General features: G+C 38.6%; 1 protein-coding gene across 4 annotated transcripts; it reads right to left on the minus strand.

Annotated features, from left to right (window-relative positions):
* Positions 1-11,703: 11,703 nt before the first annotated feature.
* Positions 11,704-56,558, minus strand: MECOM (MDS1 and EVI1 complex locus). 4 transcript variants are annotated; one of them, XM_075861579.1, is made up of 16 exons: positions 55,747-56,558; positions 53,302-53,436; positions 42,703-42,805; positions 42,271-42,487; positions 41,534-41,681; positions 40,140-40,293; positions 33,791-35,135; positions 33,124-33,211; positions 31,025-31,051; positions 19,043-19,209; positions 17,377-17,454; positions 16,663-16,832; positions 16,214-16,358; positions 13,966-14,190; positions 13,680-13,863; positions 11,704-12,768 (listed from the first exon to the last, which is right to left on the minus strand). In XM_075861579.1, the coding sequence occupies exons 3-16, from the start codon at positions 42,749-42,751 to the stop codon at positions 12,634-12,636; spliced, it is 3,132 nt and encodes a 1,043-aa protein (XP_075717694.1). In that variant the 5' UTR covers positions 42,752-42,805; positions 53,302-53,436; positions 55,747-56,558; the 3' UTR covers positions 11,704-12,633. The 4 variants fall into 4 exon arrangements, with proteins under 4 accessions (XP_075717694.1, XP_075717692.1, XP_075717693.1 ...); XM_075861577.1 differs by having other exon boundaries at positions 33,124-33,247; XM_075861578.1 differs by having other exon boundaries at positions 40,140-40,296.
* Between the last annotated feature and the right edge of the window lie 15,531 nt (positions 56,559-72,089).

Raw genomic sequence — 72,089 nt, forward strand, 5'->3', positions numbered from 1 at the left:
TCTCCATCATAGTGATGAGGTAGTGGCAGAGAAAATCGGGGGTCCGCACTGCCAGGAGGTGTAGTCGGAGGGTCCATACTGCCAGGAGGTGTAGTAGGAGGAACAGCAGAGGCAATAGGAGCAGGTGCTGGGGGAACTGCAGCTTGCATATCCAGCTGATGTGCAATAATGTTCAACGCCTGGAGGAGTTGGTCCTGTCGAGACCGGAGGTCTAGAATATCCGCTCGCATCACTTGTGACGTCGTCATGGTCTTGGTTTGACCAGCGGGGTCCATGGCTTGAGCTTACTGTCATGGTGTATGTGTGGACCCACTAGGCCGTACCGCCGTAGCGGGACAGCAGCTGGCCAAACAGGATACTAAGGCAAAGTCAATAGTTTGAATAAGAGTACCTGTGGCAATACAGACAGCAGCGATGGCAGGCTCGGGTGGGACCTTGCAGCAGGCAGACACCAGGCGTGGGGAAATACAGCAGGCGTAGTATACGACACAACACGACTCCAATTCTCTATGGCGCAGGAACAAGGTAGCACGGGATACAGGATACAGGTAGCAGGAACGGGAACACTGAGAACTGGAAACCACTAAGGGACCATTTGCAAAGACTAACAGGGGTAACACAACAAAGCTCAGACAATGAAGGAAGGGGCAGGGCCCTCCTTATAGTCCAGGGTGATCATGGGAGCAATCAGTCAATCTAAAACATGTGTGCTCTCTGGCCCATTAAGGCCGGGAATAAGCTTGAGTGCGCACCCTAGTGGTCACTGCAGGACAGGACTGGCGCATGTGCTGGCATCTCTGGGGAGGAAGACGTCTGCAGGATGATAGGAGTCTGCGGTCTGCGACCGGGGACGTTACAATCACTATGACATTTCAGGAGTTTGTCAAACGTTTAGTTACCATATAAAGAGCTGTTTTTCCCGGTTGAGAAACCCTTTTGAGTATTTGGCTACCCCAAATTAAAGCTGACTTTGGGGTGTCCCTTTGCTGGGGGCACCTGTAATCAGCTCTTACTACCAGGGAAAAGGATTGAAAATGCACTACTACAAAAGTGTATTGCTTTTCAGAAAGCTCTAGTCAGTTTATTATTAGGCGTGGGCAGGGGCGTAGCTAAAGGCTCTTGGGCCCTGGTGCAAAAGTTCAGCTTGGGCCCCCCGTGCACTCGTAATTTTCGGCGGCATTGCTGGGTCTCTTAAGTGACCCATTAATGAAGCACAAATAGCCAGGGGCGTTGCTGGGGTCTAAAACACCCACGACATATGTTTTGTACCGCCCCCCCCCCCCCCCATACTTCTAAATAATGCAGAACCCAATAATGGTAACAGTTCTACACAGTGAAAAGTGAACACAGTACAGTTACATGCAATGACTTACAGGTAACGTCTTTTCTTTCCCTTCTTGACTTCTTCCAAGTTCCAGCCGTGACTCGTATTTGCACACAAACGTCCTATGCTGCTGCTACCCCCAGTGCCCCTACAGAGTAATAGTACGCTCCTTTGTGCAACATTACAGTACTAGTGCCCCAAAGTAATAATCCCCTCTGAGCCGCCTAAATTAATAATACCTCCTGCACTCTGCTGAGACAGACTGTGGGGTCTGCATGACTGTGGATTGTCTCATGAACAATCCTGTCATGCGGACCCCACAGTCTGTCTCAGCAGACTGCAGGACGTATTATTAATCTTCATGGACAAAGTGTCTATATTGCTAATATATCCAAATGTAAAGTTTTTGGTTTTTTAAATAACTTACAGGGACCCTTTATGACTTTATCCCTCAAGTTCCTTGTATGTTTCCATTTGGTTGGCGGACAATCACTCTTTTCTCCCTACAGCAGGACTTGTAGGTCAGCACAGCAAACACAGCTTGTGCTTCTACACCAGTGGACTGGCACTATTTTACAACATTCTCAAAGGCTTTGTAAACCTTTAAAAGTGATTTTTATTTTTTCCTAATAAAAAGGTCAGTGTGTTTTGTGCAACTTTATAATTAGTCTTTATTAAAAATTATTTTAACTTTTTGAGATACAACTGCTTTGTATCCTGCATATAGAGCAGCTGTATCTTACGCTGAATTCCGTACCAGTCAGGTCAGCGGGACTGACAGGTTCAGTGACAGCAGGTCCTGCATGTCTCTGACACGCAGGATCCACCTGTTATCCATCACATCTAAGCTCATAACTTAGATGTGATCGATTACAGGTGGATGCTGCGTGTCTCCCGCTGTCACTGAACCAGTCAGTCTCGCGGACCTAACGGATTCATGTCTTACATCTCTTGCACACGACCGCAACTGGGCCGTGAAAAACGGTCCGTGTGTCGGCCGGATTTCCCAGCCCGACCACGATACATGTGAACGGGACTCCTGGCATCAAACTTTTATGATGCTAGGAGACTCTGCCTCACCACGGAACTGCTGTTCTGTACTGAATGAAATGATACAGTATGGAACAGCAGTTCTGTGGGGACGCAGAGACTCAGAGCGTCATAAATGTCTATGATGCCAGGAGTCCCGTTCACATTTACCATGGTCAGGTTCGGGAAATTTCACTGCCCAGTAAGCAAATGATACATCTGCTCTGTATAGAGAATACAGAGCAGCTGTATCTCTAAAAATTAAAAATAATTTTTAATAAAAACTAATTATAAAATTGCACACAACACACTGACTGACCTTTTTATTAAAAAAAAATAGCTTTCGAAGGTTTACATAGCCTTTAAGGCTATATACACCTTTTGGAGGGCAATTTTTTTTATATAAATAGGTCAGTCAGTGTGATTAGTACTCCTTCTTTTTACTTTCTGAGATACAGCTGCTCTGTATTCTCTAAACAGAGCAGTGGTATCATTCGCTAAGACATGAATCCGTCAGTTCCGTGAACCTGATGGGTTCAGTGTCAGCGGGTCCTGCGTTTCTCTGACACAAAGGATCCACCTGTAGTCTATCACATCTAAGTTATGAACGTAGATATGAGGGATAACAGGTGGATCCTGCGAGTCTCTGAACCAGTCAGTCTCGCAGGCCTGACGGGAGCAGGATTTAACGCTAGATACAGCTGATATATATATATATATATATATATATATATATATATATATAATGTAATATACAGAGCAGCTGTATTTCAGAAAGTAAAAATAATTTGTTAAAAACTATTTAGAAAGTTGCACTAATCACAATGTCTGAGCGTGTTATTAAAAAAAATTAATAATAAATTGCCCTCCAAATATTTACGTAGGCTTTAAACTATTCCTCATTACCACCCATACCATATATTTGTATCTTTCATGGGCAGTGAACCATGAAGTGGTACAGTATACTTAGCATGCACTAAGATATACAAAGCAGCACACATTTTAAATAGAGATCGAAATATCTCTGCACTGTTCAGAAGAAAGAAATTCGAGTTTTTCTTTTCTTTCTCTTTCCTTGGCAAGTGCAGAGAAGATAAGACAGGACGGCAGGGTGCTTGCAGACGGAGCAGTCCTAGTCTTAGCTAAAGTTATTCGGCAGCTCATCTGTCAAACTACAATGTCCTGAAAGTCTTTGCAGGAGGGAAGGGGGAGAATAACCCAGGCACAGAGACCAGTGCCCAGAGCAAATTCATCTTAATGATGGGAAAGTACGAGCACAGTAGCACATGCACGTCCAACACTGCAGCCTGACACAGCGCGGAGTGCGGAAGTGTGATCTTCCGGACTCCTCCTTAGTACAGCCCCGTCAGCGTTAGTGTGGTGAGGGGTCCTGAGGGCCCCCCTGGCTAAGGGGCCCGGTCGCAAGTGCGACCGCTGCGACCCCTATAGCTACGCCACTGGGCGTGGGCATCTTTTTACATATTTTTGTTCATTATTATGGATAAAAAAAGTGTGTTTAACGAGCCCAATTTTGAAAGGCCTGTAAAAATATAATTGACAATTTCTTAGAAGATGGCAGAAACAACATCACCAGGTATTTATAATGTACTTCTGGCGTGTTAACCATCGTCTTCCTCATAACTCACTTTTACAAATTAAATGTCAAAATTTAATTATATGCCCCTCTAAACCATCTTAGTAAAGTACTGAGCGCCTTGTGACTGAAATTAGGAACAATGAGTATTAATCTTTTAGTGTCACTTTGTTCAAACCACGATGGTTGATACAAGGCCAGAAATCACGATCTGCAGCAGTAATAGAATGAATTATAAAAAGGAAGTTTGGTTGCAACAAAGATCACACAATTTACCATATCAGAAGTAATACATTTCATGTCATTCTGAAAGAAAAGTTTGTCATACATCATTGATGTAAAGGGAAAAGTGTCTAATGTATTTATATCTATGTAGACGTATGTGGATATATATATATATATATATATATATATATATATATATATATATATACACAGGGTGGGCCATTTATATGGATACACCTAAATAAAATGGGAATGGTTGGTGATATTAACTTCCTGTTTGTGGCACATTAGTATATGGGAGGGGAAACTTTTCAAGCTGGGTGTTGACCATGGCGGCCATTTTGAAGTCGGCCATTTTGTATCCAACTTTAGTTTTTTCAATGGGAAGAGGGTCATGTGACACATCAAACTTATTGAGAATTTCACAAGAAAAACAATGGTGTGCTTGGTTTTAACGTTACTTTATTCTTTCATGAGTTATTTACAAGCGTCTCTTTGTTTACAGCCATTGACATGTCGCAGAGGTTAACACGTGAGGTGCGGATAGAAATTGTGTTGATGTCTGGTGAACGCAGTACCCGGGTCATTGCAGCAGATTTCAATGCAAGACACCCTACGAGACCACCAATCTCCCATGCTACAGTTTGCAAACTGCTTGCTAAGTTTCGTGAAACTGGTTCAGTGTTGGATTTGCCCAAATGTGGACGCATGAAAACTGTCACTAATGAAGAAACATCAGTGGCTGTCCTAGCTTCATTCAGCAAGAGCCCACAGCGTAGCACTCGCCGCATGTCACTGGAGAGTGGCATCAGTCGAACATCCCTTCGGCGGATATTAGCTACTCACAAATGGCACCCTTACAAACTCCAGCTGCTGCAGCATCTCAACGAGGATGACCAAGATCGGCGCACTGAATTTGCAGAATGGGCAAAACAAAAATTGGAACAGGACCCTCAGTTTACACAGAACATTTTGTTCAGTGATGAGGCAAACTTTTATGTGAATGGTGAAGTTAACAAACAAAACCACCGCTATTGGTCTGACACTAACCCACAGTGCATAGATCCCTCCAAGACTGTTGGAACACAAAAATTGATGGTATGGTGTGGTATATGGGGTACAAAGATAGTGGGGCCATTCTTCATCAATGGAAACCTCAAGGCCACGGGATATCTGAAATTGCTACATGATGATGTGTTTCCCTCTTTATGCACTGAAGCTGGCACGTTCCCTGAGTTTTTCCAGCAAGATGGTGCACCACCACATTATGGGTGTCAGGTCCGAGCATTCCTAGATGAACAGTTTCCTGGAAAGTGGATTAGTCGTCGTGGGCCAGTTGAATGGCCCCCTAGGTCTCCCGATCTGACCCCCTTAGACTTTTATCTTTGGGGTCATCTGAAGGCAATTGTCTATGCTGTGAAGATACGAGATGTGCAGCAACTGAAACTACGGATACTGGAAGCCTGTGCTAGCATTTCTTCTGCGGTGTTGCTATCAGTGTGTGAAGAGTGGGAGAAGAGGGTTGCATTGACAATCCAACACAATGGGCAGCACTTTGAACACATTTTATAAGTGGTCAGAAACGTGTAAATAACTCATGAAAGAATAAAGTAAAGTTAAAACCAAGCACACCATTGTTTTTCTTGTGAAATTCTCGATACGTTTGATGTGTCACATGACCCTCTTCCCATTGAAAAAACTAAAGTTGGATACAAAATGGACGACTTCAAAATGGCCGCCATAGTCAACACACAGCTTGAAAAGTTTCCCCCCTCCCATATACTAATGTGCCACAAACAGGAAGTTAATATCACCAACCATTCCCATTTTATTTAGGTGCATCCATATAAATGGCCCACCCTGTGTATATATATATATATATATATATATATATACCATCTATCGTCCCATCAGACATAGGTGTGTATTCACACATTTGCCCATGACAAAAATACCCCAGGTAATGAGACAAGACAGCTGGCTCCAGCCAGCTGCATTGTCCGTTGTTACGGAGGGAGGAGCAGAGAAGCTTCTTTGATCCTCCTGTCTCTTACCATCCATGAGGGAACCATAAACAGTGGACACACCCTATGATGCATTCCCACGTCACAGGACGTTCCCGTGGGCTGCTCCCCCCCCCCCCCATGTGCATGAGTTTGGCACAGTGATGTCATACAGGAGTGCACGGACTGGGCTTAAATAGTCGAAAACATACTGAAAACATGATTACAGTACGGGACAGTTGTCCTGCAGCGAGGCAGGGACTCCTAGCATCGTACATAAGTATGATGCTAGGAGCCCGGCTCCCTGCACTGAGTTCGGTCCAGTACTTGCGGCCGAAATACGTCCGTCAATTACGGACGTAATTAGTGTGTGTGCACATACCCTTATACACTTGTGTCGTAAATCACTGCGCACTCGCACACTTAGCTAGTAAGGCAAATAAAGTGCATAATACAAGGGAAAAGATAGGGGTGCTAGGCACAACCCTAGTGACACTAATAAAAGGAGGGACACTAGCCCAGTGAACCCCACCAAATACCAGCCCTTTTACAACCAAGCTCAAAGTAATGATTTTAACTTTTATAAAAAATATATTGCACGTAAATATCAGACTCAAAATCTTCAGTGGCAACATAATTTTTGAAAATTATAGCGGATATACTTTCGGTGGATTTCCTCTAGCCCATCTAAATGTTGTTTTTTATTTTCCAGCTATTTCATTGTTTTCTTTGGTGGTTGACTGGAAGATGGTAGAGAAATGGAGACTACTGGTGGATGAATCTAATCTTGATGTCATTATCTGATACACCAATTGACCTTCATGAGCAGACTCCAGGATTTGAAGAGGTTTCCCAGTTATAAGAAATTGACGGCCTATCCTCAGGATAGGTCATCAATATCTGATCAGTGGGGGTCCAACTCTCAACAGTACTGCTTCCCCGTCAACTTGCTTGTTCTGTAACTGGGAGAGGGCTGTAATACTGTGAACCACTGCTACAAGTGCGTCATAGCCCCATCAAAATAGCTGATCAGGGTGCTGAGATTTGGACACCCACCGATCAGACATTGATGGCCTATCTTGAGGATAGATCATCAATTTCTTATAACTGGAAAACCACCTTAACATGTAGGAATATGCACTAATACACCTTTGCATTAAATACTCACAGTTGAAGCTCCCCACATTTACTATTGTTTTCTAATAGTTAGACAGAGTAAACTTAGACCAGGCAGTCACAAAATATCACAGTGGTGTTTTATAAGTGAGTGTGACGAGTGTGTAGTGAATCACCGCACACACACACTTCGCTAATAAGGCAAATAGAAAGCGTAATACAAAGGAACAGGTAGGGGAGCTAGGCATAACCCTAGTGACCCTAATAAAAGGAGGTAGCAAAAGTGGGGGACACTAACACAGTGAACCCCGCCAAATTTATCACAGTGGTGCGTGATGAATGATAATTTCGGCACATCTTGCATGACCTGCTAGACACTGTTCCTTATATCTCCTTTATTTTGCACCAGAATTTGGTGCCAGTTTATGTCACATTTTTGGGGTAACTTTGGTACATTTTAAGCCACACTCTCTTTTTTAAGACACTTTCAAAAAGTGTCTAGTGGGTTGAAAACATCAAAATTGCCAAATTTTGACACATTTTTTGACACATTCTAGACCCAGACCAGTAGTAAATCTGCCCCATTCGCTGTTGGTTACTAAAGTCCTTTGTTAAGTCTTGGTAGAGAATGTCTTCTGTATTGCAGACTTTGTGCCAGGCAGCTGTTCAATTGCATTTAAGTGCACTGTTGGATTGACTCCCTTACAGCTAAACCCTAAATTGTCAGACAAGGATACATACATTTACAGACCTACATCACAATGTTTTAAAAAAAAGTTTAGACATTATAGTCTGAAAAAGTTAATGAAATCTGTAGCAATACAATAATTGTTGGTTCGAGGTTTGGAAGGAGAAGAATATGCCCCTTGGATAAATGGGTGGTAGCAACAGAGCCCATCTGTACAAAAAGCCTCATAAATCACATATCATATTTAGTGTACACCCTGTATTGTGAAAAGCAAACATTCATTCCCCTGCCATATAGCACTGAAACGGATTCTTTTAGATGATGGAGATGGGTTTTGTAGAAATGTACTGTAGTTGCTAAACACATTCCAAAACGTGATCTTATGTGGCACAGATACGAGTAGACATAGAAGGCAGTGGCCTTTTTTTATTCTGCATTTCGCACAAACTACCACATTTGCCCTAATAGATAAAAGGACTAACCCCAACCAATGATATAATATACTGTAATACCAATAGACAATGTGCTGCGAATTTCTGCATTACTTTTCTATACACCACCTTCATTACTTATTAACTTCACATGAAGCAAGTGTTATATAACATGAGTACAGAATAAGCGCATTATAAGAATGCTATGTGGATTGCTAAGGTAGGTGAATTGTTAGGGGGAAAAGACCAGCAAGTGGAGAAAAGTCACAAATGAAATAGCTTTCTATGAAATGCAGTAAGGAAAGTGGTCACTTTTGTAGGTGACAAATTTAGCACATTCCTAGAATACAGACAAGGTTATTCATTGGAATAGCAGAGCTGAGAAATGTCATTAATCACCAACCCTTGGGTAAATGGGTGGTGTTTGAGGGAAGACTTCCTTCTGATATTAAACCAAACTAACTAAAATACAAGCTTCTCTACATGAAAGAGTGATTATTAACCTTTATATATACTGGATGTATACATACAAAACTTTCAGGATACTACAATGAGCTACTTGTGAGTAAAATGAGTTTTTTTTTTATGACTAAGTGTAAGGGAAAGCGTTCACTAAAATGATAAAAATGAAAACATAATTTATCTATAGACACTAGACTGCCAGTTACAACACAATACCATCATTACTAAAAGTAGCCATTATCATTACCTAATGTGTTATTCTAAATGTTGTGCATTTATAGATGAAAACGTTTTTTACAATATTTGTTGACATTTGCATAATGTAAAGTTGTAACTGGATTGATGGACTTCTATTGTTTCGGTAAAAGGTGAAGAATCATGTGCATTTTTTTTATTGGAAATTAAATTTAAAATTTGTGATTGCAGAAAATTCTATCAACATGACAATTTCATAGCTTTTTGCCCTTTCCTTAGTTGGTTTCCAACTAAGTATGGCACTTAAAGTATACGTCTTTGAACACCATGAATCCCAATCAGCGCGAGGCAGCTTATGACAAATGTGTTTGATAAGCAATCTTCTCAAAGCGTGGTCTTGCGTGATCCCGCTGAGAAAGATTTTTCATAAGCTGCCTTACACTGACTGGAGAGCGTCAAAAGCAGTGAAGATTACCCCACCCAGCGAGATTGACTGTAGTTCACACCCCATCTGCTAACTACAGTGAATTAGCATATTGGGTGCCTAAAGTAAGGAGCATCATTACTCAGGAATGGGGAGAGGAGGGGGGGGGACAAAAAAAAAACAGTGATGGAAACGGAGGGAGCGGTCTAAAGGTAATATATGTACATTAGATGTTAGGCCCTAGTGACAGGTCCTTTCTAAACATTTTATACATTTGGTTACAATAAGGCTATGTTTACACGTAGTGTGTATGCTGCAGATATTCCATTAAGAGTTGTAGACAGAAAATCTGCAGTGTATTTATCCCCTCATCTGGAGTCTGCAGCGGCACATCCAGGCGAAAGTCTACACCAAATCAAGCATGATTTGGTGTGGACTTTCAGCCAGTATTCCCTGTGGTGTCTGGGTGTAACTGCATTCCGTGGATGGGTGTTAAACGCTGAAATACCCGTTTAAGTCAATCAGGATTTTTTTTCATATAGACACCTACATTTTTAAAGGGGTTTTTTAAGCATTGTATGCAAAGCAAGAGCTTCATATAATCACAGACACTAACATATTTTTTAGATGACCATTACTTCGACTGAGCTAAAAAACTATATGTACGTCAGTTACTATAGGTGATCCTCACCTGCTATGTATTTTGCTAAATGCCTGTTGCTTTTTTAGCTCAGCTCCATTAGGGCAGAGCTGTAATCTGGTATTGCATTGTTGCTACAGTTCCAACAAGCAGTCTGAGGTATTCTGAAATACACCTCCTGCCTCATGATTGGTTCAGGCTCAAGCTCTCTCCCTCCCGACTGCAGTTCTGCATCTTACAATAGGCTACTGTGTATAAACACAAGTCTATCACAAGCTCACCAGAAAGTGTGGATAGAGTTACTTTAAAGAGGTCACTAGATCATATAAGTTGAACTGGTTTACTGACCTGAATAGCGCTGTTTTCCTGATTCCAGCGATGTTTTTCTTTTTCCTGGACCCTCGTTCCAGAGATATGGCCCACTGTTTTGTTGGCTCTCTCTATGCTAATTTTCTCTAGTTAGCCAACAGAGAATGAACTACTCTCAAGCTGCCCCGCGCTGATTGGTCAGCATCACAGGCAGGGAAGCTAGCTCCCCCTGTTGGCTAACTACAGCAAATTAGCATATATGGAGTCAACAAAAAAAGTGGGCCATATCTCTGGAACGGGGGTCCGGAAAAAAAAAAAAGAAAAAGAGCGCTGGAATCAGGGAGACAGGGCTCTACAGGTCAGTTAACCAGTTCACTTTGGTTACTGCAGCATGGATGAGTTACGTCAAACTTTAAATTGATCTAATCAGAGTGTCACGTTTCACAAACTGAGTAGCTGTATTTAGTCATGACATTTGCATTTTATGAAAAATCACAAAAGGCAGCAAGAACCAACTACCATAATTATAGCATCCATAATATAGACATATAACTATCACTTCCCCCCAAAGAATATCGTATTAGACAACACCACTGTCTCTTCTATGAAGTGGGCCGGCAGGGACAGGTAATTTAATTCACCAAAGTCTACCTACCCACTTCACACTGCAACGCCAGGGGAAAAAGGAGTGCCTGGTCACAGAGACCCAGCACTTATATTATATTTTACTATGATTTACATGCAAAACACGATATATTGCACCAAGGTTGCACTTTAAAATAAATCTCAAGACAATATGAACTGAAAACACCCAGCGTAAATGAGAGGAATTACAATTTCAATCATTTTTTTTATAGCATCAAATGGAATTAAGACTGACCCTCCAACATTGTAGTTCTTTATTTTCATGTATTTACGCCTCCCAAAATAATGTATTGAATATGTAACAATTACAAGTATACAAAACAATTAAAGAAAGTACCTCAATTATTCAAAATGAGATTATAAAAAAAAAAATTGTGAAAAAAAAATTAGGTCCCTCAAAAATGGAAACAAAAATTACACTTTTTTTTTTTAAAACCGGATTGGAACACTTCATTTTACAAACAGGATTAACAAGAACATAACAACACACAAGCTTACAGACAAACAGCATAAAATAACAAATACAATTTTAATCAGGAGAATCATGCGTTCATGAAAGAAATGAAAACTATTTTTACAATTGAACAAAATTGTATTTAAAAAACTAAATTGCATCTATTTTCACCTTAAAGAAATAATGGGTTAAAAAAAATTGAACACAAAAAAAATCTGCACACATATGTAAATCTGGATCCAGACAATATGGAAATGTGTGAGTGCCTTTGACAACATAAGAAATGTAACAGTGCTATCTGGAGCCAACAATAAAAAAAAGAAATAAATACAAGTACACAAGCAAAATAAAAAAAAAAAAGTCAAAACACTGACATGATTGTCTAAAATTAAAATGTCAACACATTGATTTGGCAAACATTGAACTGTAAGATATATTAGTGGTATCAGCAATGAAAATGGACCTTTATCGACCTAAGTTCTCTTTGAGTACTGAACATTGCAAAATTCAGAATATACACATAATTGCTTTTCCCCAAAAAAACAGTTAAGACACAATTAAGGAAAGAACAAATGATTCCCTGTTATTTTTCTACATTAAGTGATAATGTACATTTGTAAATAACTACTTCTGTTTTCAAAAGTGTTTAAATACATGAAGCTTGTGTTATAGAAATTGTCTATAATGAAGCAACGCTTTCTGCCACACTTGTAGTAAATCAGTGTGTATAAAAAAATGATTCTGTTTTTATTTTTTTCCTTTTTGTGTTGAGTGCTTGTATATGTGTCAAGATAACACAGAATGAGCTGGAAGACTCATCTTCCACCAAAGTCCAAAGTTTTCATATTCTGTCTTTTTTGCTCAGGGAATCAGCAGCTGCCTTTGCTGTGCAAAACAAAACAATGAGAATAAATAGTTTCTTTTTCTTTTACTTAAATTATTCCATTTAAGGTCACCAGGAGATGAGATGACCCTGCAGGTAATAAGGCATCCTGCTCTTCAGTCTTTTCTCTATTTTTTTTCCCTAAAAAAGTCACATATGGAAGAGCCATGCGAAGTGTTGGACTTGGTCCCATGGAGGTGCCATCAATTTGTCATACATGACTAATGGAGTGTAGAGCTGTAGATTCTGCAGCTGCTCTTGCCATGTTGTGCCACATGCTGGTGGAATTGTGGCCAGTTGCATGGATTGGTTCCTGGTCAGACAGAGACAGCATCATTGTGTATGCCTTAAATACAGAGAAAACAATGTTAAACTCATGCAAATTATCTGATATTTAAAGAGGACCTGTCACTAGGCCATATAAACATATATATTGAACTGGTTAACTGACCTGATTCCAGCGCTGTTTTTGTCTTTTTCCTGCACTCCCCCCCCCCCCCCCGTTCCAGAGATATGGCCCACTGTTTTGTTGGATTTTACTATGCTAATTTACTATAGTTAGCCAACAGGGCTTGAACTACCCTCAAGCTGCCTCACACTGATTGGTCAGTATCAGGGGAAGGAAGCTAGCTCCACCCTGTTTGCTAACTACAGCATATAGGGAGCCAACACAACAGTGGGCCACATCTCTGCAACAGGGGGGGGGGTGCAGAAAAAAAACAACGCTGGAATCAGGGAAACAGCGCTATTCAGGTCAGTTAACCAGTTCAACTTATATGACTTTGTGACAGGTCCTCTTTACCTGACTGGTATTCTTCTAGAACTTGTTGATTTGGGGAGATTACCTTAGAAAATTGTGGTACAATTGTCTTGCAAAATGCACCAAAAAAAAATGGAGTATATGGTCTGCACCAACTTTGCTATGCATTTTAGACACAGTTTCTGCCTACCTTGACAGTTCCAAATATGCTCTAGAAAAAAGGTGTTTAATTTAGAAAAGTTTTAAATGGCATATTTTTATTAAAGATGTTCACCATTTTTAAACTACGTGTATATATGTATATCAACAATGAGGTGGTCTAAAGAAATGTCTAACACGCCTGGCATGTTGCCACAAATTTATCATACCATCTGCACCAAAAAACTTTTGCAAATTAATGGGGGTATTTTTTTTACAGCAATGATAATTCTCCCCTATTGTTCTCTGCAAGAGTTAATAATTTATTATATTTTGAAAGTTAGTCACCTGTCATTTACCTGGGATTTTGACTTCCTATATATTGGCTGTTTTAAGTCCTCGGCCAAATGAGAAGATGTGAAAGAAGAGAGATCATCATCATTGTAATGACTCTCATCCACCTTTCTCATCTTAAGACTGTCTGTGAAGTGCCTTATGTGATCCAAAGCAGATAGACCAGTTTTGAAATCTTCATCGTCATACCTGAATAGAAAAATGATTAGAGTTTGTGTAACAAAGGAAAACTTTGAACATTAACTATCACCTTTACATTGAATAATTGGTCATCTGAGAATTCAAACTAACCTGCTGGGTGAGACTTTGCAGTTTATTTTAGCTTTACTTGCTTCTTCAAAATCATTGTCATTGCAATTTTCAAGTAGGCTTGAGTTGGGTTCCTTTACTAATTTCCCTGCAATATCACTTTCTGCATCATCTTCATCCAGGATAGTATCATCTTCAATCTCCTCATCATCCAGGATATCAGAATTCTGACCGGTCAGCATAATTTTATCATGGGCACCATTCATTCTAAAGAGACATATGAAAACATATTTGGTTAACATATGTATCAAATTCATAGGCTCAAAATAATTTATCATATCGATATACATATATTTTAATATAATGCACTGCCTGAAGATTTGCCCAATATCGAAACAGTTAATAATGGTCAGTAGATTCTCTACATGTTTGAAATATAAAACTATGTGGCTATATATATTTAAAAAATAAACATTCCTTTTCTCTATCTTTGTGGAGTAAAAAAAAACAAACAAACATGAATGAAATGCCAATGTATAATCTGTACTATATTTTCTTAGTGAATTGTAAAACAAAATATTTAGATAACGTCTAAACCTCCTTACTCTATTATAGCCGCAGCACAGAGAAACTTCTGTCAAGTCTACAGAATGGGTTTTCCTTCTCAGGAAATAATCTATTTACTAAATCATCTGTAACCACATTAGAAATGAGTCAGTAATTCTCCAAATCATGTATCACACTTCTCAGACAATAAGCTTCCTTGGTATATTAAGACTTCACTGTTTTTTATTGCAGTCTGTACTCCCATATACATCACCCCCACCAGGAATCATGAAAAGTCAACACTGTTTAAAGGATCAATGTAAAAAAAAAAAGTCAGGAAATGATGTATTTAAATCAGAAAAACTAAATATGCAATGAGTCTATTTGAGTCAAACAGCATAATTACTGGAACACTCAAATCACCCAGTGACTTATTTCTTTTATCGGAGTATAATGGTAGTAGTTTTGGACCACCAGCAGAATTTAAAGAAAAAATATATGTATACAGTACAGTCGAAATAATAGTGCTAGTTATGCTACATCGCATTTCTCGTGGATGAATGTTTCATGAACTGGACCTAAAGAAAGGAACGCTTTATGATTGAATAAACAGATTTGCTAATTACGTCTCCAAGTTCAGTAATTTGCCAGGGATAAAATATCCATCAAGTGCAGTCGGAATGCAGAATTCTGAAAAGGAAATACTGGCTGACCCTGTGACCCTTTCTCCTTATTAACTTCCTATTTAGGGACATGTTGTAACCAGATGTTAAATAAAAGCCACCAATCAAAAAACAAAAATCCCTGTATTTATGAAAAACACCTGTTATTGGTAATGTTTTACTAATATGTATTATTCAAATATCTGAACAGGTTGTATGACCAGATCACAGAAGCCCTATCCCACGTATACATTTATCTGCAAGCTGCATCTATTGGGCTATTACAAAACTGGAGTTTTTTTGGCCTAAAATACACATGATGAAGTGCTATTGTCAAACAATACAACAGATTTTGGATCTTTGCATGTTTAAGCAATATATTTATGTAAGTAAGCTGCAAAATACCATCATTACAATAATACGTGGACATAAGTCAGTAAAGAAACATCTTCCAAAATCAATGTAATCAAAACAATAAGAAACACCATCGTTTTTTTGTTTTTTTTTACTCTTCTGTATGTGTTACTGACTGTATAAACTTGACTAAGTAATCTGCGATCGCTTAGAATGAAATTATGGATTACGGAGGACAGTGTTCTGTTTTAACAAAATAGATCACGTTTAGAATATAAACATCTTAAATAAGTTCGGGCTATAATCTCCTATCCTGGAGACATTGAAGAGCCAGCACTAGACTATGTTCTGGATCCTCTTTGCTTCCCTCCACAGAAGTGAGCAGAGAAGTGGGGAGCACAGTAAAGACATAGAACATGCTCAAAGCCATACCTATAAAATGTAACCTTCTCAGACTGAATGATATGGAGAATGTTCCGCGGAAATTGAATAGTCAGCTTGCCTGCAAGAAATGCCTAAACTAACCTTGATGGGCTTCATTTATCAACAAAATAATGAATGCAATTATCAATAAATTAGTCCTGTCATAGATCTCAAGAACATGTTCGAGCACATCCCGTATGTCCAGTCAGACGTGAACTTGCATCTACTCTGTTCAGCACCAGTTTTTCCTGCGCAGCTATTATTTATTGTGATGAGGCTATTGGCCTTGAACTTGAATGTCTTACCTCTCTTCTGGGTTTAAGGGTGAATGCTTAGTATGACTGCTGTTCCCAATAAAATTTCTTATTTCAGTGAAATAGGAATCCTCTTTGTCATCCAAAATGGCACCAGTGCCTTCAGATTCTGAGTGAGGGGAGGATGCAGCTGTACCTGGTGGAAGGAAAGAAGAAGCTCAGTGGCATGCAATGTGTAGGTACTACAGTACTTCCATTTATAAACTGGATGTCCTATTATCTAAGAACCGAACCCATCCTGCAGCTAGACAAACTATTCAACAAATATAGTACCAGCACACATGTGTATTAAGTATGGGGCGTTGCTGTTTCCCAAATGGGATTTCTGCAACACTAAACAAGCAAAATTGATATTCATATTGACTTTGACTGCCCTCTTTTCAGAGATGTTCTTTGGTCACTTCTTCCAAGCATGCCAAACATAAAACAGTATTTCTTACCAGATATGTTGCCATTCTCATGCTTCTTTAAATGTCTATCCAGGTTGGTTTGCTGACCAAAACATCTGTCGCAAAGATGACATTTAAATGGTTTTTCTTTGTTGTGAATGTTGCGGACATGTCTCTGGAGATTTGAAGAGATACTGAAGGATCGGTCACAGTATTTGCATCTAAAGTCAAAAGATAGGTATGAGAGAGGAACATAACATTTATAGAATCAGGCTGGAAAAAAATGTCTTACTAAAGATGGATTATTCTTATAATTCTTCTATGGATTCTGCTCTTTATAATATCCCAGGATCAACTCAATTCTTATAAAGTGGCTCTTTGGTGAATTATTGTAATGAGCAAGCATTGACAAAGGTGGTTTGCAACCTAAGCCATGAATGGATAACACGTGTTAAAAGGAATGTTTGTGGCCAAATATAATAAAGAATTTAATATGCACAATAATCCTCTCTCACTTCCATATTGATAAAAATCCACCAAACTCATTGAAGCCAGCTCCTCTACAACATATCATTAAATATTTATTTTCTACATGCATTTAATGTAAAACAATCAAAAGTCACCATATGAGAAAATAAAAAAAATCAGTCCAAAATAAATGATCAATTGAAACTACAAAAAGCATGTGCGTTTGTAAAGTTTCTAAACTGTATCACTAGTGGAAGGAAATTAAGTAACATGGGACAGTTATTAAATATTTCATACCGATAAGGCTGCTCTCCTGTGTGAGTCCGCAAGTGGCGAGTTAAGTTTGCAGATCTGGGGAAGATTTTTCCACAGTACCTAATAGAATACACAACGTAGGAAAATGATGTTTACATCAAGTACTCATTTTATCATTCCATCATTGTTCCCACACCTGCCTTCTATTGTAGTCCTCTTATCAGCTTCTCCTTATTTCCCTGTGATTTACTTGTGTTACTGAGTAGTTTGCCAAAAACAAGTTGTGCAATCATCAAGATCAAGTCATCAGGACTTAGTATATATCTATCTGCCCATCTAACACGCTCCACCCCATGACGTCAACTTCCATTTCCATTTATCCCTAAAGTCCATTCGCCACAGTATGGGTTCACATTTTCATGCCAAGTTCTCCATCCAATTCCCTTTATTCCTTATGCCGCTATTTCATGTCTTGTATGCAGCAATGATCCTTTAACATCAGTTTCCTCATCTACAGCCAGATACCATCGGTCTGACTAGATCTGCTTCTAAAGGAGGTTTTACACGGGGAAATTATCGGGGGGCAAAGGAGCTTTCATAGAACGCTTGTTGACGATAATTGCCCTGTGTAAACAGGGCAGCGATCACCAGATGAACGAGCAAACGCCCATTCATCTGCTGATCGTAAAGTTTTAAAAAACTGAAATATTATCGTTGTCGGCAGCACATCTTGGTGTGTAAACAGGGAGACATGATAATAATGTATGAGGACGAGCGATCAGAGTAACGACCGCTCGTCCCCATCCATAGCTCCGTGTGACAGGAGCAAACGAGCGCCGATTAACAAGCTGTCTCGTTGATCGGCGTTCGCTGCACAGGCCAAAATTGGCCGGTGTAATAGGACCTTAGCACAACATTTTCCAGAGTCATCCTTTCAGTCCATGCTTTTAGACAGTATCTCCTCAGCTTGGTTCCTCAGCTCAGCACTGGAATTGGGCAAATAATCTCCATTGATTCTCGAAAATGTGGATTTTAGCTACAAATCTCAAACCTAGCAAATCGTTTCTACCGTCTCTACTCATGACCATTTAAAACATCCACCCGCTCTTATGTTTAATTTTTTTCCCACTTATGAGAGAAAACCATTCCTTAGGGTGCCATATATCATAGTACTTCATTTGTCATCTTTTTTGCGTTCATTTTCTATTTAGACATTACCAACAATTGTCATAATCACTTAAAATGGCCTGTCCCAAACATTTAAGTAAAACAAATATTTTTTTGTATACCTCTCTTAGGCCTAAGATTGGGAAGGGTGTATTGTTCTAGGGTTAAATGTCTATATTCTTGATTTAACATGTGCACACCCTGTGTTTCTTCTGAGCTTCTAACACCATGGATCCCTATAGTGCTTTAAGTTTAGTTTAGTAGTACCACAGGTGTCAATCTGTTTAATTTGGAATATGGAAAGTAAAACATTGGCAGGGGTGTAGCCATAAGGGGTGCAGAGGTAGCAGTCACACCCAGGCCCTGGTGCCTGAGAGGCACCAAATGCTTCTCTGCCACATAAGAAGCCACCAGTGATATAAATGGCATATAGTAGGTGCCAGGAAGTTCAAGTTATGCCAATGAACAAAAGTACGTGTCTGAATGAGGCTTAATAAAAAACTAAACTAAGTGGAGGATTTTCTCTGTCTCTGTTCTGTACCTGCAGGTATATCGTTCTTTGCCTTTCCGAAGAATATTTTCTGGAAGGGCAGCTGGCGCCGTTCGAAAATTGAACATGGAGGGAACTGACTGTATTAGTTCATTGGACTCCGGCTTAAGGGCATTGAAGCTTTCCAACTTCTCGGCCATATTTTCGATTGCTGACATCTGCAAAAACCAGAAACTACACAATTGAGGGAACTGCAAAACATGGAGTTAATGGCTAATAAACATACAAATTTTAAAGTTTAGTACCAGAAAAAAAATCAAATATGTATTTTTATCATTAACTTGAGTGTTTTATTAAAATGAAACAGACATATACTCATTTTATAGAATCATAAGTATGTGTCTATATTTAGCATATGTTAATCTAATAACAGAATAATAATAATACAATAGTAGAGCTGTACTATAGTTATAGAAAAACTCTTCAAAACATAACACCCGCTTCCATACTGACAATATCTTTACTTTATGACACACACAATAAAAACATTGTGTGTGTTTCTACAATATAATGTAACATATATTTATACCCAAACTCAATAAAAAAGTTGAAAAGAAACTCAGACACCCAATTAAATTTGCTTGTATGTCAACATTTATTTCTCTATACCCTTGATAAGATATATTTTATGTTTAACAACTATTTATGTAACTGTCCGGGTGCCAGCTCATTTTCTTTTCACACAGGTGGTCCATTGAATAGCAGATGTATCCCAAAATACCATTAATATGACTAAAATTCCATCAGCTTTGACTTGTCTATAAAATTCAATACAATGATAGCTTCCATATTGAAAAATATGATTGAGGAAATGTGTTTTGTTCTGGATAGAATTCATGTATACTGTGGGGTTAACAGAGCACATGGTTTTAAGTCCAAGTACAATGAAAATGACTGGAAGCAGTTGCTGCGGGCTTACTGTACACATGGCACACTGATTAATTTGGGAGGCAACGGTTAAGAGTTTATTTGGGAGTGCTCATATCTAAGATATACTACAAATACAAGAGGTATGCTTGACATTCTGGTGCCATCAGACCTTTCTCAACCTTTGTTGTAAACCTTCCTCTCCCTAGAAGCAATTGTAGGTTATTGTAAATGGATTATCAAATTTGGGGTTATTTCATTTAGAAAAAAAACGGCTTAACGGTGACATAATAACTATATAAAAATATGTTAATGGACAGCATAGAGATCTATCTAATGATCTTTTCCACACCTAGGCCTGTAACTATGACAAGGAGTCATCCATTACATCGAAAGGAAAGAAGGTTTTATCAGCAGCATAGAGGGGGATTCTTTGTCATGTTGGCCATACACAGTAAGGCCATTTACATCACGTTTTTGCCCTGTTGAGCGCGTACATCTGGAAAAACTCCCGGCGCACATGCTAAATGTATCCATAGGGCTCCATTAGCCCGATGGAGGCGAAAAGGACACTCTTTTTGGCCTCTGTCAGGTTAGTGCAGCCCTTTTGGCTTCCGTCGGGCTGGCATAGTAGACTACGCTATTCCATCCTGTGGGATCCTGCAAAAAAATGTTTACCACGCAGTATAATTCATTTTTTTAACGTGGAAGTCTATGGAGGATTTTTGCCACTGTATGGCATACGTCACATGTATTTGTTAAGTGTATATGTCAAAGGCTTTATAATAGCTTTTCAGGATGTAGACGTTAACCCTTTCAAAACCAGGGCCTTCTAATGTCTGAATGTCCACAGCAAAATGACACCTTTTTGTAATGCCATTCTAAAAGTGAATATTTTTTATTTTATACTCTGGTAAACTATTTATTTTTCTTTGTTGGGACACAAGTGGGGCTTTAATGTTGTACCAAGACAGAATTGGTATCTTTTCATTTTTAAAGTTTTATGTAGGGAAAAATTGGAAAAATAGGGGGGAAAAAATGCAAATTTCCTTAATTTTTCTATTATAAATAAACATTAGTTTAGCCAGAAAAAGTTATGTCACAAAATAATCCCTGCACTCTCTTATGTATAAGGATATCAAATATATGCACTTTGCTCCGCCTAAATCATCACTACATCGTCCCTTGACAATGGTCACCCTTTTTTTCTAGAACACCTTCTACCTTAAGGAGATATGTAAATGGGCGCAAAGCACACGTGTACAAAAATATATATTGTAGGTATAAGAGCAGGTAGGGGTGGGGCTAGGGAGACAAAACCTAGTGATGGGTAATAATCCATGAGGCATATGCTGCGGTGACATAAATAGCCGGAGTGGCGATGTGAGAGAGTTAAACAGTTTCTATAATAGTCCAAGGAGGACAGATGCCTGTGACGGATGCCTAACAGTGTCATCCGTCACCTATAGACTATAATGGTATCCATTTGACCCCTTTTCATGACGTATACATTAAAGGAATACCACTCTAGCTCATTGGTGACGGACGCCTCTGTTAGGCATACGTCACAGCCTACGTCTAATGTATATGTTGGAAGCTTTAACCAGCATATATGTTAAATGTAGGCAAAAAACTAAATGAGAGTGGGGCCTTAGATAGCAGTAGACCAATGTTCGAATGATCGTACTTCCGATGAATATTCATTAAGCCATCGTCATACACATTTCCAATGATGTTGGCCATTATAGTTGTACAATGTGCCCATACATGTCCAATGGGACAAGAAAATTAAAGTGACAAATGCTCCTTCTCTCCTCCTAAGTGGGTTGTCATTTGCAGAATGATCATTCGAGGTCGCACTATGACCCACATACATTCAACTTCTTTCTATACTATATATAGGATTACTGCCGGCCATAGGTCGGTTTTAATGATTGTTTATCGTTATTAACTTTTGTCTAATGTGTATGGCCACCTTAAAATCACTGAGACAATTAAACTCTATGCCAGAGAATGATGTCATGGTTATTCTTTTTAAAGAGTTTAAAAGGGGTTGTCCGAGCACGGGATGTTTTATCATACTGATGACCTATTCACAGGTTAAGTCAACAGTATATGATCGTGGGGTTCCAACACCTGGACCTTGCACTGATCAGCTGCTCCGGCTGCCTCCGGGCACTGGACGTCTGTGCCGGAAGCAGATGGCACCGGTCCCAGTATAGCGGCTGAGCTGCAGTACTGCAGCTTTTTTCCTATTCAAGTGAATAGGAGCAGAGTTGCAGTTCTGCAGCCCGGCAGCTATGCAGTGTATGGAGCCATTTGCTTCCAGCACCGACATCTGCATAACAACCGGTGCCTGGAGGCAGCAAGAACAGCTGATCAGTGTGGGGTCTGTGTATCGACCCCCACTCATCATATACTTATGACCTTTCTTGTGGATAGGTCATCAGTATAAAAAAAAAAGTCCCATGCCCGGACAACCCTTTTAAAAAGGATACGGATGTCTTTCTTGAAAGAAATAATATTACACGTTATATGTACTAAATATATGTTGTTGATTTAGGGGTTTGTTCTTGTTGCCAGATTAAAGTCAGAAGCAAATTTTCCCCAAAATATGAGGCAATTGGCTACTACTTCATAGTGTTTTTTTGTCCCTCGCTTGACCAAAACTTGGTTGAACTTGATGGGCTTGCTTTTTTTTTTTAACCTTAATAATTATGTTACTACATAGAAAGCTAATTTAGAATTTAATTTAAATATATGGCTGCCCTAGATGCTTGCATTCAGCTGCCCCAATAGGGACCCATGTGCCACAGGAATATTATGTAACCAAAAGTATAGTAATGTCTTACACTTACTGTATAGTAACTGCATTGAAAATGTTACACAAGAGGTACAGATGAATCAAAACCGAGCTTGACATTGAAAAGTAAATCTCCTCACTTAACTCAATGATATAGCCCACTGCACTAGACAAACAGTCCAATAATATATTCAACTCTGCTGCATCTGTATTTGGCATATAGAATATATGTGTTTTTAATAAAATACAACTGTAACTGTAGCTCTGATTCATATTGTGCAAACAACAGACCAAACTTTCCATCTGTTTGTATAGTAATTGTACGGTTTATTGCAAACTATATTTCCTTTCATTTGTTTGAAATTATGATTGACAGGTTTTTTTTCTCCAAATATTGCAATGCAAAAATCTGTAACAAGGCCCGAAATTAGGACGCATTAATTATAGTACTGGTAACATTTTTAACTGGACCTTTTGGATCCTTTTAAAGGCAATGTACAGTTTTGAATCAAGTTTGTCTTTTTATTAAATCTATGTTTTTTAAGTTTTGAGTCACTTTTCTAATTGACCTTTATTTAGAAAATATTTAACTTTTTACGATGTAGCTTCTATGTATCCTGTATACATAGAAGCTGCATCGTTCTCTCTCAACCAATTCCATCAGTTCAGCTGATCTGACAGCTTGGCTGACAGTGCGTTCTGTGTCTGTCTAATATACTGGATCCACCTAATATTGATCCCATCTAAATTGATAAACTTAGATGGCATCAATATTAGGTGGATCCTGTGTGTCCGAGACATACACAGGACCCGCTTTCAGCCGAGCTGTCAGTTCAGCTGAACAGACGGAATCGTCTCAGAGAGAATGATACAGCTTCTATGTATACAGGATACATAGAAGTTGCATCGTAAAAAGCAAAACAAAAATGATTAAATGCACAAAAAAACATTGCTTTACTGAAATAAAACAAATCCATATAAAAGTGTACATAACCTCCAAGGCCCCGGTAGAACTGCAATCTCTGCACCCACTGTAGTTACCCCCATGGCACTCCCAGGTCCTGACTGCAACCTGTGCACCCCATAAAGCTAAACCACTGCCAATCAATACAGATACTTTAATATAGTATAGATGGATCATAGGAACAAGTGGAAATGTGACTGGTTTCAGACAATGCCCTACATTTGTTTTTGTGTAGATGATATTCTTTGTTTTCCCTATGACCTCCAGGCTTGCCCTCACGTTCCATACTTAGAGCTTTTAATGGTGGATACAAATTGCAGTGTACAGAATACCATTCCCAATTTGCTGTGTGTCTCTCAAACGCAGAGCAGGAAAAAAAATCTCCAAGGAAAGTCAAGATGCATTTACTTGTCATGCAACAAATACGGAAGGCTTGGGATGCAGCGAGGGCTGCAGGCTCACATAGGTTTGATTCATAATCATTCTGCTGCTAAAACATTTTCCACAGATTCTTATGGACAGCACATTTGTCAACATGAAGGATCTTGACACCCCCTGATCACAGGGCAGACAGCTTTGTAATGTTACTGCTGATCTCATAGCAGGTAATTCCATCCCTGCAGAGCAATGCCATTATCTAACTCAAGCGTCTGGAGAATTAGCATTTTCTTTTTTTCCCCCTGTATTTTAACCCTTCTATTTTTTATTTATTAAAAATCAATTTTTTATCACATGCAATCTGAATCCTGCAGTTTTTAATCTCGTCGGACCGTTCTGGGTAAGAAATCAATTTCATATTTGGGTAACTGCACCGGGAAAATGTTTTGTAAATGATAAATGACCTTTGGCTTTTGGGCTGATTAGCAGTGACAGAAATGCACAGAGGTTATGAAAGCACATATAATAGTTAGGAATAATAAGTACCTTCCTAAAGATAATGAATATCATTTATTTATATCCCTTTAATATTCGGTTTAGTTCCATTATGTAGAAGTATTAAATCACTTGACATTTTTGTGTGCCAAGATACTTTAAAATCATAGCCCATTTACATGGAAAATGGCACACAAAGCCTATTACCGTAATATCTATTCATAGCTGCAAGCCATGTTCAGAGCCAATTTATTTTCAATTATTAGCATTACATATAAAGAGGTTCAGAGGAACAGACTCTAGTCTTGTCAGTACAACACTGACCTTACATGCACTAGACATTCTTTGAGTGTAATAATTGTAATCAGCCAGGCGTTCCTTAGAAATATCATGTTATTATTCCAAGCAGCGAGAAGTAGCTGAAAATGAGGTGTAGCAAGAGTTAATGCTCAGCTATGCCCCGGACTGTAACCACTTCCTGCTAAGCTTTGTACGCTAAAATTAAATCAGCATTCTAAAACAAAGCTTCTAAGTCACCGTGTTATGTTACAAATGATATGGATAATATATTCCAATCAATATCAAACACTTAGGTAAATTACAAGCTTTGACATGTGTATGTATATAAAGTTTATGTACATGAGGAAACTGTGTATGTGAATAATATATATATATATATATATATATATATATATATATATATATATATATATACATTGTATGTCATGTTAGAAGAAATACACACTACCAACTTTCTAAAGCTAGCTATAGACATAAGATAACGGTCTACCAACTTGGACGTTCAGCTCGGCCAAACGTATATTTCAATAGACCAGTGAGGATATACATCTTTCAGAGAATTTTTGGGGTACTGTACATATGTGTGGGAAACACAGATGATTGGATATGGAGAAGCCATCCTGCTGCCACCATGTTTAGTCAGGGTAGTATCTGGCAGCCGCTATAGCAGTGGTCAACAACCTATGGCTTTCCAGCTGTTACAAGCCATGGTGGTCTCCAACCTGTGGCTTTCCCTAAAGAGTGTTTGTAGAGCCTGCTGGTTTTTGGCCAGATCTAGAAACTAAAATCTAACATCTATAGCCTGCTGAAAGAATGAGCCAACCTTTTATGAGATTTGCTGTATAAATTTTGACAGCATCTGACAACTAATTTTCTCAGTATATCTTGTTTGTTGTCAGATGTTTAGCTGAAATTAGAAGAATTTAAAATGTTATGCAGCAAATCTCAGCAGAGGTGGATGTACGCTTTACAATAAGTGGATGCAAACTCTCGAAAGATCATAGTATTTATGTGATGTCTCGGAAGCCAAGATGGTCCTTGCTTTAATTGATTGTGATCGTCACTTGATATAACTGGAATACGAGGCCCCTTTATTCCGGATATGTAGCAGAGAATCACAATAAATACTTGGCCAGGAGAATCTATATATTTGAATACATTAAATATTGTACAAATCTACTATAAAGAGAAATTTGGTTCCTTGCTTTGAAAAATATTTAGCATATTGCTAATTTCATAGACATGAGCAGGATCAGGTAAGTAGCTGGGTTAATGTAGTTAGGGGCAGTAGAAAGGGGTCAAAGACAAGGAAGGCCGATCCGGTTTCTGGCATTCCAAGCAAAATTGCCAGGTTGGGTGATGATGCGAGGGTGTCAGTCTCAGAAAAGGCAGCCCTAGTGGATACTGATCTCCCTAACAGCCGGGAGAACAGCCCAGCTAGTAGTCGGTGGGATGGTAATGCAGGCAAGCCAAGACAATTGATAGTTGTAGGGGATTCTATAATCAGGAAGACGGATAGAATAATTTGTCGCCATGACCGCCTCAACCGAATGGTTTGCTGTCTCCCTGGTGCCAGGGTTCGGCATGTGGTGGAACGGGTGGACAAATTGCTGGGAGGGGCTGGTGATGATCCAGCTGTCGTGGTCCATGTCGGTACCAACGACAGAATAAATGGTAGGTGGAGGAGCCTTAAGAATAATTTTAAAGAACTAGGCTACAAGCTGAAGGGAAGGACCTCCAAGGTTGTATTCTCAGGAATACTGCCTGTGCCATGCGCATCACAGGAAAGACAGCGGGAGCTTAGGGAGTTAAATGCATGGCTGAAGTCTTGGTGTAGAGGAGAAGGATTTGGGTTCCTAGAGCACTGGGCTGACTTTTCATTGGGGTACAAACTGTATTCTGCAGATGATTTGCACCTAAATGGAAGGGGGTCCGCTGTGCTGGGGGAGAGAATTCTAGCTGGGGTGGCGGAGTATTTAAACTAGGGCTGAGGAGGGAGGTCAATGTAGAAAAAAAAGGGGTAGCCAGGTTAGAGAGGGGTCAGACTATATTGGTGGGGGGAGAAACAGAATGTGGGGAGAGGACTAGACAACAAGATAAGGAGATCCTTTCGTTACAAAACATCAGTGTAAATAAAAAGGACCGATTAATGTCAAATCACATTTCTGATAATAAAAGTGAAAAACTGACAGGCAAGTTAAAGTGTATGTTCACAAATGCCAGAAGTCTAGCAAGCAAAATGGGGGAGCTGGAGGCCTTGATACTGGAAGAAAATATAGATATAGTTGGTGTTGCTGAAACATGGCTGGACTCTTCACATGACTGGGCTGTAAATCTACAGGGTTTTACACTTTTTCGTAAAGACAGGACAAATAGGAAAGGTGGTGGTGTATGTCTGTATGTGAGAAGTGATATGAAGGCGAGTGTGAAAGAGACAATAGTGGGTGAAGACTGTGAGGAGGTTGAAACCTTGTGGGTGGAACTAGAAAGGGAGGTAAACACTGAAAAAATTACTTTTGGTGTAATCTATAGACCCCCCAATATAACTGAGGAGATGGAAGGTCAGATATATAAACAGATGGAGCGGGCTGCACAGGCGGGTACTGTAGTGATAATGGGAGATTTTAATTTCCGGGATATTAATTGGTGTCATGGTTCGGCTTCAACTGCAAAGGGGAGACATTTCCTCAACCTGTTGCAGGAAAATTTTATGGGCCAGTTTGTGGAAGACCCGACTAGAGGTGAAGCTCTGTTGGATCTGGTCATTTCTAATAATGCAGATCTTGTTGGGAATGTCAATGTTCGTGAAAACCTCGGTAACAGTGATCATAATATAGTTACATTTTACCTATACTGTAAAAAACAAACGCAGGCTGGGAGGGCAAAAACATTTAATTTTAAGAAAGCCAATTTCCCCAGGATGAGGGCTGCAATTCAGGATATAGACTGGGAAGAACTAATGTCAAATAATGGAACAAATGATAAATGGGAGATTTTCAAATCTACTTTGAGTTATTATAGTGCAAAATTTATTCCTACAGGTAATAAGTATAAACGACTCAAATTAAACCCCACATGGCTTACACCTTCTGTGAAAGGGGCAATACATGACAAAAAAAGGGCATTTAAAAAATACAAATCTGAGGGTACAGCTGTAGCCTTTGTAAAATATAAAGAGCTTAATAAAATATGTAAAAATGTAATAAAATTAGCAAAAATACAAAATGAAAGGCAGGTGGCCAAGGATAGTAAAACAAATCCTAAAAAATTCTTCAAGCATATAAATGCAAAAAAGCCAAGGTCTGAACAAGTAGGACCCCTAGATAATGGTAATGGGGAGTTGATCACAGGGGATCAAGAGAAGGCAGAGTTACTAAATGGGTTCTTTAGCTCTGTATATACAACAGAAGAAAGAGCAGCTGATGTAGCCGGTGCCAGTGCTGTTAATATATCAGTTGATATACTGAATTGGATGAATGTAGAGATGGTCCAAGCTAAATTAAATAAAATAAATGTGCACAAGGCTCCGGGACCAGATGGGTTACACCCTAGAATTCTTAAAGAGCTTAGTTCAGTTATTTCTGTCCCCCTTTTCATAATATTCAGAGAATCTCTAGTGACTGGTATAGTGCCAAGGGACTGGCGCAGGGCAAATGTGGTGCCTATTTTCAAAAAGGGCTCTAGGTCTTCCCCGGGTAATTATAGACCAGTAAGCTTAACATCCATCGTGGGGAAAATGTTTGAGGGGCTATTGAGGGACTATATACAGGATTATGTGACAATAAATAGCATTATAAGTGACAGCCAGCACGGTTTTACTAAGGACAGAAGTTGTCAAACTAACCTAATCTGTTTTTATGAAGAGGTGAGCAGAAGTTTAGACAGAGGGGTCGCTGTGGATTTAGTGTTTTTGGACTTTGCAAAGGCATTTGACACTGTCCCCCATAGACGCCTAATGGGTAAATTAAGGACTATAGGTTTAGAAAATATAGTTTGTAATTGGATTGAGAATTGGCTCAAGGACCGTATCCAGAGAGTTGTGGTCAATGATTCCTACTCTGAATGGTCCCCGGTTATAAGTGGTGTACCCCAGGGTTCAGTGCTGGGACCACTATTATTCAACTTATTTATTAATGATATAGAGGAAGGGATTAATAGCACTATTTCTATTTTTGCAGATGACACCAAGCTATGTAATATAGTTCAGACTATGGAAGATGTTCATGAATTACAGGCAGATTTAAACAAACTAAGTGTTTGGGCGTCCACTTGGCAAATGAAGTTTAATGTAGATAAATGTAAAGTTATGCATCTTGGTACCAACAACCTGCATGCATCATATGTCCTAGGGGGAGCTACACTGGCGGATTCACTTGTTGAGAAGGATCTGGGTGTTCTTGTAAATCATAAACTCAATAACAGCATGCAGTGTCAATCAGCTGCTTCAAAGGCCAGCAGGATATTGTCGTGTATTAAAAGAGGCATGGACTCGCGGGACAGGGATGTAATATTACCACTTTACAAAGCATTAGTGAGGCCCCATCTAGAATATGCAGTTCAGTTCTGGGCTCCAGTTCATAGAAAGGATGCCCTGGAGTTGGAAAAAATACAAAGAAGAGCAACGAAGCTAATAAGGGGCATGGAGAATTTAAGTTATGAGGAAAGATTGAAAGAATTAAACCTATTTAGCCTTGAAAAAAGAAGACTAAGGGGGGACATGATTAACTTATATAAATATATTAATGGCACATACAAAAAATATGGTGAAATCCTGTTCCTTGTAAAACCCCCTCAAAAAACAAGGGGGCACTCCCTCCGTCTGGAGAAAAAAAGGTTCAAGCTGCAGAGGCGACAAGGCTTCTTTACAGTGAGAACTGTGAATTTATGGAATAGCCTACCGCAGGAGCTGGTCACAGCAGGGACAGTAGATGGCTTTAAAAAAGGGTTAGATAATTTCCTAGAACAAAAAAATATTAGCTCCTATGTGTAGAAATTTTTCCTTCCCTTTTCCCTTCCCTTGGTTGAACTTGATGGACATGTGTCTTTTTTCAGCCGTACTAACTATGTAACTATGTAACTATGTAACTATGTATATATATATATATATATATATATATATATATATATATATATATATATTGTGAGTTCAAAAGGGATTTGAAATGTAATTTCCTTTAAATCGGAACATAAAAAGCCAATACATAAGAAATTATATAAATATTCTTAAAGTACATCCGAAATCTATTATTATATATTATTTTATTCGTGAGAAACACTGTTTTATATTAATGTTATCACTAGGGGAGATCTCAAAATCATAATGTTTGTAGCGCTGCTTCTTATTATAAAACATGTATTTATTGTGATGGTTTATCAAGAAGAAATGTACATCTTAATTTATGAGAACTGCAATGTTTTTAAAAGAGTAAAGTTCAGCAGAAGGGTCATTTATTTACTAACAGTGATTCATTGCCTCCTTGATATTTAAGATTACAGAATAACCGATATGACTTTTCCATATGACTTTTTCCATTTGGACACCTAAAATTAACAAATTTTTGAAATGAAACATTGTGGCCATTTTTATTCCTCTTGTTTAAATGAAAAGTTTGTGACTTGTGAAGAATAATTGAAAAAAAATATATGCTCTAGTACATGAAAAGTTACTATCATGGTGGGAGATTTATTAATTCTAGCATACTGGCTCCTAAAGGAGTGCTTGCCACATTCATGAATCTGGTATTTGCTAAAAACAAGAGTAGGTCAGACTTGTCTTTGTTTTTCACCGCTTTTTCAAATAGAAAAGTGGTGGAACAGGTCAATAGATAGGTTTCATACTTCACAACTTTGAAGTCCCGCCCACTTTTTCCAACACATTCACTTTTGGCAGGGGCATAATAATATTATTATTATTATTATTATTATAATAATAATAATAATAATGTGGTGTTCTGTGTAAATACACTGATAAATCTGCCTCATTGTGCCTTTATTTGTTGTAAATAACCCAGAAGATACACATGGCAGTAACACATTTTTGAAATACTAAATATATTGTAACCTAACAACTATTGTAATGAAAACACGCACACGCACACGCACGCGCACACACACACGCACGCACACAGTACATTGATATTTATAGATAAAATAATGTAGTACATACCCAGGTTCTCTGATCAGGCAGTGGAAACTGTTGAAATGATAAAGAAGATCATTGAATTTCTAGACTATAATAGTTAGGAAATGTATATCAATTTCAGAAATTATTCACTTTATGGCAACAGCAAAAAAACTAAATAGTACAAATTGTGTAGACCTCCTAGGAAAATGATCTCCTTTGAGATTCCTAATGCTACAGCTGAAAAGAGAGTAACAGTGGCGGAAGCATGTGAGATATAGATGTTGGCGGAGAAGATGACAGTACAGATTCCAGGCAAGCAAAATTCAGGGACAACTTGATTCTGCAGCATCATAGAATGTAACCTCGATCTGCACTACTGCCACAAAGTAGGTAGTCTCACGAACTAGAACAAATGATTGACATTTAATCCTAGTTTCGGAGTTTCCCTATACATGGAATATTTCCATGTCCCAAAGGATCTTAGATACACTGGCTTGACCAACCCATAAGAAAGCATATCACACTACATCGTATAAACATAAGCAGCTATTTGTAATCTGGAGATATTTTCGGCTGTGAAACCATTTCCCAGAACATACATAACAAATCACAAGCCAAGTTAAATAATACAGTTTCTGAAGCCTTGTAAAAATATCAATGTGTAAATATATAGGAATGGCAAATATGTCAAAATTGAAAAGATAAATTCTATGCATGAAAATGATGAGCAAGTATGAACCAAACAAACATAGGAGCGGTTGATAATTCTGAATATCCAGGGATATCATTAGATCTATAATATTAGCGGGACTCTTCTTTTTAAATGACTGCATTCTTGGACTTAGACCAAATACACTTTTAAAACTGTCCTTGCAAGAGCGTTGCAATATCACACTATTAGGTTAATACATTTTCTACTGGCAAATGGAACAAGCTGATGCATTTACTCCGTTGTGTAGAAAAGCCTCTTTGTTTGGAAGAATGAGTGCACCTGTTTGCCGATGTCAATGCATTACACTAATGAGAGAGAAGCCATAACTCACTTTCTCTGTTATTCATGGCTTCCTCACTAGTGACTTTTGAATCCATAAAGGTAACATTTGCTGATGAACCGCTGCTGATTCAGGCAACTCAAGTTTCCAAACAATCTCATCTATTTCACACTTTGTATTGACTACTCGATTCCATTAGATAGTCATAAGACAATCAACCGTTAACTGTAAGCAATTTTGAAAGGAAAACAAAGCCTTGACAATAATTCTATCATCATCTGCATTCATTTTCTCAGTTCCGATCGCTGGTACATCACATTATGTGGACAAACTGCAATGTCGATGCTAAGTATGATATTGGAATCAATTGCATAAGTCAAAGAGCAAAAAACAAGGATACTGGACAATCACTGGTTTAAAAAGTTGTCAAAAATTTCTAATCAGGATGATCCTCGCTGTCGGTGGGGAGGAAATTCTTCCAAGTTAGGCAAAGAGCATCATTGTTGGCTAGTGACATTTACAGATCATGCTGCAGACAGTAAAAAAAATTTACAAGGCATGCTCTATGAAGATTAACAATAAAAGTTGTATCATTTATCATTGGTCTTCTTCTTCATTGACTTTGGGCAATTATCATTACAATTGCTTGGACCCTAGCAAATTATAATGATAAATGGCCCGTGTAAATGGGTCTTAAATAGCTTGACTTGGATTAGAAAAAAAGGTCTGCTTTTCATCCAAGAACAGTGCCACTCTTGACAATGAGCTGTGTCTGGAATTGCAACTCACCCCGTATTGAAGTGAATGGGTTTGAGCTGTAATACCAGAAACAGCCCCATGCACGAGAGCGGCGCTGTTGCTGGAAGAAAGCAGCCATGTTTTTTGTTTTTTTTTTATCTCATACAACCTACCTTTAAGTTTTGTTTGACAGCCCTATAGGACTAGACAAGATATTTCTCATCTATAAAGCCCTCTAATTTGGTTAAAAATGATTCAGAGCAAATCATTATCTTCATCATAATACAAACCTGGATTTGATCTCAATATATAATGGAGGATATGCCCACTTTAAGTGATGGTTAAATGAGATTATTTGGTAAATGTGCTCCTTTTGTTTTCTGGGCGATTCTAAATCAGTTCTGTACATACCTGTGGATGAAATAAGAATCCAGGGGAAGGTCTTAAATATTTCTCTTTGAGAACCTCAAGTGGATCCATTAGTTTTCTCTTTTCTACCCTGCAATTGTCGATATTCAGGTTATCATCAGTCATTCTGACAAATACAGAACAAATGTCAGATCAGAAAAGAAAAAATTATTTTTTTGCATAACATTTATTTCAATATTGCATATTATAGGCTTTACATATATTATTGACGATCTACCAAAAAATAAATGATGGCTGAACTCACAAATAACTTTGATATAAAAGTAGCATGAGTTTCACTAATAGCGGATGGCGGTGAATGACATTGAGATGGTATTGGCTGGAGCATTATCACTTTCACCACACATTCAAAGGTTGAGCAGGGACATATTATATGGAAAAAAAATAGGCCTAGGATATTGATCTATTGAGCATACTAAAAACAGAATATTGATTTCTCCTATTCAGAATTTTAATTCCTATCAATATGTGCTTGCCATTTAAGTTGCCAGACTAGTCAAGTGTCTCAAAGGGGTCAGAAACCCCAGTCACTACTTGTGATGACCAAACTGCTGAAACTTGATAAACTCTTATTTCTCACAAAACGTAACCTACGTGGACACAGTCCTTTCTGATGTATTGTGTGTAAATTACAGTATGAAAAGGATACCTGTAGATAGGATCCATGAAGAAAGGCGCAGGTCTGGCATGCTGCAAACAGTGTTCAGATTGTTTTGTTTGTTCGGCTTCTCCATCTTTGTTTTCTCCAAATATATGGTTCTTTCTGGGCTGCTCTGCCTGTTTTGTTGGAGCAGCTCGACTTCTGCTTCCCATACTCAAGTCCAAAGGTTGGTCAGGACCAGAAGATGCTGAAGTCAGTGGCTTTGAGGGCACATTTGATACAACCTTTTCTTCCTTACGCTTTGTGGTAAGATCAAAAGGAGACTCTAAATTCCCCTTTGGAGTTTTCTTTATTTCTTTTGGGGACTCAGGCTCTACTTTTGGAAGTGCAGGTCTTATATTTCTATCAGGAAACGGATACATCGACTGAGAAAATGCTGGGAAAAACGGAAGAGGAAACATAGAGGGGTACGGTAAAGATCCACCTTTTTTGTCTGGCAGACCTACAAGTCCTGTTGAACCAAAGTACTTTTCAGCAATGGAAGCAATTGCCTTTATGGAATCATTAACAGCCCCTGAAACAGCAGTCTGTTCCTCCAAGCACGGAGAGAAAAGTGAGTGATTGTTAAATTCGCGTTTACTGTTTAATGCAGCAAGATTCTGCAATGGGCTTACTTTCTCTTTATATATTTTACCATTTTCCTTACATTTTTCTTTATCGCTCTCAATGTCACTTTCAAGATCAGAGCCAGAAGTTGTCTCTAAGTCACTACCACTTGGTGTGCTGACATCATCAAGGTCACTGCTCTCTGACTGGTCACTCATTTTGTCATGAGGCCTTAGGTCGGAATTATGTTCTCCTATAAAATCCATGGATTTACTTTCACCCATAGATTGGTGTTTATTCAGTGCTTTCAAAATGTCCTGTGTTGCTGGTAAGATCTGTGGTCGATTCAAATGGGAACTCTTGTTTGTATGTTCAATACTTGGAAGTCCTTTCAGATGAGAACTGGCAGGCATTAACGGAGGTCTATATAAACTTGAGGGAAACAGACCTGGAAAACTAAAAGAGAATCCAGGTGCCGTTGGGAAAGTAAGACCATGCCGGCTAGCACCAAAGTAGTCTGCCAGTCCTGTGCCTGCATGATTCATGCTCATTATCGAAGCTTTGTCCAAGCACGGAGTCCCAGGAAGTGAAATTCCTTGACCAAATAATCCACTAGCAGCAAAGTGATTCTTCCCCTCACAAAATCTCCTGTGCTTATTAAGTGATGATGTAGTGCTGAACATTTGCCCACAGTCCTTGCATTTGATCTGAGTTCTACAGTCTGCATGCATGCGCTTATGTCGACAGAGGTTTGAAAACTGTGTATAAGACTTATGGCAGACTTCACCTGTGTGGAAAAAGATAATATCTTATATGTTACATGCAATTAGCGTAAATTACTGATTATAAAATGTCATTCTAACAATGAAGGTATAAACGCGTCTAAATCTTGATCTTAATTATTCAACTTTAACATGTCTACCACCAATGTACAGTAAGCAGCTAGATAATCATTGTAGGTTTCTTGGGTAATACTTGTGAATGAGGAAATGATCTTAGGCTTCGTTCACATCTGCGTTAGGTTCCCGTTCTGACGTTCCGTCGGAGGTTTCCGTCAGAACGGGACCCTGAACAGACACAAACTGACAGAAACGGAAATAGGAGTTTTCCGTTTCCATCACCATTGATTTCAATGGTGACGGATCCTGTGCCCGAGGATCCTGTGCCCGAGGTTTCAGTTTCTGTCTGTTGTGCACCGGACCCATAGTTTTGCCGGAAGCAATAGCATAGTTGACTACGCTATAGCTTCCGGCAAAACTACGGGTCCGATGCACAACAGACACAAACAGAAACCACGGGCACCGGATCCGTCACCATTGAAATCAATGGTTAAGGAAACGGAAACCTCTGGTTTCCGTCGGTGTCAGTTTGTGTCTGTTCAGGGTCCCGTTCTGTCGGAAATCTCCGACGGAATGTCAGAACGGGACCCCAACGCAGATGTGAATGAAGCCTTAACGATATACTTTAGATTCTATTGCTGACATGTATGACATTACTGTAGTAATACTGCACACAAATCTAATAATTAGGACCATTTATACTGAACAAGCAGAGTTTCGAACATCTGGAAAGCAACATGCTAAGAAATGGCAGTCATATTATGGTTCATAGACATCAGGCTTACAAAGCATTTAGCGACAATATTCCCAATGGCACATTTATTCTGAGACCTTATAATATAATAAAGTTATAAATATTTGTTTGTTCTGGCACTTGAAATTTATATGAAATGCAGAAAGTTTGGTGAGCAGAAAAATAGTTAAACGATGGATTTGATAGTCATTTGCAGATGATATTGTTGGGTGTCACTAACACACAATTCTTTTTGTACCTGCAAAGGATGTATTATAAATCCTAATTTTCTCATCATTCTCACATCAAAGACATACAAGTATAAACACTGAGAATTCCGAGCCATTTGCAACAATCCTTTCGCAGGGCTAGAGACAGGCTGCCCAAACTGACAATAGCTCTATTTTAAGCAGGAGAAGGAAACCACATTGAATGTATCTCATCCTGCATTGTTGGTTCCCATGAACTGTAATCACGTCCCTGACTTCCACTCACACCAGTGCTAACCTTCCAGCACTTGGAAAACCCTTGTCCTTGACAATCCAGAACACTTGCTGTCATCTTCCAAATATTTACCCTGGCATCACCTCTCAATATAAATAAACAAAGTATCACAATAAGAGTTACAGCAACATGTGACTTTCTAATCTAGCTGTATCATAAATATAATGGTAAACTTTAAAATTCAAGCTGGAAATTATAATAAATAATAATAATAATAATAATAATAATAATAGTTACAAGTTGTATTTGTCAGTGCTGGTGTTATGATTTTCTGTGCAAAAAACCTTTTTGAAAACATATAAAGAATTGCTATAAATATTTACAATCATGCAATCCCAAGACATCTTTTTATGGGAACAATGACGTCTATTATAATGATGGGCAACTAAATTTTCATTGCAAAAAAATGACTAAATAAACAACAGTCAACACTTAGTCATAAATTTAATTCATTATGGCCACATAAAAAAAAAAAAAAATTCGGACCACCTTCATTTGCAAATGATCACTTCTTAGAAGTCTATTTTGCAACATTGACTAATGACGCAATACAAGAAAAAGCCTTAATGGTCACTTGCTAATGATAGAACAGTAAAAATGCTATTATTCTAATTAACAAGATTAAATCCATTGATAGCACTGGGACAAGCAATGCATTATATTACCCTGCGCTGAATGGCCTCACACATTGAACAAGGGAGTTTCTGCATTAATGTGGCCCTTGAGCAGGTTTGAGAAAACAAAACGTCTTTCTGCTGTAATACTCTGTACTTGATATCTGGCTTTAAGTAAACCAGATGGACTAATAGCTTCCATACAGTACACTTCAACAACAAAAGACACCGTTCTTCTACCACGGTACCTAAAATTCAAATGCTCACAGAGAATATATAAGGGTACATCCTTTACCATCTTTCATCACTTTACAACAAATCCTACAATTTACAAAACAACCAGCCCCAATGAGAATTATCCTATCAACATCTAGCGTGGTCAATTTGTAATTTCTGGGAAGACTGGAACAAGATAGCAGTCAGAATTGCATATTTTCTGCTTATTAAACACATTAAGCAGTGTACTGAATATGCTGGACCAATTATAGCATGTGGTTTCTATTTGGAGGACCTGAACAGTTTGTGACGGCAGTGAGTAATTACCTTTGTGTTGGTGAGCTTTCCCTCAAGTTTGAGCAGAATAGTGTAATAAGAGACAGTTGCCATAAACAGACTGGTGTGCTGTACTCTGTGTGTGGCCTGTATCTGGACACAGATAGCAATTTTACATGTAAAATACTTTTTGGGGCAAGGATACTCCCAAATTGTGTAATTACAGGGGTAATGCTCAAAATTGTGTGCCTATTAGTTGCATCCTGTAATATAGTAACTGATTTGAGAATATGCCTAGACTTTAAAGACTGTGTACAGTCAAGCTGGATCTGTTCTATCCTTCACCTTTACAACTAACCTAAATAGTATGTACATGTTTAGTAGCAGTTTATATATAGATATATTCTATATACAAAGCTCAAGAACTTTGTAAATACATTACTATTTTGCATTGTTACACCCTGTATTATAATCCAGAGCTGCATTCACAGATCTGCTGGTCGTCATTGGAAACAGTCAACAACCATGTCGTCAGACACATCCTTAAAGAGAAAAAAAGTACTCACCTCTTAAATTCCCCAGCATTCTAGTGCTGATGCTCCGGTGGTCTCCTCGCCAGACTTTGTTTACAATCCAATCACTGACTTCCAATCACTGGCTGCAGCAGTGATGCCACTAAGTGCCTCATGTGACCGCTAAGGCCAGCGATTGGTGGGAGCCCACCAGAGCATCAGTGCTGGAGTGTCAGGAGATTTAACAGGTTATATAGTTGATGAGGTTGAAAAAAAGAATTGGTTCTTTCAAGACCGACCTATTATTCTAAAATGTTGAGCCAGAGGAAGACAAAAACCCTATTAGGCAGATGCCAATTGCCCCATATTAAGAAAAATAAAATCCTTCCTGACTACAAATATTGCAAATAAATCCTTGGATCAACTGCAGAAATCTAGTACTCATAACTTATAATATATCTTTCAAGAAATGCATCCAGGCTCTTCTTGAATTAGTTTAATGAATCATTTATCACACCATCGTGTGACAGAGAGTTTCAGAGTCTCACTTCCTTATGGTAAAGTATACCCATCTATGATGATGGGGAAACCTCTTTTCCTCTAGACGTGGGGGTGATGTCCCCTTGTCATAGTAATAGGCCTAGATCTTTGTACTGCCCATATACATACTATAATGCAGTGGGCCAGTTTGTTTTTCCTACATCAGATTACTGTATAGCCTTGGTAGGCGACCAGTAGATCGAGATCTGGTAATCTTTAACTGGTCCTGAGTAGATCATTGGTGTCTTAATTCAACAATGTGGGAACTTCAATCCACAAGTTTTTGAGTAAAGCAGCAATACTTGTTATCATCATAGTCCACAGGAAATCTCTGTTTCTATTTGTTATCATTCTAAATGATACATTCTTTCCCCTAAATAATGCTGTGTTTCTGCTCGATTTTTTTGGGGGAAAACATTTGCAGACTTACAATGTGATAGGAACATGTATGATTGTAAGCAATAAAAATGATCATGTGAAAATAGCAACCCATATAAATATAGTGCATGTAACAGGATCGATTCTTTTGTGTGTGAAAACAGTATATTTATATCACAGGAGATCTTAGGAACCTTCTGTATCATTAAGCTTGACTACCCCTGATGTATAGCGTCTGGACAATATTTGCATTTTAGGTGTAGACATTAGCCCGGCAAGGAATGCTGGGTGATTACAGCTCTGAAACCTGGAGAATTGTGAATGCAGTTCTGGACTATAATACTGGAGGTGACTCAGGATCAGTACCAGATAAATAACATAATGTAGTTACAAAGACATTCAATTCCGTATGTAGATTATTTCTATATGTAGAATGTAAAATGACGTTTCACCTAAAGAGTACCTCCAATTTTTGAAAACTTATGACCCACCCTAGAGACATGTCAGAAGTTTACACTATTTGAGCTCCATGAGCTGGGACGGCCACTGATCGCTAGAATGAACGTCTCTTTAAATATTAGCTCAGAGATCTCAGAATTTCCAAAGATCTCTGAGCTCATGTTGAGGTGGTGCCCATAGATTTTAATACTTATGGAATGTGCATGTAAATGGTAGCGATTCTGTCTTACTGATTTTCCACAATGAAAACTTCTGACATGGCTCTAGGAGATGTCAAAAGTCTTCAAAATCTGAAGGCATGGGAATACCTTAAACTTAGATTGGGTTTTATGAGTAGTGAGATTTTAGTGATAATTTTGAAGGTCATAATAATTTGTGCTGTGTATAGGAAAAAAATTTATTTTATGGACGCCAAAAATTTGTGAAACAATTTCACTTTAATACAGCACTTTATTTATTCATATTTTATAATATGTGTCTGTTAAATGAGCAGAAATGTATTTGCTGCTCTATTAAATGAGCACAAATAACTCCTGTACAATAACTGTTTAGACTTCTGCGGAGTGTTGAAAGCTGTTCCTACAGGATGCTCCTTTGAACATTTCCATCATTTATGTCTAATTTGTTGATGTTTGGTTATCAAAAACAAAAATGTTAATAAAATAAAAAACCAAAACATTGGAAGAAAGAAACAAAGAAAAGTAAAACAATGTTACTCACATACAAAGGGCTTGACACTGCTGTGAATGTGCTTGTGTTGCTTAAGACCTGATGAGGTTGCAAATGTTTTGCCACACTCAGAACAAGCGTGGGCTCGAGCTCCTACATGCTGGGAGCGAATGTGCCTTTGGAGGTTGCTAGGATCCGTGAAAACCTGCTAGGAAATTAGAACACATTAGTCGATACATGTAAGTATTAAAAAATGGACAGTTGGTTTTGGGATTAATACATAATGATGATCTCATTGATTTAATTTATAAATAGGAACATGTTTTGGAAGAATTGTAAAATATCCATAAAAGGAAACTTTTTATAGTATTTATTTTTTTTTTTAAAAAAGATGGAGAATAAAAAATTCCAATTCTGTATAATCAGTGTAACAAAAGCCTTACAACGTTATTTTGTCACACTATTCTTTAGGCTATCATGCAGTCTTATGGCTTCTGAGTCACAGCATTCTCCAAATCCCAATACTACATCTGTCGCCTGTAGAATCCTTAGTGTAGCATATGGACTCAGCACTGTTACAGGAGTTCTCAGAGCAAAAATTTAAATGTGGCTCCTTGGGTGAAGATTATTGCCACCATCACCATCCGTGTGGTAATATTGGGACCCTTGGATCTGTTGATCTTTCCCTTGTTTGCCAACGTTGCTACACCTGAAGGAACCAGGAACGCTAAGCAGATTATACCTACCTTGAAGAAGGAGAATAAGGTCAACCTCAGCTGAGGTTACCTTTATCTGTCTGGTTTGTCTGATAGAAAATTTAACATTTTAAGTTCTAAGTCAAGTCTGTCCAGAATATATTACATATATAGTGAGTACGATGCACAAGAACACATTGACAATTATAGCAAAATATATAGCAAAACATAAAATACAATCTAATCAATATCCTTGTGTAGAATTATTGATTCTGCATCTTATTATGGTAAACATCTTAAAGAGAGTATCATTTAAAGGACACTGCATCAAAGTAAAATAATGCACACATAACAATTCAGATCTGCTTCACTGATTAAAATAATAAGACCACACAAGAATTGTTTTACTCTGTGAGTAACTGCTCTTGAACATTCGTTCAGACCTTGTACAGATAAAGTTTTGCACCTACTCATATTCCATTGGGATGTCCAACTCTGTTCAGTTTTCACAGATGCCAAAGAAGCCCAAATAACATGGTTTAAAATAATTAAAAATAATAATAATTTTTTTATATATATATATCTTGCAATTTCTAAGATTGTATATTGTAATGTTACCAGAAAAATACCCTCCCCATTTCTCACATGTCCCACCCCATTTTGGCATTGACCCAATATACCTCTCTATAGTTTGCCTAATTGCCCCAGACTATAGTGTATTTGCAATGACCAAACACAAATTCACATTACCTTGGAACAGTTTTCACACTCATAGTGCTTTCCAGTATCATGTGACATTTGATGGCGGATTAAGTTAGACTTCCAGTTAAAGGCTTTAGGGCACTGATCACATTTATATTCTCGCTCCTCTGTGTGAGACTGTAAGTGCTTGTCCAGGCTGAAAAAGAAATGCAGACATATAAATATAAAAGGCTGACCCATTCTGAGCATGTTGTAAAAGCATTACATCATGGATAGGAGATAAGAAAAGCACGCTGAATGTTTTTATAGGTGCAAGAGTACCAGACTTACTCAGCCTTACACACATGCATAGCAAAATGATCTCCTATGTGATTATATATGGTGTAAGAATCATATGCGAGGCATCTATACCACCAGTCAGCTGTGGCATATGGTTCAATTCATCATCTGGATCTCATAGCTCAGTCCAAAAATGGAAATCAGAGTGCTGTAATTTTCCTTGCCTTGTCATTCATATCTAAAGGCAGCAAAAGACATGCATACAATTTGCCTAATCTGAATGATAATGAGTGGTGGAGTGATATACCAGATTGGTTCTCTCCAAGGAAGATCTATTTCGCGGACCAGGCAAGTTATCAGACTTGCTCGTTCCTTGGGGAAATTGCTCCAGTAAAAGCAAAATATCTTTACATGTCTGTGTTTTAAAGATGAACATGGTCTGTTAATGGCCGAATCTTTGTGTCTATGTCTAAGTGTGGGTAGAATTTTCGAACATCACAGCTGACCTTTGTATGTCTGGAAACACCTGATCACATTCTTTACACTCATGAGAGTGTTGCATCTCAATGAGGTCATTGTCATCATCCAGATTTTGCTTAAAGTTGTTCTCAACCATTGAAAACGCTGAGTGGGGTGAACCACAGGGAAACTTCTGGTGGTCGTTCAATTCGGCATTGGATTCAAACAATTGATCACACTCCTCACAGCGATACTGACACTCCTCTGTTTAATAAAGCAAGAAGATATTGCAAGTTCATATAATATGACACAAAACAGCAAATTCAACCATATAAAATAAACCAAAATGACCAAAAGGTAAAGAGAAAAAAATGTGCCTCCTGCATTGAAGAATTTATTCTATGACTTAACAAAACTGCTTTCAGCCTCCTGGTCACACCATGTGGGCATTAGACAATGGGGAATAGTATGGAGCTTACCATGGATGTCAGGAGCCATTGTTACATGAGTATAATCTTCACTCTTCATGAACAATAAGAGCTCTTCGCCTGGCTCAATGTCAGCTACAACTCTGTAGAATATCTATAAAAAGAGAGAGTGTATAATCAGTACTGGTGCTAAAGCCCGCATGTCATTATGTGTGTGCTCAATGCCTAAGAAAATGTTTACCTTTCAAATGGGACCATAACTAACTATACTATGCCGTAAAAGGTGATTAGCCAATCTCACTCCCCGCTGAGTTACACTTCCTAAATACAGAAAACATGGCAAGACAATCCAAAGCATGAGAAATAAATTAAAACCGATTGTGAGCCCCAAAGAAAAGGAAAAATAAGACTTGTATCACTGGGTATAGAAAAGTTTCCGCATTTCAAATAATGTCAGGACAGGATTTACATTTTATGTGTCCCTAGGCCGGTACATGTACTCCACCCCCCACAGTGTCTTCCACTCAACATTAACGTTTTTCCTATTGCTAAAGCATATTATGTCCCATGTATGCAGAAGAAATGATAACTTTATCATTGAGCCCATTCATATGTTTTCTAATATGTACAATAGTAACAACCATGAATGGGACGAGGGGTAGGCGGTATAGGCGGCCATATAGGGCGCCATTGATGGGGGTGTGTCATTTATTGATTAAAAAACAAAACAATGTTCTGCCTTTAATTTATTTTTTTGTACAGCCAGTTGGACCATGCTTGAGATGTTGATAATGCTGTAAGTAAGGGGGTACGATGAACACTTCTTTTTAGTCTGACTAGGCTATCATGCCAAATTTAAGGGATCATGGGGTGGGCATATTAAACATGCTTGATTTTGGAGTTTGTCCCGACACTGTTATTAACATACAAACTAAGAGTAGGTATATGTAACAACATTGGTGAATACTGGGCAAAGAGAAGGTGGAGATATTGCCCCTAGCAATTAATATGATTAAATCTTCTATTTCAGTTTAGAAAAATAACTAAAGTCATTTTATTGGTGCTAGCGTCTCCCTAACCATTCTGCTGCCAAAAAGATGAAACAACCAGGTCCAGTGTCTCCCCTGCATTTCCGCTGCCTTAAGAACGAGACAACAAGGCCCATTGGCCCTCCTGCATCCTGAGGCCTTAGGGATGACACAAGAGGAACCAGGGAATCTCCTTCCTTAAAGATGAGACCCAAAGCTTCCCCTACCTTTCTACTGCCTCAGGAAGGAGACAAGAGGACCCAGTGTCTCCCCTGCCCAAGGGATAAATCACCAAGGCCCAGTGTTTCCTAAACCTTGCTACTGCCCTACATATATATATATATATATGCTAATAAATCATTTCAACACATTCAAGTAAAATCTACAGCACACTAACCCATAGTGCCATAATAATCTTATATTTCATAGACGGAAAGACATATCTGGGTTTAACTTTCCAGCTTTATTTCACAAACTTACTAAACACATATTCATTTCAAAGTCTTGTTACAAATTACTATACATTTTGTTTTTTGAAATTGACTTCCGACGGCACAGTTGTAGTTTGCTCACAATTCCAGTAGATGGCTCTAAAAGCTAGCTATGCATTGCCGTTCATGAATGAACCATGATAAAGTTATTCTACAACCAGAAAGATGGACGGATTGCAGGACTTTTGTAATGAAAACTACAATTCTGATTCCAGATTTACACAGTGGTTTATAATGACACTTCTACAGGTCTGCACTGGTGTAAGCAATGTAAAAAAATATTTTCTTTACCATTTAGGATAAATTACATTTTCTAATATTATAATCCCTCATATCCTTTATTTACTATGCAGCATATTGATGGTAACTATTTGTAACTGTGCTGCTTAATATTGAAGAAATATTATTTCAAATAATGTACAGAATACCATAAATACCAGTACTAAATTAAAGATAACACAATTGAAAATGTTATAGTATTTTATTACTATTATTATTATTATTATTATTATTATTATTTGTATGTAATACAAATAAAATGTGTCATGTTTTCTTTCCAAAAAAACAGGGTCATGATTCACAAATCTGCCTCAGTCTGCACAGCAAAGTTAGTATTTTTAGATATTAATAGCATCCCTTCTGTATATTTGGCATCTTTTTACATAGATATTGTTTGGAATTTGGTAGTAAATCTTGCATCTTATGGTCTTTTGAATCTATAATAAAAGGACGAGTCCTTTTATTTTAACAAAACCAAATTCTAATGAATGTCAATGAGAAGAAGGTTCACACTGGAAGCGTACTTCCCTTTAGGAACAATGAACTTCTCTCAGCACTTAGCATCACCTCTTTTGGCAGCTTTCACAGGTTCAGCTTATTGGCTTCCTTTCCAGCAGCATGTTGACATTTGAATTGTGACATATTAGAACTTTGCATTTGCTTCTCGGAAACAGGCAGGTTCAGAAGACAATACTCCCCAAGACAGTTAAGTTTTGCAATTCTCCCTTTCCCTGTGATTGTAAACATGATCGTCTCAAGTACTTTTTAACCGCTATTAAAGAAAAGCTTTGACTCCTGGTGATACTTTCATGGTGGCTATTGCAATAAAAGTACACATAGACATGTAGCATGGTTGAGTTTGTAGCCACAACTCAACCTGATATAATAATTTGTTATCTGAGATTTTTTTCCTACTTCAGAAGGTAAATCCATTTCATTATCTTAACTCAGATTTATCACTAAAGAGGAGAGGATCTTTAAAAATTCTCCATTGTTTCTCCAAAACAGGAATCCTTCCGATTTGCTGTGACTCCTAAACCTGGAGAATCAAGAGTTATGATACATAAATAAGGGAGCCCCAAAAGGCCAAATACCAGATACCGATCTATACATACAGTATGTGCATGTGTTACATTTCATCCTATGATCTATCACCAGAGGGGTTAAGTTGACTGGAGAACCCTCACATGTATGATGCTGGACAAGGATAATTATACATCTTTAACCTGTTTACCTAATATTTAATTAAATTCATTTAAATACATTTTTTATGAACTTTCTTCTGTAGGATTTTGTTATAACTTTAAATGTATAAAATAACAACAATAATAATAATAATAATAATAATAATAATAATAATAATAATAATAATAGCAAAGACTTGCTTGGAATATTTCAAGCAATTTAAAATCTTTGTAATGTTGACTCTTCAAAAATATAACAGATCTGGCAACACATTGATCAAAATATTACTCTGCAAATTCGTAGCAATGTATCCAGAGTACAGTATAAGGCTAAGTTCACACTAGCGCTAGTATACGTTTACCTCTCTTCTGTCAGAGGAAGAGAAGATCGAAAGATTAAACAGAAAGCAACGGTTCAGTTAGAATTACCATTGATTTCAATGGTAATTCTTTGGTTTCAGTTGCTTTCCATTTGTCTCCGTTTGCAAGGTTTCGATTTTTTTGATGGAAGCAAAAGTGCAGTCTGCAGAACCTTTGTTTCCGTGAAAAAAACCGGAAACCCAGAGTACGGAGACAAACGTAAAGCAACTTAAACAAACAAACTACCATTGAAATCAATGGTAATTCTATCGGAACCGTTGCTTTCCATTTAATCTTTCGATCCTCCCTTCCTCTGACGGAAGAAAGGTAAACGTATAGTAACGCTAGTGTGAACTTAGCCTTGGTACACATAGAGCTCAGATGACGTGAAAAGCAAGCTAACTATAAGTACAGTAAACATGAATGATAAAGCGTTTTCTCATAGATGTAATATGACCTCAAACATGAGTCTCTAGGTTGAAAATGCTTTCAGGTCTTTTCATCAGACATTGTGTGCACCTCATAGTGCCTGAAAATACCTGAGCTGTCTTGACAGCCTGCGTTTAGCCAATAAGGGTGCTTTCACACACTTTTTCCGCACAGTCAATTACCGCTTGCCAGTGTGACATGCATTTTACCGCAGATTGCAATGCGTTTTTTGGCTGCACAACTTCTACAGGTGACTTTCTACTTCCAACACCAGGCATCCACTATATTTTTGAACAGATCACAGATTTCCTATGGTTTCCATTAATCTACAATTAGCACATTCATTAAAATGATCAGGAATTTATCTTGATAAACAGATAGAAGCTGAGCCGTGTGCCCGTGCATGGTATAACCCTTAATCTTGCAAGCTGATAGCTTAACCAGATCTGACTAGAGATACTCGGGTATCTGGCTCCTTATAAAATTGGCTCTGGAATTAGCGTGTATGTATGTGTACTTGAGATAGGGAAATTAGATTGTGAGCCCCTCTGGAGACTGGTCCTGGCATGAATGCCTTCTTTGTGGACAGTGATCGACTACTCTCCAAGCAGAAATTTCGGGTTCCTAACATGTCAAATGATATATGTTAAACAAGACATAAATGAGAAAGAATGGAATTGCCTTGAATTAAAGAATGGGAATGGCCACACCATTCTAGTAAAAAAAATAAAATAACGTATTTGTAACATAATACCATAGATAATAATTTCATAAAATTTTTTTTTATATGAAACAATTTCCTGCAGGACTGCAAAACCCTCTTCTACATCCTATGCCATTTAATACAACGGCCTTTCACAAACACAATTTACATTTTGCAATTAAACAAGTATAAAAATAATTTGGTGGCGGTTGCTGACATGTTATACGGCTGGCACCCCAATGATGTCATAACCAGCTCTCTGCAATGGGAGGGACCAGTAAACTTTAACTTCTGCACGCTGCTGTAATGTTTGTCGGGTGTCATATTCGCCAAGCTGTTTGGAAAAGAAGAAATGCTCTCTTCTAAGACATAAATTAACTGCTGCTCTACAGAAGTGCAAAAGTGTTTAAAAAGCAGCAGTACATGAGTGGTGAACTTCATGCTTCATAAATTATATTCACATAAATACATTTTATACAGCCATTTGCTGCCCTATCACACAAAATATTATTTATTATTTCATGCCGGTAAAATAACCTCTGTGCTGCCAGTAGGAACCTCTCTAGCCATTTCTGTCACCGACTTGTTTTAGGAAGCGACAACTTCACATCTTTTTTTTTTTTCTGTTTTTTTTTTTGTTTTTTTTAAAATAAATATTCAGATTGCGTTCCAAAACATACAACCTAGAAATTTACCGCTTTAGAAATGTGAACTCTCACCTATTAGATTAAATCCCACATTTATACAGCCGCAGACTGAAAGAAAAATCATTACTTAGTAAGGACACTGGAAAGGCCAAAATGATTCCCCTTTGAAATAGGTGACGCAGGTCCTGATGTTCAGTGTTAAATCTTCACTGTCGGCCATGTACAGGTCATTTCATTTAGGATTAATAGACTCTATTTGCCATCTCTAAAAATGACTGAAGTGTGAATTATGAATGGCCTTTGGCCTATTCAGGAAGTTGTAATAATTGAACTAATAAAGGAAAATTTTTCTTCCAGTGTTGCAGCAGACGGCTGCTGGAAGTCTTCTTTGAAGGAAAATGTTGATTTTTTTCATGCTTCAGTGAAAAGCATTGCATGCTCCTTGTACGATACACTATTATTTATGGACCATAAAATAAGCCTGAGAATATGTGCATTGTAAAGCAGACTTAAAGGACAAACCGCAATGATCCTGCAGCCTATGTCACACTATGGGACGCCACAGACTCTGGAACAATACCTACATGCTAGTGCATCCCAGCAGGATTTTATTTGTCCCAGGATACATAGAAATATGCGCTAGTGTTTGCCTTTTTTACCCGGCAATGACATCCAAGATTCCTGTTGTGAAACAGATGACCATTAAGCTTCAGCAACGCCATGCTATATAAAAATAGCTGCATCCCCAAGCAGAGAATTGGCCGCTGTGAAACATTCAGCCTCCACTGGTGAAAGGCTCATGCACTTGTGCAAGGCTGGTGGATAGTAATAGATTATATTATATAGAAGGCAAATGGGCTGTTATACCATATAGCAGATCAGTCATGCCAGTATTTCAGTATGCAAATAGTGCAAATCATGATAGGGCAATGATGCTAAAATGATGATAGATAGATAGATAGATAGATAGATAGATAGATAGATAGATAGATAGATAGATAGATAGATAGATAGATAGATAGATAGATAGATAGATAGATAGATAGAGTGATAAATATTAGATAGATAGATAGATAGATAGATAGATAGATAGATAGATAGATAGACAGACAGACAGACAGACAGACAGACAGACAGACAGATAGATAGATAGATAGATAGATTAGATAGATAGATAGATAGATAGATAGATAGATAGATAGAGGGGGGTGGATAGATAGATAGATAGATAGATAGATAGATAGATAGATAGATAGATAGATAGATAGATAGATAGATAGATAGATAGATAGATAGATAGATAGATAGATAGATAGATAGATAGATAGATAGATAGATAGAGATAGAGTGATAAATAATAGATAGATAGATAGATAGATAGATAGATAGATAGATAGATAGATAGATAGATAGATAGATAGATAGATAGATAGATAGATAGATAGATAGATAGATAGATAGATAGATAGATAGATAGATAGATAGATAGATAGATATATGGATAGATAGATAGATAGATAGATAGATAGATAGATAGATAGATAGATAGATAGATAGATAGATAGATAGATAGATAGATAGATAGATAGATAGATAGATAGATAGATAGATAGATAGATAGGATATTTTTTTCTTATCAAAACCAATAAACACATTTTTAAAACATATCTGAAAATGTTAAAATGGATTTAGATTGAGTGTGCCGTTTATTGTTAATCATGTTTTATGGCTCTATCCGTTTAAAAATAGTTACGTCAGCTTTCTAGAACTACAAGATCAGCAATATATTGTCAGACAATCTGTGCTGGAAGTAGTAGTTCTACAACAGCTGCAGAGCCAGAGTTGGCCAAGTTTGTATAAAATGTATTCCATTGTTGCCATATTACAGTCAGAGTAAATCCCATCTAGAAAGAGAAAACAACTATTACATCAAAGGGCGAGTTGTATATATTAAACGCATATCTTATCAATGAATAGGTATAGGTAGGAGTATATTCTACCAAATATTTCTGCCCACGATCATTGTCTATGCAACATATAGCAAAGACCTGTGTGCAAATAATAGCGTTCCTGTAAGTGAAAAGTTAATAGGCTTTCATAGGGGTCAAACTTTTAGGAAGTTTCAGGATGCTTTATCCATCCAACAACCCTTAGTCTGTGTAGTTAGGAATGAACTATTAAAATCCCCTACAAGTTTTAGCGATTGTAGACAACATTTATATTGTTTTACAAATTCAGAACAGTTTTGGGGGGGTTTAGCTGTGCTAGGTCCCTGATTTATTATACATGTACTGCTCTCTAGATAATTGTAAGGGTTTTAGAGAGTGATCATTGATCTAAAAGGGAAAAAACAGAACCCAGGTCACGGTAGTGTTAACAACTCAGAAATATAAAATGTTAAAAGTGGGAATCAGAAAGGTGAGAGAACCCCGGATTTAATGCAGGGCCCTTGTGATATACTCCACGGTGCGACCTGCAATAAAGGCAGAACAGTTCTGCTCTATGAATGGAGTGGGACAACCATACACACGCACACATGGTGCTACTACGTAGAAAGCAATTTGCGGCAGGTTGAGTTTACAAATAAAGATGTCAGAAGAAGCGGAATGAACATTAAGCAGGGGGTGTTTTACATGGCCTCAATCTTAACAAGACACATAAGAGGAGTGGTTTGCAAGAGACTAAATAATTTCCCAGTCCAATAATTAAAATGGAAATGAGTAGGGAGACTTTTTTTCCAGCTACAATTTGCATAGCGATGTTGGCATGGGCTTTTGTATATAAAGTTTTATTGCACGGGACCCAAGCATGTGCTGCTTCAGAGAGAATAAGCTAATGCCTGTTGACTTTTATTTCACAAACTCAACAGGGCCCAAAATAAAATGTACACAAAGAGGTTTGTGATAGTGCAGAATTTACAGAAACAAACAACAGTAGCTGCATGCCTCTTTTATGTCATAAATGCTGCAGCTGACTAGTGGCATGAAAGGGGTTAAGGTCAAATATCAAACACACAGATGAATTAGTATCCTCGGCATTGTAAACTTTCTACAGTATATAGGAAAGCTTTATAGTAAATCATTCAATTAACGGTTAATCCGGTGACAAATGATTGTATACAACCATTCTGTCTTTCTATTAGATTGCGAGCTCTTGTACTGTAGCTTATTTTTAAAACCATGCTGCTTTGATAATAGCCATTAATATGTTCTCACTCCATGGGAATATATAGAATAAAATAATGGTAAATAATATTGTGTCATTATCATCTGCTTCATAGAACGTCTTCTATAAGAGGTAAAATATTACTTTAAGAGGTAAAATATTTAATTTCTTGGACATGTAAATGTTACATTAATGTACGATATTGCGCAGTATGTTATATTCTCTATACTTCTCTGTTCTGAAAAAAAAATGGAAAGATCAAAATCTGAAATATCCCAGTATGTTAAGATAAAAATCTACTTCTGCCTATAGATACACAATGTATCCATAATTCTACAGTTCAATAATTGTCAATATAAATCTCCAAGTACAGTATATTATTATTATTATTATTATTATTATTATATCTTATTTACTAACTTTGAGAGGTAAATGTATGTTTTTTTTAATGTCATATTTGAATATCAATAAGTCTGCAAAAAAAGACCAACTAAAAATAATTATCATGGCTCCACAGCAAGGAGTTTTACACTCTGGTGTTGTAACAACCTGTGACCACAATTTTACAAGCACATTTGGCATGAAATCCTGTTAGGAGACAAATTACTGCAGTTAATGCTAAGCTTTCAGACACTATGCAATTATGAGGGCCAGAATATTAAGTCATGTATATGCCAGGATGGAACGTTCCATCAACGTTTAGCATCTGTGTCAGGAAAATGATCCTAATTATTTGTTTATTCTACAAACGTAAAGCAGTTTTACTATAGACAATTTGTTTGTAATATTATTATTTTTTTTTTTTTATCCGAAACAAATTAATTTAAATGGGGTTGCTTGGCCTAAGAGGAGAATGTGCGTTTTCTTATAAGTAAATTACATTTTAAAAGGTAAAACGATTAACGTAAGGTTTTATTCTAGCTGTTTCATATACTAGAAATGATAAAGAAATTTTCAAGCTCATATTGCCATTTTGGACCTTGTATTCCACAGATTGTAATATTGGACACACTGACATTTAAAGGGTTAAGCAATAATAATCTGAGCGGTGGACGTGATTGTGGGTGGAAGTAAACCTTTATGTTTCTGCAGAATCCTTTAGCTAGAAGAGAAACTTTGGGGTGTGTATATGTTAAGCTCATACCTCCAGCTGCCCCAAGCCTTAAATCCGTCCTTCAATCAACCCTGTATTTATTAATGTAGGTCCATCCTGAGAATCTGGTTATTTGTAATATGCCTATTCGGTTTCAGGTGGAGTGTAATGTTTGCTTGGGAGTTTCACAGGTGAGTTAAAGTAATTAGTGGTTAACAATTACTGCTGATCAAGTGTCTCCCATCTATACAGTGATATTGAATAATCTCTTACACAATGAGGGTGTTCATTATGTGATGAGTACTGCTTATTCACCAGTTGGCAGATCCTAGTCTTCATGCAAAAGAATAAAAGGTCCTGGAGAACCTCTTAAGAAATCCCTTTCATCCTGCTCCTAAGAGCAGCTTTCTCAGAGTTGAACAGGACCAGGCCAGACCGCCTTAACCTCTCAAGTCCTGGAGAAGACAACAGCAGGGCACCTCGACAATAAATACGTCGCACTGTCTGGAAATCATACCTAATATACAAAGAGCAAGTAGCCAGGCAGAATGGCTGGTCATACTCTAAACACTTCCTCTATAAAAAATATATCCTCTACCATCATACATTAAATGCATACATGAATATATATATATATATATATATATATATATATATATATATATATATATATATATATATATATATTTACTTAAATAATTTAACTAAGTAAAAATATAAAAAAAGACACAGTTTCCCTATATTCGATTTTTAGTAGAATCATAAAACTTACAAAATTGACTTAAAATTTCCAATGTATGTAGAAAATGTTTAAAAATTTTTTTAATAAAAGTATTAAAAAAAATAATATGCAAAGACTGGACAGTTTTTAATATTTATAACCCGAAATTATGGTATTGTTTATCATAAAGATTCAATAGGATTTTCACTAAATAAAAATTAATCTTACAAATATTTTTTCATATAAAATATGGAATAAACCAAAAAAAAAAAAATATTCAATTATATATTCGTTTTTGTTTGTTATTTAAAATGTTGCAGGTCTCTCAATAACTAATACTTAATAAAAAAAAAACATTCAAACTAAAATTTATACTGAAAATTCTCATCTGTTTTACTTTGTTATTCCTGATGGTGACATTAGTAAATGACATAATTCATTGAGTAATATGCATCTTCTACAGACTACTGAGGAGCCACCATCTATCACCTATAGACCATTTTTCTGACTGTATAACTGGTATTAATAAGAAAGAAATAATGGGACATACCTGATCATTTAGCTGATATGGTACTAAATTGTGCTGATGATAATATCCAGCAAATCTGATCAATTTCAGCCAGTTGCCTACATCTGGTTGACTGGCGTCGATGCAGAATTTCACATTACAATGTTCATCCAAGATCTGGAGAGAAAACACATTGGTATTCAGGTTACATGATGTCCTGAATAAATTGCAATTGTAACTTGTATAAACTAAGGGTAATAGACACAGAAAATACTAGGTTTTCATTGAGACTGACTTGCAAGAATTGAAATATTTAATGAATATTTGAGTTTTCTGTGTACTTTAAAATTGCAAGTAACTCACATAAATATATATCTTGATCTTATGGCTGCAGGAAGTTTTATTGTGTGCAGGAATTTGCAAACAAGGCAAAGCATTTGCTGTGAATAGAAGCACAGAATGCAGCTGCCAGTAATTTCTGTATTTCTCCAGCATGGATCACCTTCACTCTATAAAACTCCTCCTGACAAGAAAAAGATCTACTTTTCCCTTTTCTTTAAGACACTATTTGCAGCCCTGAAGGGGTTAAGCCTTGTAATTATCCCAGTCCTAATTTGTAAGCATTCACATCAGATCTCCAGATTTCCTCCCAAGTCATTTTTATTGCTGTTAACAATAAGCCAAATGTCTCCTAGAGGTTTAGAAAGTCTCCTGAATAGCCACATTGCAAATGACAGTGTTATTATCCCCTGTCTTGTAGGCACTTACTCTCTCATCACTATAATTTATTGATATGAATGTAGTCAATGGGATGTATCTTTAAGTAGAGATATTAGAATTAACAATATTGAGGCAAACAATCAGCTGAATAAACAATCTACTTCAGCATTTGCTATTTACACTAAAGACTTCTCTAACTGTACTGGAGCTGGTCATAGCGATCTATCACAGTAGTATTTTGTATTTACACCAAAATCTGTTCTAGATCTATAGGACACTTCTTTATTTTCAGACCACTGCAACATTTATTATTTGTACTAAAGTCTACTCTCCCTGTAAATTAAATCGTTATCGTTTCAGCACACTGTAACATACTCTCCCTATGTACAAAGAGGAGGCTGTCATAGACCGGCATGGTCGGGGCGAACACCCGGCAGCAGTTGCAGGTCATTAACTATATAACGAGTTGAATAGGGGCAAGGCTGGAGCTTGTATGAAGGGCACCGGGCGAATAAACCTCTCGAGTTGAAGCAATTAAAGTCCAGGGTACAATAGCTTCCCCTATACAGCCCTCTCCACCCTCACAAAGCCTGCTTCTCTGTGTCAGTCTATTATAGGGTTAAAAGGGCTGCCATTCAGACTGCACAGAAATCTCAGCTCTGGACACAAGATGCCACATTATGGACCCCAATAAAATAATACAGAAAATGTTACATTGTATCCTGGTGTCCCTGCACGATTGCTGTCCTGCCTCGGGACATCTGCAGGAAAATGCAATTAATCCCTACTTCTATACAAGTCTATGGATCTGTAGGCCCCAGGAATAAAGTTCTGACTCCCAAAACTGAGCTCCCTTCTTTATTGATTTCACCTGTAATTCCTTCAGTAAACATATACATATGTGGTGTGAAACGAGAATACTAAAATAATACATAAATGTAACCTAAAGATGATAGATAGATAGATAGATAGATAGATAGATAGATAGATAGATAGATAGATAGATAGATAGATAGATAGATAGATAGATAGATGATAGATAGATAGACACACACACTTCATTCGTAATTGAGGTACTAGAATAAATTGACTATCTAAGTTATTTTAACGAATCTTCTTATACGCGCGATGTAGTTGTATGATCAAATCGCGCGATTTAATATCAAGTTATAAAATAAAATAAAAATATTTTGCACACTACAAAATATATATAAGTGGTAAGAGAAGTTGTGGCCTGCGGGAGCGTGTTATGAGGAGCTGGGTTAGGATGATGGGTGTTATAATAATTATTGAGTTACCTCCATGAAGAGTGAAGTGTCCGACCACTGTCCTCTCTGTTCTGTAACTAGCAGTGTGTACAGCGGGTGATCTCCCTGAACCTGATCTTCCTCCTGTCTCCCGGGGACTATCACATCACCTGGAGGATTTACTGCTAATACCCTGGATGAATGGCCTCATGCTGAGAAAGTGGCCTGACTGCTATAGCAAAGTGTCCTGCAGACGAGTAGCTGTGTTTACCTTGTGTCATCAGGTAGAGATCATATATAGGAGTCTATGTACATAAGATACATGTGCAATACGAGATATGTGTCGTACAACAGGCGCCGTGCACACCTAGGAGCGGCACAGTCCGCGATCACTGACAGAGGGAGGACACTGTAGCAGCGCCTGCAACTTCAGGGAACTCCAAGTGTAACCACAAGTGCAGAGCACAGCCAAGAGCTAAGCCTCCACATCCCAGCCGGTGCCAGAGGAGTCCTCACTTACCTGAGGAAGAGGAAGCCCCGTGTCCTGCAGGCCAGTAGATCCCAGCCTAGAGAAGTGTCAGCACAGGGCACCGGACACCTCCCTTTTCTCGCACTTTCTTATCAGCCAGACACCAGCAGTCAGCACCGTCCCTGCTGGAGAGTCAGAACCCCCACTGTGTGTCCGGACAGAGATGTAACCGGGTCCTGCTGCAAGTCTGGGTGTTCACAGCTCCAGTGCTGGCTGATAGCTCCTTTGTCTCGGTACTAGAAGGGTGATCACTCCTGTCCTGTGATCTCCCTATAATGCCAGGTCCAACTGCAGAATCCCTGATTGTCCAAGTGACCAGATCTCTCCTGTGTGCCCGGAAACCTTCCTGTAGTTGGCTAGGTGACCCTGAAACTCCCAGTGTCCTGGGATGGTGAGACTCCTTGTAAATATGTCCCAGGATGGAGCTACAAAGCTGCGGATCCCCTTCAGAATGAGATCCTCCCGGGAACCATCCCCTTCCCAAGTCTTCAATGTACACTGTGAAGTTCTCTATGTGACTGGTGAAGTGTCTCTATAAAGAGGATGAGAGCGGCCATCCAGAAAGAGGAGGAGAGGGGTCCACAGCTATCTCACAGCACAGACACTGGCTCCTCTCCCAGGACATTCTTAAAGTGACAGCAGCAGCCTCCTGTAGAAGAAGAGGTCACTAAAAGGTCGCCAAAGACTCCTATAGGACACTGGGATTACAGATGCACCATCCCCTTCAGCATGTCCATTCCATCCAGGCGATCAGCGACCAATGGGGAGATCTGGGGTGGGTGGATTTCATACTTACAGGGAAATCTCGTCTCTTTAGCCTTTGAAGAAGTCTGTTCAGTCTGAAAGCCGCGTCCGATCATTACTAATAGACCATAAAGTGGTCAGTGCAACCTGAGGAGGCTCCTAATATCCCAAATCTAGAGTAATACTAATATTTACATGGAAGGTAAAGGCATCAGGAAGCTGCACGGACTATAGAACATCTTAACGGACAATTAAGTAAAGGAGTTTTCGTTAGAACTTTATAATGTTGCCAATTTAAAGCAGATGCATTGTAATTAAGGGGTTAATTACGGTGAAAAACCAACCAAGAGGAATCACCTGTTTGTTTGTTTGTTTATTTGTTTGTTTTATTTATTTACTGTTAAACTTGCAACATTGTTGCAGATATTTAGACCACTGAAGGAATTTGCAACATTTTTACAAGATCGTTACTTTATATCGGAATGGAAAATAGCAGAGCAAAATGTCCTAATTCACAGGACCTTCTATTTCTTATGGATCACAGGGAAACATTTTGACTTTCCTGTTTGACTAACACACAAGACCCTCTGAAGATCAGATAATAAAATGTGTTTGATGTCGATCATGTTGCTTTTGGCTCCCACCAAGTAACATGAAAAATTTGATATATTATAAATGTGCACTGTTATAAAGTGCTATTTATTTAAGAGGAGGGGGCAGCTTTCTTGACAAGAGATGATGATTAATAGGTCTCAGCAGACTGTTATCTGTGACATTGAACTGCTGCTTTAGATAATGGCCATTGTTTCTGTAAAATCACACAGCAATGCTAGGTAAGACAGGAAAAATCCCTTGTAAATAACCTTAGAACTGGCCAGAGATTCCCATAGACTTGGGTGCTTGAGAACCTTAAAGAGGTCCCGGTTTGCTGGTCATTGGTTTCCTGCCCTCCCTCATCCCACCCATTGTTGGAGAGTTTCTTTCTTATTTTTTTTTTATTTAGCCATAAATTGGAGCAGCTCTAGCTATGAGCTATTTTCTTCCTGTCAGGATGAGGGATTTGTTTTATGATGCATTGTGTATTAAATACAAGTAATCTGGGAAACTGATTGCTTGAGTCCATAGGTCTGATCCCAGATTGTGATAGGGGGTATTCCTCTCCCCTCCTTTTGTTAGGACTGCTTCTGAAAAGACGGAAATGTTGGTGGCTATTGCTATCTGGGATCTTATGAAAGGGGCAGGGAGATTTCATCGCTCTCACTTTATTTAGGGTGGAGAATTCTGCTTGCTGCTGGAATCACAACTGCAGCATAATGAACTTTAGGGTCAATTCCGCATACTTCCAGCAGGTGGCGCTGCTTCCCGGAGTAAATAAGGAACCTGCACTGGCACTACTAATACCAAATATTCCCCGTAAACTCTCACACGACACCCAATAACACATGCAGTAAAATGACCTCCACTAACTCTTTCCATGCTGGAATCACACTTCCCTGCTCTCCCCTGCTGTGGTTATGTAACCGTTTACACGTTTTGTTGTGCTACATGTGGTGTAGTCTAACAGAGATTGCAGAATGGTCGTGAAGGAGTTAATATCGTATAAGTTTAACCAACTTTTGTTCTCCCGCTGATATGGAACTACAACGTCCAGCATGTCTGGCAGGGGGTCGAGTTAGTAGTAGCACAAGGGCCATGTAAGAAGGCACCAGTATAATAAATCGCACAGCAGTGGAGCCAGGTCAGACCTCTGTTATGTGGCTTATCATGATGTAGCTCTATAAGGCCAGGATCACACATACAGTTTTGATGCAGTTTTTGGCTCTGTTTTTTTAAAGTCAAACACAGAAGTGGACACAAAAGAAAGGAAATACATCAGTCTTTTCTTTATGCCTTTTCTTCCTTTTTAAACCACTTTTGGCTTTGGATCAAAAACCTGAGCCAAAAACTGCCACAAAAATGGCTTCAAATCTTTGTGTGTGATCCTGGACAACAATTTCTCAAAACGTAGTCAAAGGTGACAATTATTAACAATAACTGTTATGCTGGATTCACACACGGAGCTTTGCTGCGTTTTTTTGTGGTGTTTTAATGGCATTTTTTTAACGCGGCCAGATGTTACATTAAAGTCTATAGTAAAATATAAAATGCACTACATACAAATGCATTTTGGTTTGTGGCGTTTTTGAGGCAATTTCATGGTCAATGACATTTTTTGTCTAAACACAGCAAGACTAAGGTCACATTCACATGTGGCGTAATTGCTGTGGAATTCTGCAGCAGCCGTTTTTTACATTTGTTTCAATACATTTTTAGGCAAGTTAGTTCAGACGTTGCGGAAAACTCTGCTGCGGACCATAGGCTGCGGTGCAGAATTTTCCCTCTGCAGCATGCTCTTTACATTGCGGAGAAGAAGCGGAATTTCACTGCGTATTTCAGTCCTTGCAATGCAAAAACTGAAATCTGTGGAAAGTCCGCTGTGATATCTGCAACGTCTGAATCACCTGTCAAATATGCAAATGTTGCTGCAGATTCGTTGCGTAATTGCCCCAAATCTGCACCAACATTTGCAGCGGAAAAATTCCGCCACGTCTGAACGTGCCCTTAGGCTTCTCTATAGGACTTCAAAAACAACAGAAAAAAAGCATGTTCAAAAGGACAACAAATGAAAAACACCGCTAAAAACGCTTAAAAAAACGCATCTTTCATTTGAATAACGCTAGTGTTTTAAGAAGCGTTTTTTGGTGCAGTTTAAAATGCCAGAAATATTGTGTGTGTGAAGGAGGCCTAATGTATATGTATATGGTGCAAAAACATTAAAATATGATCAATTTAAAGGGGGAAATACAGTAAAAATGATCTGATATGATAGATACATGTGAGAAGATCACACTAGTAAAGTCACCATCATTGATCTCCAGAACAAAATGGCTTAATAGAATGATTAAAGGGGTATTCCCAACTTAGACATTTATATCATAAATATATGCCATAAATGTCTGATAAATGACTGATAGATGCAGGTACCAGCCCTGGTACCCGCACCTACATCAAGAACGGCTGTCATCTGACCCTCGTTCTGCCTGGTGAGGCAGCTGCTGGCCGCAGATTCCAGACGGGGACTAGTGAAAAGGGGGCCGCATGGCTCTCTCCATTCTATTCGATGGTAGTTATAGAAACAGAAGAGCAGCGCCTGGCCCCCTCTCCACTAGTCCCAGTCCAGAATCTGCACCCGGCGGCCGCCTCACCACGCAAGCGGCGTCTATCAGACGTTTATGGCATATCCTGTGAATATGTGATAAATGTCTAGGTTAGGAATAACCCTTTAAACCCTGGTGGCACTGATCAGACTTACAACAAATCCACAGTAGTTTTCTTAGGCCTCCTTTGCTTATGTCGGGTGATCCAGTTTTGTTTCCCTCAGGTGTGGTACAAACACCCTGCAGTAAGGCCTCATTTACACGAGCGTGTGCGTTTTGCGCGCGCAAAAAACGCAGCGTTTTGCGTGCGCAAAAGGCACTTGACAGCTCCGTGTGTCATCCGTGTATGATGCGCGGCTGCGTGATTTTCGCGCAGCCGCCATCATAGAGATGAGGCTAGTCGACGTCAGTCACTGTCCATGGTGCTGAAAGAGTTAACTGATCGGCAGTAACTCTTTCAGCACCCTCGACAGTGCATTCCGATCACCATATCGAGTAACCTGTTTAAAAAAAAAGAGGTTCGTACTTACCGAGAACTTCCCGGCCGTTGCCTTGGTGACGCGTCCTTGATGACGCGCCTCTCTTGACATCTGGCCCCACCTCCCTGGATGACGCGGCAGTCCATGTGACCGCTGCAGCCTGTGCTTGGCTTGTGATTGGCTGCAGCTGTCACTTGGACTGAATTGTCATCTCGGGAGGTCAGAGTGGAGGAAGAAGCCGGGAGTTATCGGTAAGTCAGAACTTTTTTTTTTTTTTACACGTTCACGTATATTGGAATCGGAAGTCACTGTCCAGGGTGCTGAACCAGTTTAACTCTTTCAGCACCCTGCACAGTGACTGTCTCCTGCCGGGTTCGGTCAAAACGAGTTCGGCCAAAATCGGTAAAGTTCGGTTCGCTCATGTCTAAGACACTCCGTTCGGATGTTTGTAAACAGAAAAGCACGTGGTGCTTTTCTGTTTACATTCAGTTTGACAGCTCTTGCGCGAATCACGCAGTTCGCACGGAAGTGCTTCCGTGCGACCTTCGTGGTTTTCACGCACCCATTGACTTCAATGGGTGCGTGATGCGCGAAAAACGCACGATTATAGAACATGTCGTGAGTTTTACGCAACGCACTCGCGCTGCGCAAAAAAATTCACGCATCGTCTGCACTGCCCCATAGAGTAATATAGGTGCGTACGACACGCGTGAAAAGCACGCGCGTCGCACGCGCGTATATTACGCTCGTGTAAATGAGGCCTAAAACTGAAGTCTGATGTTTCATGCTTTTCTATAGGAGACGTTTTGCCATCCGATGCATCAGTTGTGACGCCGGACCTCTTCCTGAGCAGGACAGAACAAGACTGTATGCAGCTTTGTCGACCATAAATGCACAAAAATATCATCAGTGTTGTCTGGCTCACACGTAAAAACAACAGGCCAGGCACAACTGATATATGTGAATCTAGCCTTAGAATTTCGGCTCAGATTTCCAAAACTAGAAATCACTAAAAAGTCTTAAAGGGGTTCAAGCACTCTATAGGGACCTTTCATTCTGGAAATCAGAGGTGGTCCGAGATCACAGGCGACACCAATGTGGTCTTCTTACATGACATATCAGAAGAGCACTACGACTGGATTATCCCTTTAAATAGTTAGAATTTTTTCTTGTTGCTGTTGTACTTTACAGTAGTGGCAAGAGGTGCTATGCTAATAAATGGGATGATATGAAAGTCACAATCACACATTGTAGTTTCTTGCGTGTTGATTTTTGACAACACAGAATGCTCTAGTTGTGGTTTTCCATTCTGTAATAATTGATTTTAATGGAATAACGCTGCAATAGGGAAAACCATACATGCTGTGATCAACAGTAAATATTGCATTTCAAAGGGTGATATCACAACAATTCCATGGCAAATCCATATCCAAATCCACAACAAAATCTGCATGTAAAACATGTGGATCTGCTGCAGACAAATCTGTGACATAAAAATACACCACGTGTGAATCCATGCTATGGCCATATTCACAAGAAGGATTATTCCTGAGGATAAATCTGATGTGGATTTCACTGTGATTCCGTGGCAGAAATCCAAGTCTGACTCTAAGGGCATGACCACACGTGGCGGAATTGCTCTGGAATACATCAACCTGTAAAAAAAATAGCAGTTCATACTTACCGAGAACTCCCTGCTTCTTCCTCCAGTCCGGCCTCCTGGGATGACGTTTCAGTCCAAGTGACGGCTGCAGCCAATTACAAGCTGCAACGGTCACATGGACTGCCGCGTCATCCAGGGAGGTCGGGCTGGATGGCGAAAGAGGGACGTGTCACCAAGACAACGGCCGGGTAAGTAGGAATTTCTTTTACTTTTACTAGGGAAAGGGCTGTCCCTTCTCTCTATCCTGCACTGATAGAGAGAAGGGAAAGTACTTTCACCTCAATACGCAACGGCTAGTCCGCATCAATTTAATGCCCATTTTAGGCAAAGCCGCAACAGAATCTGCAACACAGATTATGTGAGGCATTGATGCGGACACTGGCGGCAGAAACACGCCACGTCTGGGCATACCCTTAAGCCGGATTCACACAAGCGTGTGCATTTTGCGCGCGCAAAAAACACAGCATTTTGCGCGCGCAAAAGGTACATAACAGCTCCGTGTGTCACCATCGTATGATGCGTGGCTGCGTGATTTTCGCGCAGCCGCCATCATTATGACACTCTGTTTGTATGTTTGTAAACAGAAAAGCACGTGGTGCATTGCAATTCCGTGTGGCATCCGAGTACGATGCGTGTTTGCGTTTTTTATGCGCGTATGTCATCCGTATGTCATGCATTTTTTACTTCTGAAAAACAAAATTGAAGGTGGGTTTTTTTCCCCTCATTTCTTTAGCAATTGGTTCGTGAATTACGGACAGCACACGGATGACGTCCGTGTGCTGTCCGTTGTTTTCATGCACCCATTGACTTCAATAGACTTCGGGGTGCGCAAAAACGCACAAAAATAGGACCTGCAGAAAGTTTCACGCAGTGGACACACGCTACGAGAAAAACAGCACGTGTCTGAATAGCCCCATTGAATTACATAGGTCCGTGTGACGACCGTGGTTTTAACATCCGTAACACAGACGTAAAATATGCTCGTGTGAATCAGGCCTTACACTGAGCCGTTATACTTTATTCTAAATATATACCACCTAGACCAAAGGTCTGCAACCTCTCGCTTTCCAGCAACAGAAAGAATGCACAAAAAAAAGCCAAGTGTAAGGGCATGGTCACACGTGGCGTATTTCTGCAGACACTGTCCGCATCAATGCCGCACATAATCCGCGTTGCAGATTCCGTTGCGCCTTTGCCTAAAAAGTGAAGTAAAATCCTGCGGATTAGTCGTTGCAGATTCAGGTGAAGAGTACATCCTGCTCTCTTTTAAAACATTCCATCTCAGTCTGGCTATAGACCTCGAAACACATAGGTCCAGCCAGAATGAAGAAATATCCTGTTCGTCAAAGCAATCCGCAATGCAACACACATTACATCTGCGGATTTCATTGCGTAATTTTGCAACTCCTTTGAAGTCAATGGAGAAATTCCGCCACAAGTCCGCATCAAGTCCGCAACAGCCAGTGTATGCTGCGGACACCAAATTCCGCACCGCAGCCTATGCTCCGCAGCGGAGTTGTCCGCAACGTCTGCACGAAGGTAACTAAAAAGGTGTGTTAACCAATGGACAGACTGTCTGCTGTGGATTTCCAGTGCGGACTGTCCACAGCGGAATTCCACAGAAATTCCGCCATGTGTGAACATGCTCTAAGCCCATCATTAATGTGACAGGCACTTGGCAATCTGATGTATTATTACTGAGGATTCACTGGGAACATAATGGGTCTCTAGTACATAATGAGATATGTAAAAATCATCTACACTTATAATTAAAAATTTAGGATACTGAAAAAAAAAGTCTCGTTTTTGTTAAGATTGTTACAGCTATGTGGTGGATAATATTCGGAAATGCACAGATTCTAGTATAATTTAAACTCATTGTTAAATGAATATATCTCAAGATAATCTATGTAATGCTCTGCTTGTTGTCTACAAATGATTGTTTCACAATAGTGATTATCTTGAAGTCAACCACTATGTGTCATTTCCCAAGCTGTTCTGCTAGAATAGTTGGTATGGGGATGCCCTCAGTGAACCGATAGGTATCCTTCTGCCCCAATGCCCCGAGGAGAAGAGGAAAAGGAAGGAGCTTTTAGGAAACCTGGAGCCAGTTAATGAGCCCCAGCTCCGGTGTTAAATTCAGTTCATCCTATGGGAGTATCAGGGGTCTGTGTCCATCACATCAAGACACACAAATACCTGTTCCCCCACAGTATACACTACTCACAGATCTGTTCCTGCTCTGGCCTCCAGTCACTTCTACTACAACTCACTCCCAGCACATAGTAACATAGACACATCAGGACTAATAAAACCGTGACAGAGGAGATGAGCTCTAAAAACGGATACATTATTATTTCCATCTATCTATCTATCTATCTATCTATCTATCTATCTATCTATCTATCTATCTATCTATCTATCTATCTATCTATCTATCTATCTATCTATCTATCTATCTATCTATCTATCTATCAGATTCTATTTACATTTGGTCTCATACATAATAGTAATGATGAGGTCAATCTACGGACTCATGTACACAGCAGCGTTGTGTGAAAGTACCCTGTGCAGTGGTACACGTTCATATTATGGACTCATATTGCACACTGTCTGCTATTATATTTGTGAGGGATTGTACTCCCCCTAGAGGAAATATTTCTGGGAAGAATACTATGTGTAATAAAGCATGCATTGGAGCATACTATTACTTTTTTTTCTCCTGGATTCATACAGAATATGTGATAAACTTATCTTTGTGTTCCTCGGTATAAAATGGGAAGCACATGTAGGTATATGTAATCCCATAGAATTTTATGGTGTGCTATGTGGGTCCATGATATGGTTACGTGAATACAACATAACATTGAGAGGGAATTTATTAACTTTTCTATGCCAGTTTTCTGGTGCAGAAAAGTTGCAAATGCATCAAAAGGGGCAATTGATGCTGGAAAAGTAGGCGGGGCTTAGTGTATGGGGTGTGGCTTGCAATTTTTCTATAATGCCAGAAACTGAACTTATAGCGGAACTCTAGGAGCTGGCGTAGATTTTTCTTTCAGGCACACGGACTGCCAGAGATGCGCCTAATTTAATAATAGGTGTGTGCCTCTTTATAAATTAGGCGCATCTTACTCCAGATATCTTTATATTAAGACAGGCGTATAAAATAGCAGTCTTAATAAATCTCCCTCAAGTGTCCTACAGATTGCACTCCATATTATGGGATCTTGCTGAACCTTGACTAAACAGTTCAGCAGAATAGATGACCCCTGCCTTTGATTACTCAGATAGAGAAATATACCAATCTATCCTTGTGAAGCCGTCCAATCTACACTAAACATTGTGGACCTTAAGCTAGCTGTCCATAGTATGATATTGCTGTAAAATATTAATGTTTTAAGTTTATGTTTTCCCTTACGCTTTTCAGTTTATGTTTTCTTTCTTTTACTTCACTTCAGGATGATGAGAGCCCCACCGCTGCCTGTGTATATATCTACGTGATGACATGTCATTTATAGGGGTGATACATCATGTGACCATGGTCGCTGATCACTGATCGCTGCAATGACATGTCTCACCCAGAGTGTTATTACTATAGCAGGAATATAAGTGAAATAGTAAGGTCATTGAATCTTTATTATTCTTCAAAACTTTTTTTTACTCTCCAGGATAAATTAACAACTTTTTCCCAATATATAAAAACAAATATCTATATGTATTCATCCATATTATGTTTTATAAATAATTTTTGGGGTAATAAAATATCAGATCATTAGCTGAAAATTCAAAATCATCTTGGTATCTATGGCCAGGATCAGGGAACTGAAGGTAGAAAGCAAGAATGCAAACCATATACTGTAGGACGTCACAGGTCAGAGGAATGCAATTGTTGTAGGACAGTGGACTCAGTATGTCCCTTGACTCCCCTTATATATGAGATGCATATTTCATTACATATTGGAAACACCTAATAATAATGAGCATAAATATCCATGTCTATTTAAATCAATTCAGTATGGCCCAGAGGATCTTTGCAGGATTTGTCCACTCCATTAGCACTGATCTGGTTCCCTCTTTCTGTTCTGCTCAGGCACGGATAGCAGCCATGTCAAAAGTGTAAACTAATGAGTGATGATTGATTGACACATTCTAAGTATTATCCAGTACACACCATGATCAGAAAGTTCATTTTCATCAGGTATCATGCACATCAACAGCAGCCAAGTACAGTATCAATCATGGAAAATCAGCGCAAAACTGACTGGGAAAGTAAAACGAAGTATATGCAGTATGTAAGACCAAATAAAAAAATGGCCAGAATTCTTCCGAGCTCCATTACTACATTCAGTGATAAGAGTAAAGTGAGCATGTTTCACTCATAAGCTCTGACTTCTTTATTCTGGCTTGAAATATAAAACACTACGCCAAAACGATAAAATAATTTCTAGGGATTCATCTGTGTTGGGACTGTGAACTTTTTTCTTTTTCCTTTTGTAATTATTTTTGTTTAATACCTTTGTTCTATAAATTCAGTTGTGCATTTAGAGAAGAGAATGGGGCAGTCCTATGTACAAAGACTGGCATTTCATAAGCCAGTTTTAAAAAGCAATTAATTGGAGTAAAATGTGGCACGTTTATTAATGCATTAATAAATGTGTTGCGTCTTTCGGCTAGCCGTGCGCCACATATGTGGCGTAACAATTACGGTCACAGAGAGTGCGACTGCGACTGGGCCCCTTCCCTCTTTGCCCCCCAATCAGACATAAAATTAAAAAAACTGTACTCACCTCAACGCTCCACCCCTCCCCCGATCCCCTCAGGCTCACACAGCTGCTGGCGTAAATTATAGTAAATTTTAGCTAAGCCCCGATGACTTTTCAAAACGTGCCGTGAGTGGCGTAAACTGCCCAAAATTCGAAATTTTCTCTACAAACTACGACTTTTAACTCTTTTGCGACTTTTCTACGCCAGATAATTGGCATAGAAAGGATAATAAATTCCCCCAAACTGTTTAAATCTATAGAAATGTGTAAGGCCAGGTTCACACATGAAGTTTTGATGCATATTTTGATGATTTTTTTTTTCTATTTTAAACCAAAATTAGGAGTGGATCATTTAGTAAAAGGAAAGACTTTTAGAATTTAGCTCTTGTTTTGGCTAAAAAGGACATGTCTGGGTCTGTTGTTCAGGTCTGCACTGGGCCCCCTATTGCCAGTGAAGGGTAAAGACATATGAGTACTCCGTGTGCCGCTATAGGGAGTATATCCATACAGCAAAGCCCGATACTGGAGGAACGAACCATGCTTGCTGTTATTCCGCAGCAGGTATATATTTTCAGTCACTGCATTCTTTTCCACTAATTCCAATGTGGCACTATGAGAATTTTTGCTATCAGTTTAGGATCAAAGACAATAAAGATAAAAAAAGGAAAATTGGCAGAATTCCTTCAAAAACAAATAATAACCTACAGTCTGACTACATCTTGGTAGAACATAGAAGAACGACTTGTTACACACAGGAGGCACAATGACCAGAGTATTAAACATATGTGAGTACTACCTGATTTTAGGTTAGTTTTCCTTTAAGACATCTGTCTCCTCCTTACTGATGTCATGTGTATGGATACATCTCTCAATGTTTCTACAGAGCACTCAGCATAGCGGACCGCTGGATTTGGTTTTGTTTATTTAAATATGTCAATATATTAGCGAAAGCAGCAAGGAGCTAGTAATGCAATCCACTAGCTATTCCCAAAAGGCTGTAAGATGACTCCACTTTTAAGTCTTTAACTTCATGAAAATCCTACATGTGAAGTGTGGGACTCAAGTTTGTTAATGGAAACCCTATGAATTTGAAGGATCCCAGCCCTTAACAAAGTCCTACGGTAACCTTGCCATACAAACAGAACAAATACATATACATGAGTAGCATCATTTAAAAAGTATGATGTTTTCTAACTATCTTTCTATTATCTATCTATCTATCTATCTATCTATCTATCTATCTATCTATCTATCTATCTATCTATCTATCTATCTATCTATCTATCTATCTATCTATCATCTATCTATCTATCTATCTATCTATCTATCTATCTATCTATCTATCTATCTATCTATCTATCTATCTATCTATCTATCTATCTATCTATCTATCTATCTATCTATGTCCATTTATCATGATATTTAATTTTCTTTAACATATTTATTGTAAATATAAATAACTTAATGTAATAAAAGCAAGGCATTGGGTCCAAAAGCAACATAGGGTTTCTTCCATGTGTTGGATCATGGCTCTTCCATATCCTTAGCTAGGTATATCCAATGCTAATTCACTAAACCCTTCCCCCAAAATACCTGAGTTTTGAAACCTGATGATGAAAGGAGAGTATGAGGTTTGAGTAAGTTCCAGATGACTAGTTCACTAACGTAAGGGCCACGTTAAGACGTGGCGGGGTTTTTCCGCTGCAAATTTTGGTGCAGATTTGGGGCAATTACGCAACGAATCTGCACCAACATTTGCATACTTGACAGGTAATTCAGACGTTGCAGATATCACTGTGGACTTGCCGCAGATTTCAGTTTTTGCAATGCAAATGCTGAAATCCGCAGTGAAATTCCGCTTCTTCTCCGCAACGTCATGAGCATTCTGCGGAGGGAAGATTCTGCACCGCAGCCTGATTTCCGCAGCAACAGCAATTCCGCCACCTCTGAATGTGGCCTAATAGCTGTAGGGAAGTGTTTTCCAACCAGTGGCTCAGGAACCACATGTGGCTCTCGGACTCCCTGATGCCGAGTAGCATGTGGCTGTGGCTCCCAAGTTTCAGATATTTTTGTGCATTAGTGGCACCAAGAAGATAAAAACAATGCTAGCACTTGGTACAATGGCCAAAACCATAAGTGCTATATCACTAGGTCATGTTTTAATAGTCTCTTTCCCTCAAAATATTTCACATGGCTCAAAACAACAGGTCATATTTGAAAGTGACTCATGACCTTCAAAAGATTTGGGACCTCTCCAATAGGGTGTGGAGGAGCTCTGTGATCCTTTATACCGTACATGACAATGGGGTTGATAGAACCACCTGAGTTAGGCCCCCTTAAATATGAGTGACATAGCCACCTTAAATGGTTGAGCATGCTTTCTATTGTTCCTGTATGTTTTCACTTCAAAATTCATGAAACTTTGATACAGGATATATAGATTTATAAAACACAAATATAAAAAACAAATATATAAAACACCTTAGCAGCACTTACCATGAACTGTAACATGAAAGAATTATAATCACAATAATCTGGACAAGCTCTGCCAGCTTCAAAAAAGTAATAGACAAATCTATCTTTTCTTTTGGGCACTGGAATAATTCCCCTATTTTTACGGAATTTTTGTTAATTTACGGACGATTGGCAACCCTGTTGCATACTTCCTATTTATTTATAAAAAAAAGCTCAGGATATGTTCACATTCGTGTTCGGCATTCCGTTCGGAGGTTTTGTCAAGGTTTCCGCCAGTTTTGTCGACAAGAATAACATGCAGAGCTACTCTTTCCGTAAAAACTATGAAAATCTCCGATGGACACTATTTTAAGTTGAAGGATCCGACACACCGCTATGAATATATCACAGAAGTCATATCACAGTTGTGAACAGATCCTAATATGTAGTGGTGCTGCTCTAGGCTGGGTACTCAGACACCACTAATGATTTCTTACATTTCAAAAGTAAGAAATTGGAAACATCGGAGTCCTCTTTTCTCCACATTTTATTATATGTATTGAATGGATTGCAGTAGAGTTTAATTTATCTGAGATATTGATGATGCACCAGTGAATGCTTGTACTGTGGCCAAAATCGGACGTTTCTATTGTAAAGGTGCTGAAGACATAATACGGAAATAAAATAGTAAATTATAATTTAAATAACACAGAGAAATATGGTATTATCTTCTATAACAATAAGAACACTGTCCTGCTTACTGTCCACCCTCCAATATCAGCAGTCGGCCTTCCCATAATGGCCACTGTTCGAAGTGGTAAAGCCTGGCTGTCACACTGACAGTGATCCCTGAATATTGTTAATTTTTATTAGGAAATTTTCCTTCCCTGCACTTTGAAGCAATTCATTCTCCTTTTGGTGAAAAATCTGTTAAGAGAAAAAAAGGCGGAGGAAATTAAATGCAAGAACAAAAATGTAAATAAAAAATTTCCCTTGGTCTGGAATTGAGCCCAGCTGAAAGCATGTTAATCTCCACCTCAGTAATTTGGTTCTCCTGGAGAAGACAGAAGCCTGCTGCTGTGCCCCACACTTCATAAATCACATCTTTATGTGGACAAGGTCAGGCAACCTCACAGCTCACACATAGGGTCTTTGCCTGGGTTCTGAGGGCTCAGGCATGTTTTTTCTCCCCCACAGATCTCTAAGGAGAAGTCCAGCACGCTTCTAATTGCTTTTGATTATTTTCATTTGCTGAGGTCAGACTGACTTGCCAGAGACTGCTTCAGGGCTGATTTCCTACAAATATCGGTGTCTTTTTGGGGCGGCTTTGTGTATTTTCAGAATTAGCACCCCATTATTTAACCCGCCACTAGACATCACTTTTAACAGACAGATGTTCCAAAATGGCGATCTTTAAGGGTCTATCCATTTCGGATTTGGTTGCAAATATGCAGTAAATAATGAAATAATAATTCTACAAGGAGAATAGGTTATATAAAAAAAACGACCACCTACAAAAGGCAAGAAAGGTGCAATATAGAAAGGGGCATATTCATGTGTGCAGCCGGATACCGTAGTTGAAGATAAAATGAGCTGTAAAATTTTGTATTTTAAGGTGACTTTTATGTCACTAAGATTTCACTGTGTTACACAAAACTGTAAAATTTGCCATTTTCCAGTACCATGTACAAGAAAGAAATTTCAGCCTAATGCCCACATTGCGGCTTGATTCTATCATATAGCACAGGTGTTGTAATAGGGAAATCATATTATACGTTTCAAGAAGTCATAACTGAATACTAACAACAGAATTGAATTTGGTTTCAGAGTGCTGATCTTGGGGACTTCAGCTGCAGGGGAAGGGTAATGTCTGTTTACATAAGGCTCTGTCCACACTTGGGTTGGGATCCTCCGATCTTCACATCTATCTATCTATCTATCTATCTATCTATCTATCTATCTATCTATCTATCTATCTATCTATCTATCTATCTATCTATCTATCTATCTATCATATCTATCTATCATATCTAAATTCACTGTATCAATTGATATAAATATAATTGTGCTCCCACAATATAAGGAAATTAGAAGGTTCACTGAAGTGACAACTGAGTAAAATATACCTTTTAATAGTAACTCGTTTTAAAAACAGGGGTAACACACCACTGTGAAATAAGCCCCACCGTGATAATTTAAAAACGTATTAAACAAAAAACACTGAGTCATTATGATAAATATATCTCAGTGTTTGTAACAATGTTTCACTGAAGACAGCATTTAACCTGGGCACAACAGTAGTACAATCCCCAAAGTGCACCAGTGTCCGTGAACAAAACACCGGAACTCCTAGCGCTGGGTGTAAAACAATGCTACTGTCCCCTATGCAGACATTCAATATACAATGAACGACCCTACGCGTTTCAGATACTCATCCTCAGGGGTCCGTATCTTGGTCACTCTGGCCTCATCACCAGCGATAATAGTATTCAACAGCAGATATTCTGCTGTGCGTCACGGGAAGATGCTCGTATCGATGTCAACGGCATCGATACGAGCATCTTCCCGTGACGCACAGCAGAATATCTGCTGTTGAATACTATTATCGCTGGTGATGAGGCCAGAGTGACCAAGATACGGACCCCTGAGGATGAGTATCTGAAACGCGTAGGGTCGTTCATTGTATATTGAATGTCTGCATAGGGGACAGTAGCATTGTTTTACACCCAGCGCTAGGAGTTCCGGTGTTTTGTTCACGGACACTGGTGCACTTTGGGGATTGTACTACTGTTGTGCCCAGGTTAAATGCTGTTTTCAGTGAAACATTGTTACAAACACTGAGATATATTTATCATAATGACTCAGTGTTTTTTGTTTAATACGTTTTTAAATTATCACGGTGGGGCTTATTTCACAGTGGTGTGTTACCCCTGTTTTTAAAACGAGTTACTATTAAAAGCTATCTATCTATCTATCTATCTATCTATCTATCTATCTATCTATCTATCTATCTATCTATCTATCTATCTATCTA

This window comes from Rhinoderma darwinii, chromosome 4 (assembly GCF_050947455.1).
Source record: "Rhinoderma darwinii isolate aRhiDar2 chromosome 4, aRhiDar2.hap1, whole genome shotgun sequence".
Classification (NCBI taxonomy): domain Eukaryota; kingdom Metazoa; phylum Chordata; class Amphibia; order Anura; family Rhinodermatidae; genus Rhinoderma; species Rhinoderma darwinii.

Excerpts from the sequence above, each read along its gene's own strand:
- MECOM (XM_075861576.1), bottom strand. The coding sequence starts at position 42,751 with ATGAAGAGTGAAGATTATACTCATGTAACAATGGCTCCTGACATCCAT. Across the intron at positions 42,488-42,702 it reads AATGGCTCCTGACATCCATG|AGGAGTGTCAGTATCGCTGT; the intron begins GTAAGCTCCATA and ends TTTATTAAACAG. Across the intron at positions 13,864-13,965 it reads TGCAAAGTCTCACCCAGCAG|GTATGACGATGAAGATTTCA; the intron begins GTTAGTTTGAAT and ends TTTTCTATTCAG.